A 72,089-nucleotide genomic window follows, 5' to 3' on the forward strand; every position below is an offset into this window, starting at 1 on the left:
CACCACATTTTGAAGGCTTCCATTTTGCAGTGAATATTTCATCTTAGTTGAAGGAAAATACTTAGTTATCAATGCTCTAGGTAACATGATTATATTTCCATGTGGCTAATAGTAAACATTTGGTATGAAGATCCTAAATTTGAAATCCGAGTGTGTTTTCTGAACGTGAACTTCATCCCCCCGGACAAAAGGTTTCCTCATACAGACTTCTAAGATTTTTCATTCCACACCATCATGGATTTTAGTAACATGATTGCACCTACAACCGCTGATCTATTTTAAAATGCATTTGAAACGTTGGCATATGTTGAAAACATGTACGTTCAAGGACTTAAAAGTCAATAGAACTCCCATACGCGTCTTCTTAAAAAAAAATTATGTTTCTTTGATAGTGGTAATAATAACCAGTCATGAAATCAAGATTCCGTTGGTGTCTAGCTATATTATTACTCTAGATTTCAACCTAGCGCAACTTGTTTTTCAACAGATAAAGCAAGTTTAGGTAGTCCTCGATTTCATGCATATTTTATTGATTCTGTTAATACATCTACACATTCTCCTATGGTGAAAATAGTAGTGCTTGCGTCAAAAAAATATTTGGAAAATCCAAACACTGTAGAAGTGGGAAGTATTGTTGAGATGAGTTATGATAAGCAGGGAGGTTACATCTCGAGTGATTTTACATCAACAGTAAAGTCCTTAAGTTTACATCATCAATATTCTCTTTGAGCAAGGTATTGATGGTTCTTACCAAAATATTTGAAGTTTGTAAGTCGTTTAATATTTTTTTAGCTGCCACATCCCAAGGCCTTTCCTTTGTGTAGGTGGAAGAAACTCTTGTAGTGTGCCATTATTTGGATGATATCATGTTACATGTAGATCCATTCCATAGTTACTGTGTGGTTCTTTTTGTTACACCCATCAAGCCCTTGAAAGGTGGGTTTAGAAAGACTGAATTGTTTACAAGGAATTTGCTGACTTGTATCAGAGGAGTGAAGCAATTAAATAAGTTGAAAGCTAAATTTTACAGCTCTTTTATGGTGTCCACTACTTCTGATTCATTATACATTTGTACTAATATTAGCTCTAGTTTTTTCTATAGTACTCATAACATCTTGCAATTCATATTTTCAATGGTAGATGAAACATGATCTCTAATATAATAATACAAGTGTTTCTTTGTCAGGGAAAGAAATAAAAGGTTGCATGGAGACATTTCATGAAAAATGATGGAATTGTCAGTTTTACTAGAGATTTTCTAACAAACTAATATAATATCACTTTATGTGCATCGAGAATGGAAATAAGAAAATATATATATATTAAAACTAGTGGGTTGATCGTAAGAGAGAATTAATTCCTATGGTTTGTGGAAAATATGAACGAGTGTTAAGAACTAGAGATATTAGGGATATCTTGGTTTTTGAGGATATTTTTCATAATGTAAATGAATATGAAAGAAGAAAATGAAGTGGGCTCATTTGGTTAGGTACATTGGAAGGGGGTGTAAATGAAAAAGTTTTAGAAACAATTCCAAAATGTTATTTGTTTAACAGATCTGACACTTTTGGTGGGTATGTGGAGATAACATTCGAAAGAAATACTATGGAGTACAACTAGTTAAAGGTGGACTTATTTTTATTTTTTGGACGGGCAAAGGAGAGACAAGTCTAAGATGAAATCAATCAATCATTATGTTAGTAGGAGGTTTACTTCCTCTAGAGCCTAAGGATCACAAAATATTGAGGCATCTTACCCACCCACATGTATGAGTAACCATAAGAGAAATTTTTTCTTCCATGACATAATTTGCAATATATTTGTCATACATTATTTATTATATGTTGCCTTTAATTATCTTTCCATTTGTTTTCACAAGTTATCTATAGCCTGAGCTTTTTAGCATGTAACTTAGTTGGCATTATTGTGCCTAAGCTTTTCCTACAGGTTGAATATTAATTTCCTATTATGGTGTTTTTTATGGTGATGTTTTATTTACTTTGTTTATATAGGCCATTTGACCACATAGTGGCCACAATCGCCTAACTAAATAAAACTTGTTTGAGTTTCTTTCTTTTTTGGGGAAAAATGGAATTGACATTGCTGATGTTGAGATATATTTCCTATAAACCATTTACAATCTACTTCATTTTATATTCCAATGTTCATTGTCTTTCATGTCTTATACTTTGCATTGTATCTTCTTTCGCTTTCAGAAAAGGATGTCAACATTGATGGTAAAAAGTAGGAATTGAAGAAAGAGGGGAAAAATAACACTAGAGAAACAAATACAAAAGGAAAGAGAAGAGAACCTATCTAGTGATACCCTTAAAACCAATATCCTGCATGAGACACACATATACAAAGTTATGGTCAAGCCTGGTGAATTCACCTGCAATGCCTTGGAAACACAATGATAATGGCATGAGACACACATATACAAACTTATGGTCAAGCCTTTAGAGTTCGCAAATTCACCTAAAATTCCTTAGAAACACAATGATAATGTGTTCAAGTGATGAAACAACATTTCATGCATAAATTTCAGTTCGACCAATATTAAGTTGGAAACTCATATTGTACTACTTGATATTTCATATAATATAGTTTATGTGGTTAAAATTATTTGTAGTTTTACCTAATATTATTTATTACTGTAACTAACATATGTAGCTTTGCTCTTTCATATTAGATGAACATGCACATTGTGTGGCATTTTTTTAATTTAGTTGCAAAATCATACTAATTAATTTATGTTGATTAATAATGAACACCTAAAATCAATCTAAAACTACTAAATTAGTAGTTTAGATTGATTAATGATAAACACAAATAAAATGAATGTCCAACTAAATTAGTCATTTATAATGATTATTATGAAAGTAAATGAAATGAATATAAACTACTATATCAATTGTTTATATAATGAATATAAAAATACCAAAAGAAGATAAATGATTGCTATAATTGTAATTACAAATGACAACTAAATTTTGCATATATGACTATTAGTAGCTAATTTACAATATCTTATAACACAGCCAAAATTTAGCCATATTTTTTACCTCATTAATTCTTTTCAAAGGATGACTAAATTTTGAATATATATGAATATTAGTAGGTAATTTATAGTATATTATAACATCAATACCATTTTGGTCATATTCTTTGGCCATTATTTGGTTTTCTCGGATGATGATGTAGTAGAATTTTTTTTTTGTGTATTTAGTCTTTAATTATGACAATCAATGAATAAAAGAATGACTAAATAAATGACCAAATTTATGTCTAGATATACTACTAGATGATGAAAGTGAGACAACCAATTAATGATTAAGCTAAATATGGCTGAAAGTTGGTCATATCATAAGATACTGTAAATTAGCCACTATCAGTTGTTTACTGTAAATTAGCCACTAATGGTCGTTTATATGCAAAATTTAGTCTTTTTTAAGTAACTAATTAACCATTTTTTAATAGTGATAGAAAGTCATTGAATACAGTACCATGCCCCAGAACTTCGATATACACATATACACATACTAAGAAAAGTATTTCGGTAGAAATCACATAATATGAGGGGTGTTTACATTATCCCATGCTCTTGTGGGACACATTACATTAGTGAGATTGGTCACTCGATTAATCAAAGGATTCGTTAGCATGCCACTCGAATCAAGCATGGAAGGACATGATCCTCTGCTTTGGCAGAGCATGAAGATAAATCTAAGCAACACATCTACATTGAGGAGGCCCAAGTCAGTGCCAGGGTTAGTCATTTCCATCATCGTAAATTAAGGGAGACCCTAGAAATCGAAAAAAGACCGAATAAATTGAATAGAGATGATGGTTGGATTATCAGTAGAAGTTGGGACTGTGTCGTGTCCTCCTAGTTTTTTAGGTTTCCTCTTTTGGATTTATTTTGTTATTTGTTTAATGGACCTCAGCCCCATATTTTATTGTTGACCTTGTTTTATTTATTGATTACTTTTCTTTGAATATATATATATATATATATATATATATATATATATATATATATATTCTTTTGACTCATGTATATTTTTATTTTATTTTATTTATTTTCCATTAATTATTTTTATTTTAGTTTATTTTATTATCATTTTTTTTTAAATGATCTTGTCTCGATTACAGTCTTGACTCCTTTTTATAATTTTTTACTACCCTCCTAATTCAAAGTTTGACTTTGATTTTTTTATTCTTGTTAGTTATTTTTTTTTTCGATTTTTTCCATTCATATAATTTTTTAATAATATTTTATTTTAATAAATTAATTTAAATATTATTTTTAAAAAACTAGCCATTACTTAATAATATTTGTTTTTATTAAATTATTAAATTAATATCATAATTTAAATATAATTTTTCAAAACCTAGATGTTTAATATAACCATTACTTAATAACATTTGTTTAAAAAAAATAAAAAATAAAATTAATAAATTAATATCATAATTTAAATATTATTGTTCAAAAATAGTTGTTACCTGAAATTATGGTCTCTACATTTCTCTCTATTTAAGCCTTTGCCATGGTCTGCCTCTTGATCTAGTCTTGATGATGAACCGCACTTGTTTTGAAACACGTCAACCAAAAATATCTCTTATGTGATTTCTATTGAGAGACTTTTCTTAATTCATTGTGGATCACAGAAGGATGAATTAACATATTGTCACACCAATTGACTTTTTTTTTAAATTGCCAACTCTTTCGATATTGTGACATGAGTACAATTGTCGTAGTACTTGGGCCATCACAATTTCTATGTCTAAACATCGTAATTTCCATTACTAAACATAACAATTTCTATGCATGGATGTCACAATTTCCATGCCTAAACATCACAATTTCTACACATGAATGTCGCAATTTTCATGCATAAATTTTGCAATTTTTGTACGAATTCCTTGTAGATTCAAACACCTAATTGTAATTTACTAAAAAAATAGACTTGAATCTACTCTACTCATAAGCAGAAACAATTAAATGATTGTGAAATCATGAAGAGTACAAGAGAAATAATTCAATCAACACATTACAGAATGATTTCCTAGGGAAAGACATAGCTAAAACCCCCTTCCATCTGTATATTGCATTAGTCAAAGAATCTGGATGAATAAAATATGCTTTTCTCAACCTTCAGCTCAATCTACACAAGTATTTCCTATCATTTTCATGACAGATTGCCTTTGGCCAATACATAGCGAAATTCCTAGCCTTCTAAGCTCCTACTTCCTTTCCCTCACAAGCTCCATACACAAACTTGTGATTACTATTGTTTGGTCTCACCAAGTCATGCTCACCAAAACAATTATTAAACACGCGCCTTCATTCCTCCTTTTAAAGGAAATTCAAATGGTTAAAATTAGTGAGTTTTCTAATTAAGTAATGATTTATTTCAGGCCTTATTTTTACTGGATGCACCATATTTTTAATTTAGATGATTTTATAACTGATTGTATAGAGTACCTAAACTGCAAAATTAACTGGGTCTTTCTCTAATCTGACATGCTTGAGTTAATTATGAGTGAATTTTCAATTTATTGGTTGATCACTGTAGGCACCACCACACTGCACTTTAGGCAACACCCCACTATTTGACAGATTACACCCCACTACTGCAGGTTACACCCCACTATTGCAGGTTAGACCCCGCTACTACATGTTACAACCCACTAGTGGAACTCCCACTAATTCATCCATCAGTTGGAACTAGTTTAATTGGCTTTAACTCAATTAGACTGAATTAAATAATTACAACTCAAAATAAACTCAACTAGTGCTCCTAATTGTAGGAGCCACTCTACATGACTCTCGTTAGACCCTCAACTATAATTAATTGAGATAACTAAGTAAAACTAACATAGTTAACTATTACAAGTTTTCATGAGATGTGTAATTACAATTTTATTCCTAATTTAATGCAAGAAAAAATTAAATCAAGATCTTTCTTGATGCTATTTTTAACTTGTTGCTATTTTGTACACTCCCCATCAACAAGAAATGAATTCACATCTATCCCAATCCAATACAGTTCTTCAGAATGTTCTACATGAAGCTCTTGTCATTGTTAGTGTTGCTACTACATAATCTACAACTAAAAAGTATCCAAACAAAGTAAAGTGAATCAATTGTGTTTGCCATTATCTACTATAAAAAACCATGTTGTTGTTGACTCTACTACTGAGCCTCCTGCTTTGATGTTAACACTACTGTGCACTCCTCAATATCTTACTAACATTGATCCTTCTGTTGGTGAATACTATGGGCCCCCGCAGCAAGGTAATGATCCATGAGGAAAAAGAACACCTCAATGGGTCCTACCCAAATTTCTGCACTCTTGGGACTATTTCTTCACAATGCCCTACCTCTCACCTACAGGTATGGTTGCATGTACTCCCTCTGCCGTCTTGGCTCAAAATTTCCCCCTACTAGAGGTCTCTGCTTGAGTGGATGTTTCCACTCTATATCCTATGTTCTTCTCCAATTGTGGTTGCTCCACAACTTGTTGTGGCTGCTTCTGAGGATTCATGTTGAGAGGTATACCATGCTCCCTCTCAAACACCATATATCTAGTCTCTAGCTTTCTCCTCAAAGCTTTGTATGCTTCCACACTACTGCTACAACTACTATAACAATGATTCTGATCTCCCCAGATCTTAAAGTACCATCTTCCATAAGGATGCTCCCTATGAAACTAAACTCCCTTTGAGTTTTGATCTCCCTTTGGGAATTCTCTTTGCTCCTCAATCTACCAATGTAAATGATCACAACTCCTTTTTTTGTCACTAAAAATTTGCTCACTAGTCTTCCCACTAGAAGCCTTCTAGATCCATTAAGAAGTATGGACATAGGGTCTTCTATATATGCCCTAAACTAGAGCTCCATCAATCTGCAAGGACAACTTTTAAATCTTCTCTTCTATCCTGATTTCAACACTCATAACATGTAGAAATTTCTACAAATCTACCATTGATACCATGTATAAATTTCTACAAATCTATCTCTGATACCATGTATAAATTTCTACAAATCTAAATCTGATACCATGTAGAATTTTTACAAATCTAGCTCTAATACCATGTACAAATTTCTACAAATCTATCTCTGATACCATGTACAAATTTCTACAAATCTAGCATTGATACCATGTAGAAATTTCTACAAATCTAGCTCTCATACCATGTACAAATTCCTTGTAGATTAAAAATGCTAAATGTAATTTACTAAAACAATAGACTTGAATCTACTCTACTCATCAGCAGAAAAAATTAAACGATAATGAAATAAAAAAGAATACAAGAGAAATAATTTAATCAACACAATACACAATGATTTCCTTTTGAAAGCCACAACTAAAATCCCTTGTTATCTGTATATTGCATTAGTCAAAGAACCTAGATGAGTACAATATGATCTACTCAACCTTAAGCTCAACTTGCACAAGTATTTTCTATAAGCTATGTGACTGACTGCCTTTGGCCAATACTTAGCCAAATTCCTAGCTCTCTATGCTCATACTTCATTACCCTCACAAGCTCTATGCATAAACCTGTGCTTCCTGTTGCTTCGTCTCACCAACTCGTGCTCACAAAAATAATGATTAAACTTGTGCCTTCATTCCTCCTTTTAAAGGAAATTTGAATAGTTAAAATTAGCGAGTTTTCTAATTAGGGAATGATTTATTTCAAGCCTTCTTCTGACTACATGCACCATCTGTTTAATTTAGATTATTTTACAACTAATAATACACTATCCCTGAACTCCAATCTCAACTGGGTCATTCTCTGATCTAACATGTATGCGTTAATTATGAGTGAATATTTAGTTTACTGGTTGATCACTGTGGGCAGCACCACACTGCACTTCAGGTAGTACCCCGCTGTTTGACAGGTCATGCCCCACTACTAGACCTCCCACTAATTCCTCCATGAGTTCGAACTAGTTTAACTGAATTTAACTCAGTTAGACTAAATTAAATAATTACAACTCAAAATAAACTCAACTAGTGCTCTTAATTGTAGGAGACACTCTACATGACTCTAGGTAGAACATCAACTTGAATTAACTGAGCTAACTAAGTCAAGTTAACTTAGCTAACTAAGTCAAGTTAACTTAGCTAACTATTACAAGTTTTCATGAGATGTGGAATTACAATTTTATTCCCAATTTAATTCAAGGATAAATTAAATCTGGATCTTTCTTGATGTTATTTTTCACATTTCATGTTTCTATTTTCAACAATTTCTACTCCTAGTCATTGCAATTTCCACACATAATTTTCGTAATTTCGGTGGCTAGATGTTGGAATTTACATACCTAACTATCGCAATTTCCTAGACTAAATGTCATAATTTTCACACCTAAGCATTGGTATGTCAACGTTAGTTTCAACGACATACACATGCTAGCTTCAAATGAGTTGCTACGATCCTGGCTGTTGAAATGCCAATCCCACGAATTGTGAAGCCGATTTGTGTCAAACTTCCCATGATCAAGGATACATCAATAATATAACCCTAAAATGTTCGAAATTTCATGAAATCTCTTTTTTGTTCTCATAGTTACAAATTATTGTCATCAGGAAGACAAAGAGTTGTCGAAAATTGGCTCAATATGTAGTAGTGGCAAGATTATTTTTATTTTTTACTAGTTTACCAACATGTAGCATTGTTGAACGACTTATCATGTAATCCTAATATGATCATCTAATGATATAATCAAAATCATTAAGTGAAATAACCATAGGAATGGAATAACAAATTGTGTAAAGGAATAATCATTAATGAAACTTGTTGTCATAATGGAGTCTGCTACAACTTTGCATCATTAACATTGTTCAATTAATGACGAATTATTAAAAGTATGATGAATGATATAATTTCCAACATTATGAAAGGTGGTAATATCATCAAGATAACCAATTAAGAAAGCACATAAATAAACATCGATATTATCCTAGAGACCCTGAAGGGGAAAACCAACAAATGCTTATTTTTAATAAACGTTTCACAAGAGAGTTCATCCCTCACTCAATAGAAATAATGGAGACCATCTCTTGTCCATTGTTGATATTTTACAAAAGAAAAATAATATTTCATTGAAGCATCATTAACTTGAGGCCCATACATTAAACATGGTGTCATGTTTCTCAAACGCATTTCCCAACAATGCTTAAAGCACAATATCCTCATAAAATGATGGTTTACCACAATAACCATCTTCTCCATCTTGCCTTACCCTTTTCAAACCATAAAAAGTTAGTAATATCTTTCAATAAACCAAGTTTCCAATTATAAAATTGCATCTGATGATCGTTCACTCTGAATGCACAATAGTTATATATAGTGAATTTATCACCTGCAATAGTATTAATTATAGTCGACCATTTGATCATTGCAAAATAGATTATTTTAGAAGTTATCACTCAATTGTTTGCAAAAGTCATGATTCTTCCATGCAAATATAATTCTTAGTAAACATTCTAATGCCCAAATTACTTGTAACTCCTGAAATATCAAATCATCCAAACCCAAAATATTAAGGCTTGGTCGTCCAAATATAATGTTAGAAAATCAAAATATCTCTATCTCAAATATTCAATCTCTACCAGTGATCATTTTTATGTCAAAATTACTAATAATTTTTAAATATTTTATATCTTTTCATGGAAACACTTTCTTGCACATGCATAAATAAAATTAAAATCCATAACCCCAACTAACCTTTTTATTTATAAATTCAATATCAAATGTAGAACCATAACTATTATTTCGTTTCTAACATGCACTACCATAATTACCATTGCAAACCATAGTATTATTCTATTTGAAAAATGCCAAACCATGGGAATAAATTCACAAAACCATGGTATTAATTCCCAATTACTCTTCTTGTCCCAAAAGCCATGGGTATCAATCCACAAAATGATGTTTGTAAACCTAAGCTTCAACTATTCTTGTTATTACCCATGTAATAACATATGCAAATAATATAAAACATCATTATCCTTTTTTTCTATATTTCAAACACATCATACAAATGCATACAATTATAAAAGCATGACTATCTATCCATATTTCAAACACAAAACTACATTTATTTATATAATTAAGCCACATGTGAATGAAGAGTGTACATTTCCATTTAATAACCAATTAAAATCCATCATGCAACAATTAGAATATTCATACCCATTATTAGTTTAGGAGAGAACCATTACATTCACAAAATATCACATAAGTAACTATAGAATGGGCTATGACATAGCTCAAAATTACTGCCACTGTGAGAGGTCTCTAGTTCAAATAATTTTATACCTTTGTCCACTTTCCCGTCATTGTTCAAATTATCCTTTAATACTTGGAATCTGCTAATCAAAGTCTCTGCAATGAGATTCATGACGTTCTGGTTGTATTTCGAAACCATGCTTGTCAATGTATTGGAATGAAACCTCACATAAGTTCAAGTAAATAGTAAGGGATTGAGTACCAACATAGACTACACTATTCTGATCACTCTCTGATAGAAATGTCAACTCCTCAAACTTAAAAATGGTTTTCTAAGGGCTACCATGGCCAATAAACGAACTACATACCTTAATACATCACTAAAATTGGAATCCATGAGGTAAAACACACTACACTTAGAGAAAAAAGAAGAGATAAATGGTTCCATATCCACATTTTAGGGTTTTATTCATGTATTGTGAATTTACTTTAAAAATGGTGTTGTGAGACTATCCACTATATATATTAATGTTGCATATGATTAAGAAGGTTGCAAAATGAATAAATAATGACCGTTGTAATCAACAATTTGTTACCAAATACTATGTCAACATATTTTCTACCTTCAACCTTACGATTCCCCCCTTTAATTCCTTATGTTGGAAAATGTAACTAGATTCGGTATTCATTAATGTATTTGAGTCATCATGTAATGTACGTGTAAAAATAATAAAGAAAATAATTTTTATTATTGTATCAATGACTTATTAAAGCATGGGTTTCATTCTTGGGTCATCATTATATTAGTCAAAGTCCCCATTATGGACTCATAGGATTAATATTGAGTCAATAGAGTCATTGTACATTTAAAGACACCCTTATTGGGGTTTGCAGTCATGTAAAAAGGTTTATTAATGAGTCAAATATGATTTATGTAACCTCCACACTAAGTCACCCCAAAGGACATCAAGTCGACCTAAGGGGCACCCATTCGACCTCACTTGGAGCCTATAAATAGAAGGATATTGAATTCATTTGGTGCATCTCATCTCAAGCAAGTTTGATATCTCTAGTGAAGCTAGAAAAGCGCGAAATGGGTGAAGCAAGTTTAACGGAAGTGTGAGTTTTGTCAAGTCTAAGGATAAGGAAGAAATCAAAGTTTTGGTGCTACTATCTCTCTCTTTTGTGCCCTATTTTGGGAGATCGAAGTCTTCCAAGTGTTGTTGCCTGATGCCATAAGTTACTGCATAGTCGAAGTTGTTGGGGTGGAAGTGTTGCAGCAAAGGCATCGAAGATCTCGAAGGGCTGACTTGGTGTGGAGGGAAGGTTTGGTCTATGTCTATGTTGAAGAGTCTTAAAGAATACTATTGAAGGAAGATATTTTTTTACTAAGCTTTCCCCTCTAGGAGGGTTTTTCCCTAGCATAGTGCCTACATATTGTGTCTTCTATTTTTGTGATTTGCATACACACATATTATGGTAAGTTATTGATGAAAGATAAGATAATAAAGAAGTAAAAGAATCCAAGTAAAAGAATCCAACATGACTCACAAGTAATTATCAAGAAAGAGGAATCAAACACTAATAAACTTACATTGATTTATGAGCATGGCATGAGAGCTAAGGTAAGGAAAAGTTAATGATCACATTGTTGGCTCAAAAGGAATGAACATGGATTCTCCTTCTATGATAAGTTACATGAGAATGGGTATCAACACTATTGGAAGCTAGATCAAGAAGGTCATCCACTACTTATTTAACAAGGTTGATGAGCCCCAGAAATGGGTAACTATATGGGCTCATTTTGCCTATTATTCTCATTTAATCCACCATTATTGATAGTTTTATGCATACTTTTGAATATATTTATGTTAATTGTGTGAATGGGAATAGTTAGTTTACCACAAAGTCTAATACGTGCTTAGTGTAGATTTTTGGACATTTTTGGACGAAGATCGGGAATTTATGAGAAGACTGGCAACTAAATACGAAGGAACAAGGCTAAGGATTTGTAGGACGGGTGTCTCCTACACTAAATGACCCCTTCGTCAAGTTCTCCACCATCAGCTCGGAGTTCAACAAACCACCAAATATGATTTCAAGGGGCAGCCGAGCAGGTCTAAGTGAAGTGGCTGATTAACTGCAGTTTTGGGCAGCCAAGCTTCTAAAGTTAAGGAGGACTACTGGGAGTCCTCGTTTGCATAAGTAGGAAGGCTTCAAGCCTTAGTAGTTTGGTCATTTTTTATTCTATTTTCGCACTTTAGTGCAGCCCTGTATCAACACATTTTCGAGCTTCTTCTTGTAGAGAGTTTTTCGGATGTAACTATTATTTTTTTATCAATCAAGATGAATCCAGCTTTGCACCAGCTCTGATATTTCTTAGGAGGCTGTAGCTCTTGGGGTTGGGCCCAACCCAAGTTCCCAGTACCTCCTTTGTGTACTTTTATGTGTTTTTCTTGCATTCATAGAATAATTTATGTTATTTAGGTTAAAATCTTGCTTTATTACTTAGGTTGTTTTTGATGATTAAGATAGTTGTTCATGCTTCAGGTTGATTTGACAGTTTGGTAATAGAAAATATCCATAAAAAGGCTACCAAGCAATCCTTGATCTCATTTCTCCCTCCTTGGGACCATGAATTGAGACCAAGGCACACTTGCTGCCACAAAAACACTGTTTTTGCCTTCCAATGCAATTGCTAGTGTTAGATTTTGAGTTGGAAAAGTTGATATCAGTTGTGTTTTCATGTTCAGATCCATTCTTTCTCAGTTTCCGTAGCTCTCTTGCATGATTTTCTGTCTATAAACTCCTGCTCATCATATTTCTGGTTTTTAGGGCAAGTTAGGTAAGAGAGATAAATCTCTGTTTTTTTAGTCTTTGTTTGGATCAATTTTGGAAAGTAGTGTGCAGAGCACCTGTAAGACATTCCTACCTACCCTTCCTCCATCATACAACCTACTCCAATCCCTCACTCAATATTTCTTTCCTTCATTCGCCACACTTTCCCAACTTGCCCTAATTCCTACATTTTTTTGCAACATTGATTTCTTCATCCTTGAACAAATCCAACCATCTTCATCACTCTCGAGCTTCATTTACCAGGTCCTACACCTATTAACACCCTTATCCACCCTTCATTTCCACTTTCCCATCATTTTTCCATCATCAACCCTCTAAAAACTACTTTCGGCCTGTTCCTGTAGAACTTCCTGTAGAATTTCCTGTAGATCCCCTACAACCTCCTGTAGAAGTTCATGCGAGCGATTTTTCAAAGTCTGATCATAGTGGAAATCTCCAGAAGGGTGTTAGGGACTCCTTAGGTCCTCTCCAAACCTTCCCAAATGGCTACAAATTCCCACTCCATTTCCTTTTGCCAATAAACCTCTGCAGAGTAAAAAATAGTTAAAACACATGCAAAATAATTCTGCATAAAATTTCTCAAAACTACAAGAAGATGATTTTTCCATATTTTCCTTCAGAAGTAGTTTAAGGACATGCATTTTACCTTTTCAATAGTCAATGACATCCATTTCAGTAGCTTACATCTCTTTTCTTGCACAAGTAGGGTTAGTCAGTAAAACTAGGGTTTGCTAGGGTTTGCGTTTCATTTCAGCTTTCATCTTCTTTTCGCAAGTAGACTAGTCTCTTTTGAGTTAGATTTCATCCATCACAGTTAAAATCTTCTTCTAAGAACTCATAGAAGTTCACTTGAGCTCTTAGCGAACTTGTCTCAGCTGATCAAGTGACAGCCTGCAGTAAGAGCTAGTATTTGTGCATATAGCATCGTCGCTTCCAAGTTTGTTACGAACTACCAGGTTGATAAAAGTAAAGTAGGGAGTCCCAGGAGTTGCAGCATCATTGCTATAATAATGGAACTCACCATATTTTTTGCGTTTTTTCCAGGGACGCGTCAGAGTATTTTGTGATTATGACTTTTCTTCTATTTTCTATTGAGTAGTTTATTTCAGCAAGAGTAGAGCGGTTGTTTCATTTCAATTCTGCAAAAGTATATTAGACCATTTCTTGCTTTCATTTCAATTACACAATTTCATTTCAGCAAGTTATATTAGTCCTTCCCTGCTTTCATTTCAATTCCGAAATTTCATTTCAGCAAGTTAGATTAGTCCTTTCTTGCTTTCATTTCAATTATGCAATTTCATTTCAGCAAAATAGATTAGTCCTTTCCTGCTTTCATTTCAATTCTACATTTTCATTTCAGCAAGATAGATTTTAGTTAGTTGCAGTTCATTCCATTATAGTTTTTCCAGGGACAAGTAGAAAAAAGAACAAAAATCACTCAAAAAAGAGATTTCATTTCATGCCTCGTAGGAACAGAGACAATTCAGGAAAATTCCTACCCAACAGCCCCACCACATCACTCAGTCACCCTTCTCTCTTCTTTGGTGGCAGTGATCTTAAAGAACCTATAGGTGAACCTCCAGAGGTATACGAAGATCCTATAACATAAGAAGAGCAAGAAACCATTCCTCCTAAGACCATGGCTGAAAATAGAAATGGTAGAGGAAATGGGTAGAGAGTAGAAGGTACCTTTCCCATCCGAGAGACAAATGGGGACACAAAAACGAAAAGCATCAGTCCCTCAGCCTTACCTCACTTCCATGGATTGATTACTAAAGACTTTGATACCTTCTTGTTTGATTTTTCTATCCTTTGTCGAACTTATGACCATGTAGAAGGCGAGCAAAAGTTGAAACTCTTTAATTCTACCCTCAAGGATGCAGCAATACACTGGTTCATGGGGCTACTTGGAAACAGTATCACAACTTGGGGTCAAATGCAGCAAGCCTTTAACAAAAAATACTGGGACTACTGTAGGTCAAAGGATACAAAGAAAGAAATCTTTCAAATGACCATGGGAAGTGATGAATCTTTAAAAGACTATGAAGAGAGGTTTCAACTCAGTTATAAAAGGGCCAAGTGCATACTTGACCCTGAATCTCTGAAGTTGGTTCTGCTCAGAGGAGTCCCTGAAGACCTTCTAGATACACTTCATTTGCTGGCCAGGGGAGACATCTACCAGCTACCTTATGATGACATAAAGACTATGTTTAGAAACCATTCTAGGGCAGCCAAAAATAGAGGTAGGGGATGTCAACTCTTAGCCAGTACCCCCTTATCTAGTTCATTCCTTAAAAACGAGTTTACAAATCAGATGGAAAGTTTCAAAAGCAAGATGAGATAGACCATTGCCATGCAAATGGATACCTTGTGAATCCAAAAGAAGCAAGAGCAAGCTGAGAGGGCTTTGGCCATATTTTGTCCCAGGTGCACCAGAAAGCATCCTAGGAATGAATGCCCATTGCAATATGTAGAAGTGTGTTTTGTCTGTGAAGAAGACCATACTTCAAATCAGTGCCCTTCCTTGCCCAGAATTAAAGCTATGTACTAAGGGGATGAAGGAGGTACTAAACCACTCTACTTCATGAACCAAAGGAGGCCATATGGACCCAGACCTTACCAGTATGGAATATAAGGGACATCCCAAACTTATTACAACCCCAATCAAGCCACTTCCATGCCTTCTTGGGGTCCCCCTACTCATCCTTCCTGGTCCACACCCCCTCACTGGTTGTATCCTCCTCAATACCATACTCAACCAGTTGCTCACTCGTTCCATTCTCACACTCAGCCACAACCTCAGTGGAATGCACCTCATCAGGGGTGGAGGCCCCAATACAGTTCTCCTCCCGATCTTTTGCCTCCACCACCTACTCAACCACAACCATTACCTCCTGCTACTCCACGACAACCCGAGATACCTGCTCAACCTAACCCGAACCCCAATAACAGACAGGCCCAGAAAGTATATACTCGAGAAACCACATGCCCTACCTATGCTGTGGAGATTCAGGAAATCAACCTACGATCTGGGAAGGTCCTCCTAGATAGCGAACCTCCTCCTAAAGAGGATGAGGAAGAGAAATAGGAAAGTTAACCCAAAGCCACTCCATCCTTTCATGAGAGACTAACTGGAACCATGCAACCAAACCCAGAAGAAACTGAGCTTCTAGGAGAACTTAAATAGTTATGTGTGAAAATACCACTTCTCCAGGCCATAAAAGATGTACCAATCTACAATAAGTTGATCAAAGAGAAGTGTTTCAAGCACCCGGGCAGGCACAAGAGAGATGCCCCAACTATAAATGTCATAGGACAACTGTCTGACCTGATGTTGGGACAAGTAGTCTGTCCAAAATATCTAGACCCTTGGAGTCCTGTAGTCAATGTCCACATAAATGGCACCATAATCTGACACACTTTGATTGATCTAGGGGCTGCCATTAACGTAATGACCAGGGACACTATGCTCAAATTCAACCTTCAGAGTTCCCTAAGAAAGACATCAACAGTACTGCAGTTGGAAGATCGCTCCACTATGACTCCTGAGGGGATTGTGGAAGATGTCATGGTCTCCATTGATTCCTAGGAGTACCCTGCTGACTTCTTGGTCCTTCAGTCAAAGGCAAAATTCACTGGGTATCACCTCATCTTCGGAAGGCCTTGGTTAGCTAATGCAGATTCTTACATCAGTTGTCGAGCTGGGAGCATGACCATCAAAAATGGGCATATGTCCAAACAACTAGTCCTATATCCTCCTGCCCAACCTTTGCTAGAGCATGACTTACCTCTCTGGTTGGAGAAGGAAGATGAGGATGAAGTCTACTCTACCCCATTGTGCACCGTGGAAACCACCAGGGGAGGTCCTCAAACTGAGGATGATCTTATTGAAAATTTGATTTAAAATCCCCCCCAATGTGCTGCCATTAGAAGAGTTGGTGGAAGAAACCCAAGCCAATGCTTTAGTTGATCTCTGTGCGGCTGATCCGACCTCTCTTCGAGGTAAGAATGTGGAATTTGGTCCTGAAAGAACCTTGAAGATCCACTCATCTCTATCCACCTTTCAGGAGAAAGAGTTGTGTAGCTTATTGAACAACCATTTGGATGCTTTTGCTTGGTGCTATAAGGAGATAAAGGGAGTCCACCCTTCAGTCTGCACCCATCACATCTACATTAAAGAGGATTGTAAACTAGTCAGGTATCCTCAAAGGAGGATGAATCCAACCCTTAAGAACATTGTCAAAGAAGATCTGCAAAATTTGTTGGATGCAAGATTCATCTACCTAATCTCTTGAAAACGAGTGGGTTTCTCCTTTGGTGCTTGCGCCCAAGAAAAATGGGAAGTGGAGAATCTGTGTAGATTATTGAGAACTTAAGAAAGCCACAAAGAAGGACCATTTCCCTTTGCCTTTCATAGATCAAGTGTTAGATGACCTGGCAGGGAAGAATTTCCTTTCCTTCTTAGATGGGTTTAGCGGGTACAATCAGTTCCAAATCAACCTGGAAGACCAAGATAAGGCCAATTTCACTTGTCCATGGGGTACTTTTGCCTACCGAGTCCTTCCTTTTGGGTTGCACAACACTCCTGCCACTTTCCAAAGAGCAGTACTGAGTATATTCGCTGAGCTGGTTCATGATTCAGTGGAAATCTATATGGATGAGTTTACCCCTTATGGTTCTAACTTCCAAGAAGCTCTGACTAACCTGAGGAAAGTTTTAGCCAAGTGTATTGAGATGAACTTGTCCCCCAGTCCTGATAAATGTGAATTCCTAATGACTAAAGGGACTGTGCTAGGTCATACAATTTCTCAGCAAGGTTTACAGGTGGATCCCAACAAGATTTCTATCATCCAAAGGGTCCCACCTCCTCAAAAGGTAAGAGATGTTCAGAGTTTTCTAGGCTTAGCAGGATATTGTAGAAGATTCATTAAATATTTCAGTAAGCTAGCCTCTCCATTGTTTGGTTTTTTGGGAAAAGATGCTGAGTTCATATGGAATAACAATTGTCAAGAGGCTCTAGATGCTTTGGAAGGTAAGCTGATAATTGCCCCAATCTTGAGAGGTCCAAACTGGGCCCTACCTTTCCACATTTACACAGATTCCTCAAATAAAGCCATAGGAGCAGCCTTAGGACAAGTTGAGGAGAAGATATTGTATGCAATTATTAGTAAAAACATGTCTAAGGAAGAGTTAAAATATATTGTAACTGAGAAAGAGCTCATGGTTGTAATCCATTCCATAAACAAGTTTAGACACTACATCACTGGTTATCAAACATTCGTGCATACTGATCATGCTGCAATTAGGTATTTGATGAACAAACCTGATGTAAATGCTTGTATAATTAGATGGTTACTTTTATTATAGAAATTTGATTTGACCATTATTGATAAGCTAGGTAAGGAAAATGTTGTTGCTGATTTTCTATCTAGACTAGATTTGTGTGTAGGTGAAGAAGGAATGGTGGATGATCAAATGCCAGATGAACACTTGTTTGCTATTTCACTACTCTCTCCATGGTTTGCTGACATAGAAAATTATTTGGTTTCAACACAGTTTCCGCCATACCTGTCCTCAAAAGAGAAGAACAAGATCGTGAGGAAAAGTGCCCCATTCACTTGGATTGGGGGCAATCTTTTTAAACTTGGCCCAAATCAGATTTTGAGGTAGTGTGTCAGGGAAGAGGAAGTTTTTGACATCCTCCTAACTTGTCATGATGGGCCTTATGGAGGCCACTTTTCAGCAAAGAGAACCACCTTCAAAATTCTACAGGCAGGATACTATTGGCCCACTCTTCATCAAGATGTCAGGAGATACATCACCCAATGTGACAGATGTCAAAGGATGGGGAAACCTACTCCAAAGGATGAGATACCCTTGCGGCCTTAGGTGACTTTCGAGCCATTTGAGAAGTGGGGCATGGACTTTGTGGTTCCTATCAACCCTCCAAAATAGAAGTCCTACATCATTGTGTGCACAAATTACCTGACAAAGTGGGTGGAAAAAAAGAAAATCAAAGCAACAATAGAAGAAAAGGTAGTTGAGTTTTTGAGGGAAAATATCTTCTACAAGTTTGGCTACCCCAGAGAATTAATCGCAGATCAAGGAAGTCAGTTTACCTCTAACCTGATTGAAGACTTGCTCACTCATCACAATATTAAGCACATAACTTCCACCCCTTATCATCCACAAGCAAATGGATAGGTGGAAGTTACTAACAGAGCTTTGGAAGGGATTTTGACTAAGGTAGTGAGCAGCAACAGAAAAGATTGGACAGATCGCTTGTTTGAGGCCACCTGGGCCTATAACGCTACTTGGAAAACTACAACAGGCTTCACACTCTATGAGTTGGTCTACGAGAAGAAGGCTTTGTTTTCCATAGAATTTGAATATAACACATTAAGGTTGGCCGCTCAGTTGGACCTAGATCTCAGCCATACACAACAAGAAAGATTGCTTCAGCTGAATGGATTAGATGTGCAGAGAATGCAGGCCCTTCTTCACTCAGAGGTAATCCAACTTCAAAGAAAGATATGGCATGGTCATCACCTCAAAGAAAAGAAATTTCAGGCAAGAGATTGGGCATTGCTATATGATTCAAGATACAAGGATTTCAAGGGCAAGCTGAGGACAAGATCACTGGGACCATATATAGTGGAAACATGCAATGACAATGGTTCAGTCCTTATTCGGACCATTGATGAAGAAGCCATCCCCATTCTCGTCAATGGGCATAGATTGAAAATCTACAGGAAGCCCCTTTCCAAGCAAGAGTTCATTGAGACTCTTGGCAAATCAGTATTGGTAATGGAGCAGGTCCCTGTCTCCACTCCACCTACACCATGAAAAAACAAACACCCAAAAAAAAAAAAATAGAAAAAAGAAAAAGGAATAAAAGATCCTTGGGTGAAAACCTCTTGGAGGTGCCCCAGCTATCTTAGACAAAAAAAAAAGAAAAAGAAAAAAGGAAAATAAGCCTAATTTCTATTGAATAAATTGCAGGTTGCAGGAAGGTCATTGCAGGTTTTGGGAGGATTGCGCAAGACAAATACAGAGGACATGACCAGGATGTATGCATCCTTCACAATCCATTCCTCTATAATCGTTACCCATTCCCAAGATCTGGTCTCATTTGGTCCGAAATTCCACATCCTACAGGAAGCTCTGTATCTTCTACAGGAGGATGCTGTAGAAACTACAGATAAGCCAAAATCGTTCTCAGAAGAGGACCCAAGGGTTTCAAATCTATCTATGAGGCCTATAAACCTCCCTGCCTCCATCCCTCGCCATATGTCACCCTTTTCCATCTCTGTACACCTCCATTACACTTGTTTTTATGTTCCTGCACAGTCACACACAAAAATCATGTTTTTCATGTTGCAAACAAAATTTTAATGAAAAATCAAAACAACAGTTTTTCTTTCACTCACCATACCTGATACCCTCCATCTATGATTCCTTGTCAGCTGAGACCCTCGTCAGCAATTGTAGGCCTACTCATTTTAGCTTGAATTTTAGAAGGAGAAGCAGCTATAGGAAATCCTACAGGATTCCTGTCGCAGCTGATCCCTCTGAAAAACACACTACAAAGACAGGGACAACAAAGTATAACATATGAAACTACCATGGAGCTCTGTTTGAAGGTGTGAACATTAGCAACAGCCCGAGGACGAGCATGTAGAATGCAAGAAGCAACAGTGTTGGGTTATGCTATATTCTTTCCACATAGTTAATAGGGGGTTTGAGGCGCACCCGTAACACCACTTTATGGGGTTCGGGACAGCGCCCCAGAAAATTTTGGTTTTGGACCCTATGTTAGGTTGGACGGACCCACCTATGGTTTTGTGCATGATTTTCGTACATGTTTTTTTGTACGCGATGGTTTTCGGTCCATGGTATTGGACGTGATGATTTTCGGTCCATGGTATTGGACACGATGGTTTTCGGTCCATGGTATTGGATGCTTCGGCATGCATAAATATGTATTGTAACATTGAATGAAACATAATGAAAAATCAAGATGGTAGTCCCGGTTTTGGGATCCAGGGGAAAATCTCTGTGTATATGTGTTTTATGTGTTATGCTCTCGCATTGTTTATTTTCTGTGTTCTAGAATTCATATGCAGGTAATTTCTGTACAGGGTTAAAACATACATTTGGTATCAGAGCTGTTTCGGCTTCAAGGGGACACCTTTGTTGCTGAGGGATTTTTCTCGGGCCTGTGGTAGACCCTGTTCAGTGGGAGATCTACGAGATCGATTCTAGTGGTGAAAGAAGATGGCGAGCAGTGGAAAGATAGATATCAAGAAATTTAATGGTCAGAGTTTTTGAATTGTGGAAACTCAATATGGAGGATTTGTTGGTGGATAAAGATCAGTGGATCGCAGTAGATCTGAGTACTAAACCAACGAGAGTGTCCGATGAAGAATGGAAGAAGTTGGACTGAAAGGCAAAGAGCACAATATGATTTTGTGTCTCAGATTCAGTATTGTTGAATGTATAAGGGGAAGCTACAACAAAGGCTTTGTGGGACAAATTAGGGACTTTGTAACAATCTAAGTCTCTGGTGAATAAACTATTCCTGCGGAAAAATCTGTATAACTTGAGGATGAAAGATGGAGACTTGGTGACAGAGCATCTAAACGCATTTAATACCGTGGTAAGTCAGTTAGCATCTATTGATATTAAAATTCAAGATGAAGATAAGTGCATCAGTTTGTTGTGTTCTCTACCAGATTAATGGGATAGTCTGGTTATTGAAATAGGTAGCAATGCAACTACCTTGCAGTTTGATGAAATAGTCTCAGCCTTGCTGACGGAGGAGATAACACGGAAAAATATGGATAGCTAAAATGGTGATGCCTTGTCTGTACGAGGACAGTCGTAGAACAAAAAAAAATAAGTCATCGAGTGGGAGATTTAAATATAGAGGGAGATCTAAATCTCTAGGAAAACCTGTAAAGGTGGTGTGCTAGAAATGCAAAAAGGAAGGCCACTTCAAAAGGGACTATAAATCTAAAGCTCCTGACAAAGGAAAGGGATCTGATGAGGCTCCTTCTGCAGAGGAAAAAACCACCTCAGATGAAGGTGGGGATGTGTACTTGGCTTCTTCAAGTACACAAGTAGATCATGAGGCATGGTTGATTGACTCAGGTGCATCCTTTCACTTCACTCCCCATAGAGAGTGGTTCTGTGAGTATGAGAAATATGATGGTGGTGATGTCTTCTTGGGGGATGATAGGAAGGCTAGAATCATTGGTCATGGAAAAGTAAAGTTGAAGCTGCAAGGTGGAAGGGTTAAAACACTTCTGGGTGTTCTGCATATTCTTGCGTTAGCCAGAAATCTGATTTATGTTAGTAGGCTGGATGATGCAGGTGTAAAAATAGTGTTCGAGAAGGATAACTACAAGATGGTTTGGGGAGCACTGCTATTGATGCGGGGTGTTCAAATTGGAACTCTCTACAAGCTGCAAGGTAGCATTGTTATTGATGGGTGCAATAGTTTTGTGGTTCCTGAAAGTGGAGCAGAAAATCTAGTTGTCTCTAGAGAGAAGAGCATGCTGTGGCATCAAAGGCTTGGACATATTGGAGAAAAGGGCCTTCGGATACTTGATGGTAAAGGTATGGTATAAGGTATGAGTAATAGCTCTCTCGATTTTGATTTCTGTGAAAATTGTGTATATGGGAAGCAGAATCAGGTGAATTCCCCTCTGGTAGTAAGAGGGCAAAACAGATATTAGAACTTGTGCACAGTGATGTGTTTGGACTTGTGAAGGTTCCATAACTGGGTAAGTTTGTGTACTATGTATCATTTATAGACAACTTCTGAAGGAATACATGGATATATTTCATTAAGAATAGATCTGAAGTCTTTGATAGGTTTAAAAAATTTAAGGCTCTAGTGAAAAACTAGACAGAGAAGAAGATAAAGGTACTGAGGACAGATAATGGTGGAGATTTTTGCAATAAGGAATTTGAAAAATTCTGGAAGAAGTGTGGTATAGCACGGCAAAAGACTACTCCATATACACCTCAGAAAAATGGAGTTGCAGAAAGAATGAACAAGACATTGATGGAAAGGGCAAGAAGCATGCTCAGTGGTGCCGGGTTAGGACAAGAATTCTGGGTAGAGGCGATGGATACTGCATGTTACCTAGTCAACAGGTCACGTTCATCAGTGTTGGAGGATAAGACTCCACAAGAGGTATGGACTGGTAAGAAACCCTTTCTTTCACATCTGAGGGTATTTGGATGTGATGCATACGTACTTGTTCCAAAGGAGAAAAGAACAAAGTTGGATAGTAAATTTGAAAAGTGCATCTTTATTGGGTATAAGGATGGTTTGAAGGGTTATAAGCTTTGGAACCCAGTAACAAGGAAAGTTATGTACAACCGAGATGTGGTGTTCAGAGAAGTGAAAGATGTTATTAAACATGAAGTCCAACCAAAGGAACCTGAGAAGATAGAGTTTGAGCTAAATGAGGAACAATCAGACTCTACAGTAGAGGAGGAATCAGAAGATGAAGAGCCACAAACTCCGGCTGTGAGAAGATCAATTCGAGAAAGAAGGAAACCAGAAAGGTATAATCCATCTGCTTTCTGTTCAAATTTTACTTTGTCTGTTACTAATGATGATCCCAGAACTATGAAGGAAGCTGTGGATTCAGAGGATGGAAAACTCTAGAAAGAGGCCATGGTTGATGAAATGGCATCTTTGCACAAAAACAAGGGTTGGGATCTGGTGGAGTTGCCGGCTGGAAGGAAACCCATTGGCAGCAAGTGGGTGTCCAAAAAGAAGACAAATGCAGAAGGAAAAGTGGAGAAATACAAAGCTCGGTTGGTAGTAAAAGGTTATTCCCAGGTGCTGGGAATTGATTTTGGTGATATTTTTTCTCTTGTTGCCAAGGTAACTTCTATTAGATTACTTTTATCTATTGCTGCTGCTTTTGATTTTGAGGTAGAACAGATGGATGTGAAGACAAAATTTCTTCATGGGGATTTGGAAGAGGAAATCTACATGAAGCAACCTGAAGGCTTTGTAGTGAAGGGTAAGAACGAACTGGTATGTAAGTTAAAGAAGTCTCTGTATGGGTTAAAACAGTCACCAAGGATGTGGTATCAGAAATTTGATACATTTATATGGGGACTTGGCTTCACCAGCAGCAAAGAAAATCATTGTATGTATTTCAAATTAATTGGCAATCGTGTTATTTATCTGGTCTTGTATGTGGATGCTATGTTGCTGGTTGGAAATGACAAAGAAATTATCCAGGATTTGAGACCCAATTTTCCTCCAAATTCGACATGAAAGATCTTCGTGGTGCAAACTATATTTTGGGCATCAAAATTAAAAGAGATCGGGCAAAGAGGAAGCTCTAGTTAAACTAGAGGAAGTATGTCGAGACAATACTGTAGAGGTTTAATATGTAGGACAGTAAACCGGTGAAGGTTCCTATTCCTGTAGGTGTGAGGTTATATGCTGAACAATGTACCAAGACATAAGAAGAGGAAGAGGACATCTCCCGTGTTCCATATGCAAGTGTAGTCGGTAACCTAATGTATGCAATGGTCTGTACTAGACTAGACATTGCACATGCAGTGGGAGTATTGAAGAGGTTTATGTCAAAACCAGGGAAGGAGCATTAGACAACAGTGAAGTAGGTTTTCAGGTATTTGCATGGCACTAGTGATTATGGCTCATGCTACCAAGGAAGACCAGCATTGGACAGAGTGTTGGATATTCGTGGCTTTGTTGATGTAGACTGGGCTTGAGATCTGGATCAGAGAAGATCTACAAGTGGGTATGTGTTTAACCTATTTGGAGGTGCAGTTAGTTGTATGAATAAGAAACAATTTGTAGTGCCACTATCAACTACAGAGGCAGAATACATGGCAGCCACTCATGCAAGCAAGGAAGCAGTTTGGTTGTAGAGATTGTGTTCAAGTATGGGGTTAGCACAGGAAGCTATAAGGATAGACTGTGACAGCCAAAGTGCAATTTTCTTAGCAAAGAACCCCACATATCATTCATATACAAAGCACATTGATTTTCAGTATCACTTTGTGAGGGATATGATAGAAGAAAAAAAGGTGTTGCTGATAAAGGGGGACACTTTGAAGAATACAGTAGATGCATTGAAAAAATTTGTGAGCTCTGAGAAGTTCTCTTGGTGTAGAGAGACAATGGGCATTTCAGGGCTGGAAAAATGACTAAGCTCTCTTGTGGCCTCCTGTGGAAAGAAAACAACAAGTGGGAAAATGTTGGATATGTTATATTCTTTCCACGTAGTTAACAGGGGGTTTGAGGGGCACCGGTAACCCAAATTTATGGGTTCTGGGGCAGTGCCCCCAAAAATTTTGGTTTTACACCCTATGTTAGGTTGGGCGGACCCACCTATGGTTTTGTGCATGATTTTCGCACATGTTTTTTTGGACACGATGGTCATCGGTCCATGGTATTGGACGTGATGGTTTTCGATACATGGTATTAGAAGCGATGGTTTTCGGTCCATGTTATTGGATGCTTCAGCATGTATAAATATGTATTGTAACATTAAAAGAAACATAATGAAAAATCAAGTTGGTAGTCCTAGTTTTGGGATCCAGGGGAAAACTCTGTGTATATGTGTTTTATGTGTTATGCTCTCGCATTGTTTATTTTATGTGTTCTAGAATTCGTATGCAGGTAATTTCTGTACGGGGTTAAAACCTACAAACAACAATGAAGAAATGGGTTCCAAAATCTGAAATGTGCATAACACGGCCGTGACTACACAGGTAAGTGCCTAAACCTATTCCTTAATTACATTAATCATATTTGAAGGCTGCGTGACTATGGGAATGGTTCGGATTGAATGGAATCGGTGGCCAGTTAACTGGGCACCCTCGGTCAATTACACGTCCTCGTGGAATCCAAACGAGCCCCGTCAAATTCAAAATTGTTGATTAGATACACAGCCAGCACGTGTGGAATGTCCATTCAAGAACAAATATTCGGGACTGGTAGTGGTGGTGACAGATAACGGGAGTAAGGGAGGTGATGGCGGTCAGATGACATGCATAAACATTATGACCGTGACGTAGGATCAATGGTCTAGTCTAGCCACCTCATCACCTCACCATGAATCATGCCCGCAAATAAAAAAATAGCTCAGTTAAGTCATTCACCACCCTTTTTTCATTCTATACTCACGTCGTTCTCGACTGGAGTATGCATCTACCACTTCCAGAGCAGCTAACCAGTCGTCCTCTGCCAGATTTCTACCTATTTTTCGAAAATCTCCCACCTATCAGACTCTACAGGAAGCACAGTTTCATTCTACAAGAGCCAGGTGACTTCTAGAGGAAGGGTTCTACAGGAAAGGCAGAGAACAACTTTGCAGAAAGAAAACCCAAAATTTTCATTGAATTTCAAGCTCAAAATGAGGTGGGCTCAGGAAAACTTCTCTGTCAATCATTTGTTTGTGCAAGGTGGTGAATTGAACATGACATTAGATTGAAAAACGAGAGTAAAAGTATGCCTGTACATTGAGAAAAAAAAAAGTAAAAGTTTGCTTGTGCATTGAGAAAAAAAGTAAAAGTCTTCATGCATATTTCACTGAGTTTACCTATATTTTTTCTCTGCATCCGAAATCTCCTCATCATTTTTTAAATTCTCCTGTAAGGAAGATACATGCAGCAGTAGAGGCTAGCCTGTGTGTGTGTGAAAAAACACTGAATTTACATATCTATCTATGTGTTGAGAAAAGAACCTGTGTCCTTATGCTCTGTTCTGTTAAAAAAAAAAAAAAAAACAAAAAAACTTTTCATAAACAAACAGTCAAATTCTGGGTGACAACAGTTTTAAAACAGGGGAATTATTTCCATTTGATATTGTAAGGAGCACATGAGAAATTCCTCTTTGGGTTAAAAAAAAACTGAATTCAGCTATTCTCTGTTTCAGTGATTGACTATTTTTTACCCAACCGAGCATTTTCTTTTCTGGTTAAAACACAAACTCAACACCATGCCAGGAGGATTCATGAGGAAAGAACCCTTAAACTCTAGCATTGTATGAACACCCTGAGCTGGTGGACCTTTTCACCAGGGCAAATTGGATATCCTTCCTTGACAAAATTCATGGTTATGATGAGGAGGTGACTAAAGAGTTTTTGATGTCCCTGAGACCACATTCGAAGACACATGCCACAATTAGTTTTAGGGGTTTGACCCTAGAACTTACCCCTAATTTCATCAGTAGAATTATTGGTTTACCATTAGGGCTCCCTTGGAGAAAAGTGGAGAAATCATTGGGACAAGTGGCTAAGAAAAAAAAATTTCTGCCTGAGGAGCATCCTGTAGAAGACAAAAATAGGGTCAAGAGGACAAGCTTGCCTCCTCTCTGGAATGAAGTCAGTTATCAAATAATGAAGTATAACACATGTGAAGGGAGGTTTAGCATCATTTATGGTTATCATTTCAGGTTTCTACATGAATTGAGGTATGGGATGGACTCGCCTCCACCTAAGATACTGAGCATCCCATATCTCCTCCTTTAGTCTTTAATTGAATGTGGTACAAAGCTAAATGCAAGAGTCCCAGATCAGTTAGCCCACCATGGACTCATCAAACTGTTGGTGGAAGATGCCTTACACACCTATACTATCCCCATAGCTTGGGAAATCTTTAGAAATATGTCCAAGGATGATAACATTAGAACTTTGGCTAAGAACATCAGCCCATCTAGCAGTGATGAGGGGGAGAAAACTAAAGAAATTGAGAAGAACATTGATGAGGGAGCACAAGACATTCAAGCAGAGGGAAAAATAGAGGAAGAACAGAAGGAAAAATAGGAAATTGACAAGACTATTAAGCCTAAGACAGGAAAGGAGACAACAACAAAAATAGAGAAGGGAAAAAGGACAAACATTCGAAAGAGAAAGGCCAAGAAAGCCCAAAAGAAGACTACCATAGCCAAGGTAGGCACCCAGCAAGAGAAAGAAAAGACACACCCTGAGATATCAGTGACACAAGCAGAAACAGTGGGCATAGATATTTCTATAGGAAGTGAAGAAAAAGAACAGCAGAAAGAGAAATCCCTTGAAATGTTAGCAAGGGAAGCAGCAGCTATGTTTGCTGCATTAAGTACACCTAAAAGACAAAAAGGAAAAAGAAAAAGGCAATGTTCCATGTACTTTAAAGCCAGAAAAAGCACAAGGATCAAAGTGGGCAAACCCCAGCCACCATCCAAGGAATCAATTATCATTGAGGACTCACCCACTAAAAATAAGGAAGAGTCTCCTTCCAAGATATCCATAACCTATGAAAGAGGAAGCCCAAAAACATCTACATTGAAGAGAAAATTAAGTTGATGGACTCAAAGGTGGTTCTACAGGAAGCTGAAACATATCTACAGGAAAGTCTAGCCAAGTTAAAGGAGAGTGAGAAATTGGAGGAGAGGGCAGCCAAACAGTCACGGGGGGAGAGCAAGGCCAAAGAAATACCTGAACCTACCCTTCAGCATGATTTGGTCTCATATTACAATCTGTTAGAGGGTGGGAAAATCATCCCACAGAAATTTGTTGTACCGTTATTTTTCAAATTAGAGAAAGAGAGGATCTGAACACACACATGGATGAAAATCGCCAAATCTAAAGGAGTTGAGGACATAGACCACGTGGAGGATAAGCTAAAAGAATTAAGGGGGGAATTGGCCATGGTGAGGCACATAGAAAGCTGCAAAAGAGCCCAACTACAGGAGGAGAATGAGCCACTGAAAAAGCAGTTGCAGCTACAGGAAGTCCGTAAGGAAGATAGGCTGTCCATTTTGGGATGGCAGAAGCAGCAAGAAGGACCTCCAGCAAACAAGGAAACAAATGAGAAACAGTAAAAAGAGGGAGAGATACAAGCTAATGTGGAGATGCTAAAAAAATTGTTGCAAGAACAGGAGTCTCAGGCAGCAAAAGAAATACAATTTTTAAAACAACAGTTGCAAGAAGGAAGCCCAAATGGCTTGCATGGCCAGTTGGGCAATAGAAGCCTTGAAATGTAGGCAACCTACTAAATCCTATGCATTATATCTTAAAGACCAATGGTTGCAACTTCAAATTAACACATTGGCCCAAAGAGGCACCACTCCATTTTAGAATTACAATCAGTTTCTGCATTTGTGTGACAGTAGCTTAGCTGAAGATAAGGCCAAGTTAGCAGAATTCTATTTACACAACTTGGCACTTCCTAACATGAATCTATGGGACCTAAACACTGTATTAGGAGATCTAAAACTCATGGCCATGGCTTCTTGGTTAAGCCATGAGGAAAATAGGGGAGTAGAGATTCAGAAGATTATGGCCACGGAACTAAATGAGCTACTCATGATCAGGGTAGAACCAGAAGATCCCTCAACTCTTATATATTCCCATCGGTACCTTGCAGGAAACCTTCACATCGCACCTGACTATGTTGAAAGGCAAGCTCAGGCCATTGCTTACTTTGAAGACATGGAAAGAGTGTTTGGTGATAATTGCGCTCATGCTTGTACAAGGAGATGGAACACATTGTCCCATAGTCTGAAAATAAGAGAGTAACACTCCCCAACTAGAATGAGGGAGGCTATAAGAAGAGTACCCCTATACAAACAATCAATGGAGAACTTGAAAGCCAATTGGATTGGCTTTAAGTTCAGCACCCCACTACTGCTAGGGCTATTAGAAGGGGTCAAGGAAGAAGAGGAGCAAAGACAATGTGAGGAAGTAGACAGAAAGGTAGGTTTTCATGATAGAGAAGAGGACATCACCTCAGAGGCCTGGGATGTTAGAGAGGTAGTCAAAGAAATCAAAGATGATGATTTGGATTAGTTGCTCAGAGGATGAGCAACACATTCAGCAGGGGGTGATGATGAGCCCCAGAAATGGGTAACTATATGGGCTCATTTTGCCTATTATTCTCATTTAATCCACCATTCTCCATAGTTTTATGCATGCTTTTGAATATATTTATGTAATTGTGTGAATGGCAATAGTCACTTTACCACAAAGTCTAATACGTGCTTATTGCATATTTTTGGACATTTTTGGACCAAGAGCGGGCATTTATGAGCAGATTGGCAGCCAAATATGAAGGAACAAGGCTGAGGATTTGTAGGAGGGGTGTCTCCTACAGTAAATGACCCCTTCCTAGAGTTCTCCACCATCAACTTGGAGTTCAACAACCCACCAAAGATGATTTCAAGGGGCAGCCGAGCAGGTCTAAGTGAAGTGGCAGATTAACTGCAGTTTTGGGCAGCCAAGCACCTAAATTTAAGGAGGACTATTGGGAGTTCTCATCTGAATAAGTAGGAAGGCTTCAAGCCTTAGTAGTTTGGTCATTTTTTAGTTTATTTTTGCACTTTAATGCAACCCTCTTTCAACACATTTTCAAGCTTCTTCTTGCAGACAGTTTTTGGGATGTAACTATTATTTTTGGATCAATGAAGATGAATCCAGCTTTGCACTAGCTTTGATCTTTCTTAGGAGGTTTTAGCCCTTGGGGTTGGGCCCAACCCAAGTGTCCAGTACCTCCTTTGTGTACTTTTATGTGTTTTTCTTGCATTCATAGAATAATTTCATTTATTTAGGTTAAAATCTTGCTTTATTACTTAGGTTTTTTTTTATGATTAAGATAGATGTTCATGCTTCAGGTTGATTTGACAATTTGGTAATAGAAAAAATCCATAAAAAGGCTACTAAGCAGTCCTTGATCTCATTTCTCCCTCCTTGGGACCATGAATTGAGACCAAGGCACACTTGCTGCCACACGAACATTGTTTTTGCCTTCCAATGCAATTGCTAGTGTTACATTTTGAGTTGGAAAAGTTGATATCAATTGTGTTTTCATGTTTAGATCTGTTATTGCTCAGTTTCCATAGCTCTCTTGCATAATTTTCTTTCTATAAACTTATTTTCATCACATTTATGGTTTTTAGGGCAGATTAGGTCTAAATAGATAAATCTCTATTTTTTTAGTCTTTGTTTGGATTATTTCTGGAAAGTAGTGGCCAAAGAACCTGTAAGACATTCCTACCTACCCTTCCTCCATCATACATCCTGCTCCAGTCCCTCACTCAAGATTTCTTTCCTTTATTCTCCACACTTTCCCAACTTGCCCTAATTCCTACATTTTTGTTCAACATTTCTTTCTTCATCCTTGAACAAATCCAACCATCTTCATCACTCTCGAGCTTCATTTACCAGGTCCTACACCTATTAACACCCTTATCCACCCTTCATTTCCACTTTCCTACCATTTTTCCACCATCAACCCTCTAAAAACCACTTTCGCCCTGTTCCTGTAGAACTTCTTGTAGAATTTCCTGTAGATCCTCTCCAGCCTCCTGTAGAAGTTCATGCGAGCGATTTTTCGAACTCCGATGGCAGTGGGAATCTCTAGAAGGGTGCTAGGGACTCCTTAGGTCCTCTCCACACCTTCCGAACCACCTAAAAATTCCCACTCCATTTCCTTTCGCCAAGAAAACTCTGCAAATTAAAAAATAGTTAAAACACATGAAAAATAATTCTGCATAAAATTGCTCAAAAATACAACACGATGATTTCTGCATATTTTCCTTTAGAATTAGTTTAAACACATGAATTTTACCTTTTCAATAGTCAATCACATCCATTTTAGTAGCTTACATCTCTTTTCTTGCACAAGTAGGGTTAGTTGGTAAAACTAGGGTTTGTTAGGGTTTGCGTTTCCTTTCAGCTTTCATTTTCTTTCTGCAAGTAGACTAGCCTCTTTTGAGTTAGCTTTCATCCATCACAGTTAAAAGCTTCTTCTAAGAACTCATAGAGGTTGGCTTGAGCTCCTAGCGAACTTGTGCCAACTCATCAAGTGACAGCCTGTACTAAGAGCTAATACTTGTGCATATAGCATTGTCACTTCCAAATTTGTTACGAACTACCGGGTTGATAAAAGTAAAGTAGGGAGTCCCAGGAGTTACAGCATCATTTCTGCAATACTAGAGCTCACCAATGGTCATAATTCAAGGGTTCTTGGCTGCTCTTACAGGTTCTCTTAATGATGAAAATGCATGGATCACTCATAGTGGAGCATCAAGGCACATGACTGGAGAAAGTAAAAAACTTCTTACACTATCAAAGGATCCATCTTCTCATGCTGTAGAATTGGGTGACAATAAAATATGTGATGTTAGAGGTCTAGGATAAACATTGTTGAAGCTAGAAAATGGATCGAAGCTGCACCTTAACAACATACTATATGTTCTAAGTTTGAAAAAGAATTTTCTTTCTATTTCTTATTTAAAATATAAATGGGATATAGTTTCTTTTGTTGATGGAAAAGTACTCTTCTTTGGAAAAGACTCTAGCATTGATAAATCTAGGGTTATTGGAGTTCAGGAAGGAATCCTTTATAGAGTTATTACACCTCCTCCTCAATCTTTGGTTCACACAGAGATCAATCCCATTGAGCTATGGCATAGGAGGTATGTTCATCTACATTATAAGGTCATCCCTACTCTTATTAAATTGGTTGATGGAATCACTAATATGAAGTTAGATCATGAAGGTGTGTGCAAGGGATTCCCTTTGGAAAAACATACAAGAAAGCCATTTCCGAATATTCAATCTAGGTATAAAAAGATATTAGACCTCATTCATTCTGATGTGTGTGGGCCCATGTTTGAAAAATCATTTGGAGGTCATCTCTACTATGTAACATTCATTTATGACCATTCTAGAATTACATGGCTTTACCTTCTCAAAACAAAAAATGAAGTATTTGAAAAGTTCAAGGAGTTTAGATATGAAGTGGAAACATTAACCGAAAGAAAGATAAAAAATCTAAGGTCTAAAAATGGTGGGGAATACACTTCTAAGGAATTTATTGCATATTGTAAGGAAGAAGGGATTAAGAGGGAGCTCATTGTTGCATATTTTCCAAAACAAAATGGAATGGATGAAAGGAAGAAACGGTCAATTGAAGATGGAATTTGAACAATGCTCCTTGATCAAAACATACCAAAATTATTATGGGGAGAAGAAATGATGACAGTTGTGTAGATTCAAAATATAAGTCCTCATAGAAGTCTTAATAATATAATACCCAAAGAAGTATTCACAGGAAAAAATCCAAATATGGATCACCTTTGAATCTTTGGAAGTCCAACATATATCCATGTTCCAAAGGACAACTGAAAGAAGTTGGATTCCAAAAGTATCACGGGAATATTCTATGGATATAGTCTCTCCTCAAAAGCTTATAGAATATACATTAAGGAAGGAAGACATATCAAAGTAAGCAGGTTTGTCATATTAGATGAAAATCAAAACTACAGGAAATCAAAGGATATTCCTATTGATTCTAATGATGAAGAAGTTACAATATTTGAAGAAGAAGAAGATCATCATGAAAACCCTACTACAAATCAAGAAAAAGAAGAAGGACCAAGTGAGCCTATTCAATAAATGGTTATCCCAACCACAAGGAAATGGTTGAATTGGTTAAAAGATACATTAGACGATGTTGAAGGACATGAAGCTGCGAAAGGAATATTCAATGAAATTAAAGTACCAGATATATATTTGGGTTATGCTACATATATTGTTGGGTTGTGTTATATTCTTTCCACGACTAGCCCACGTAGTTAACCGGGGGGTTAGAGGGGGGGCGGAACCCCCCTTCATTGCGCCAATTGTGTAGCGGGGGAGTCACAGGGAGTTTGGGGCGTACCCATAACCCCACTTTATGGGGTCCAGGGTAGCACCCCGGAAAATTTTGGTTTTGGACCCTATGTTAGGATGGACAGACCCACCTATGGTTTTGTGCATGATTTTTGCACAAGTTTTTGGATGCAATGGTTTTCGGCCCATGGTGTTAGATGCTTCGGTATGTATAAATATGTATTATAACATTGAAAGGAACATAATAAAAAATTGAGCTGGTGGTCCCATTTTTGGGATCCAGGGGAAAATATCTGTGCATATGTGTTTTATGTGTTATGCTCTCGCATTTTTTATTTTTTGTGTTTTAGAATTTGTATGCAGGTAATTTCTGTACGGAGTTAAAACCTACATTTAGTATCAAAGCAATTTTGGCTTCAAGGGGCTGCCTTTGTTGTTGAAGGGTTTCGCTCGGGCCGTGGTAGACCTTGTTTAGTGGAAGATCTATGAGATCGATTCTAGTGGTGAAAGAAGATGGCCAGCAATGGAAAGATAGAGATCGAGAAATTTAATGGTCAGAGTTTTGAGTTGTGGAAACTCAAGATGGAGGATCTGTTGGTGGATAAAGATCAGTAGATCACGGTAGATCCAAGTACTAAACCAACAGGAGTGTTCGATGAAGAATGGAAGAAGTTGGATCAGAAGGCAAAGAGCACAATAAGATTGTGTGTTTGAGATATAGTATCTTTGAATGTATTTGGGGAAGCTATAACGAAGTCTTTGTGGGACAAGTTAGGGACTTTGTACCAATATAAGTCTCTGGTGAATAAACTGTTACTGCGGAAAAAGCTGTATAACCTAAGGATGAAAGATGGAGACTCGATGACAGAGCATCTGAATGCATTTAATATTGTGTAAAGTTAGTTAGCATCTATGGATATTCAAATTTCAGATGAATATAAGTGCATCAATTTGTTGTGTTCTCTACCAGATTCATAGGATAGTCTGGTTATTGCAATAAACACATATTTCATTAAATTTGGAATTAAATGGTGGATCAAGAATTTCAAACTAACCAAAAAACTAAATTTTAGTCATGTCATTATAATATAATTTTTCCAATTTTAATGAAATATGTGTTAATAGGTAGCAATGCAACTGCCTTGCAGTTTGATGAAATAGTCTCATCCTTGCTGACGGAGTAGATGAGACGAAAAAATATAGAGAGCTAGAATGGTGATGCCTTGTCTGTACGAGGATGATCCCAGAACATAAACAAAAATAAGTCATCGAGTGGGAGATCTAAATCTCCAAAAAAACCTGTAAAGGTGGTGTGTTGGAAATGTGGAAAGGAAGGGCACTTCAAAAGGGACTGTAAATCTAAAGCTCCTGATAAAGGAAAGGGATCTGATGATGCTCCTTCTACAGAGGAAAAAAACCACCTCAGATGAAGGTGGGGATGTGTACTTGGCTTCTTTAAGTACACATGTAGATCATGAGGCATGGTTGATTGACTCAGGTGCATCCTTTCACTTCACTCCCCATAGAGAGTGGTTCTGCGAGTATGAGAAATACGATGGTGGTGATGTCTTCTTAGGGGATGATAGGAAGGCTAGAATCATTGGTCACGGAAAAGTAAAGTTGAAGTTGCAACGTGGAAGGGTTAGAGCACTTCCAGGTGTTCTGCGTATTCTTGCATTGGCCATAAATCTGATTTCTGTAAGCAAGCTGGATGATGCAAGTGTAAAAACAATGTTCGAGAACGATACCAACAAAATGGTTCAGGGAGAACTGGTATTAATGCAGGGAGTTAGAATTGGAACTCTGTACAAGGTGCAAGGTAGCACTATTATTGATGGGTGCAATAGTTCTGTGGTTCCTGAAAGTGGAGCAGAAAATCTAGTGGTCTCTGGAGAGAAGACCATGTTGTGGCATCAAAGGCTTGGACATATTGGAGATAAGGGCCTTTGAATACTTCATGGTAAAGGTATGGTAGAGGGTATGAGTAATAGCTCTCTAGATTTTGATTTTTGTAAAAATTATGTATATGGGAAGCAGAATCATGTGAGTTTCCCCTCTAGTAGTATGAGGGCGAAACAAATATTAGAACTTGTGCACAGTGATGTGTTGGACCTGTGAAGGTTCCATCACTAGGTAAGTCTATGTACTATGTATCATTTATAGATGACTTCGCAAGGAATACATGGATATATTTCCTTAAGAAGAAATCTGAAGCCTTTGACAGGTTTAAGAATTTAAGGCTCTCGTGGAAAATAAGACAGAGAAGAAGATAAAGGTGCTGAGGACAGATAATGGTGGAGAGTATTTGCAGCAAGGAATTTGAAGAATTCTGTAAGAAGTGTAGTATAGCACGATAGTAGACTAATCCATATACACCTCAGCAAATTGGAGTTTCAGAAAGAATGAACAAGACATTGATGGAAAGGGCAAGAAGCATGCTCAGTGGTGCCAGGTTAGGACAGGAATTCTGGGTAGAGGCAATGGATACTGCATGTTACCTGGTCAACAGGTCACCTTCATCAGCGTTGGAGGATAAGAATCCACAAGAGGTATGGACTGGTAAGAAACCCTCTCTTTCACATCTGAGGGTATTTGGATGTGATGCATATGTACATGTTCCAAAGGAGAAATGAACCAAGTTGGATAGTAAATCTTAAAAGTGCATCTTTATTGGGTATAAGGATGGTTTAAAGGGTTATAAGCTTTGGAACCCAGTCACACAAAAGGTTGTGTACAGCTGAGATGTGGCGTTCAGAGTAGTAAATGATGTTATTAAACATGAAGTCCAACCAAAGGAACCTGAGAAGATAGAGTTCGAGCTTAAGGAGAAAGAATCAGACTCTACAACATAGGAGGAATCAGAAGATGAAGAGCCACAGACTTCGAGTGTGATAAGATTATTTCGAGAAAGAAGGTAGCCAGAAAGCTATAGTCCATCTGCTTTCTGTTCAATTTTTTCTTTATCTATTACTGACGATGATCCCAGAACTGTGAAGGAAGTAGTAGATTCAGACGATGGAAAACTCTGGAAAGAGGCCATGGTTGATTAAATGGCATCTTTGCACAAAAATGAGCCTTGGGATCTAGTGGAGTTGCCAGCTAGAAGGAAACCTATTGGTAGAAAATCGGTGTTCAAGAAGAAGACAAATGCAGAAGGAAAGGTGGAGAAATATAAAGCTCGGTTGGTAGAAAAGGTTATTCCTAGGTGCCGGGAATTTATTTTGGTGATATTTTTCCTCCTGTTGCCAAGGTAACTTCTATTAGATTACTTTTATCAATTGTTGTTGCTTTTGATTTTGAGGTAGAATAGATTCATGTGAAGACAACATTTCTTCCTAGGGATATGGAAGAGGAAATATACATGAAGCAACCTAAAGGCTTTGCGGTGAAGGGTAAGAAAGAATTGGTATGCAAGTTAAAGAAGTCTCTGTATGGGTTAAAATAGTCACCAAGGATGTGGTATCAGAAATTTGATACATTTATACAGGGACATGGCTTCACCAGAAGCAAAGCAGATCACTGTGTGTATTTTAAATTAATATGTGACCGTGTTATTTATCTGGTCTTGTATGTGGATGATATGTTGCTGGTTGGAAATGATAAAGAAATTATCCAGGATTTGAAGACCCAATTGTCCTCCAAATTCGACATGAAATATCTTGATGTTGCATACTATGTTTTGGACATCCAAATTAGAAGAGATTGGGCAAAGAGGAAGCTCTGGTTAAACTAGAGGAAGTATGTTGAGACAATACTGTAGAGGTTTAATATGCAGGATAGTAAACCGGTGAAGCTTCCTACTCCTGTAGGTGTGAGGTTATCTGCTGAATACTGTCCCAAGACACAAGGAGAGGAAGAGGACATGTCCCATGTTCCATATGCAAGTGCAGTCGGTAGCCTAATGTATGCAATGCTTTATACTAGACCAGACTCAATGGGAGTATTGAGCAGGTTTATGTCAAAACCAGGGAAGGAGCACTAGATAGCAGTGAAGCAGATTTTTAGGTATTTGCATGGAATTAGTAATTATGGTTTATGCTACCAAGGAAGATCAGGATTGGACAGAATGTTGGATATTCATGGCTTTGTTGATGCAGACTGGGCTGGAGGTCTAGATCGGAGAAGATCTATAAGTGGGTTTGTGTTTAACCTATTTGGAGGTGCAGTCAGTTGGCTGAGTAAGAAATAATCTGTAGTGGCACTATCAACTACAGAGGCAGAATACATGGCATCCACTCATGCAAGCAAGTAAGCAGTTTGGTTGCAGATATTGTGTTCAAGTATGGGGTTAGTACAGGGAGATATAACGATAGACTATGACAGCCAAAGTGCAATTTTCTTGGCAAAGAACCCCGCATATCATTCAAAGACAAAGCACATTGGTGTTCAGTATCACTTTGTGAGGGATATGATAGAAGACAAAAAGGTGTTGCTGGTAAAGGTGGACACTTTGAAGAATACTGTAGATGAATTAATAGAATCTGTGAGCTTTGAGAAGTTCTCTTGGTGTAGAGAGACAATGGGCATTTCAGGGCTACAAAAATGACTAATCTCTCTTATGGCCCCCTGTGGAAAGAGAAAAACATGTGGGAGAATGTTGTGTTGTGTTATATTCTTTCCACGACTAGCCCACGTAGTTAATTGGGGGGTTAAAGGGGCGGTGAAGCCCCCTTCGTTACACTGATTGTGTAGTGTGGGGGGGTCATAGGGGGTTTGAGGCATACCCGTAACCCCACCTTATGGGGTCTGGGGCAACGCCTAGAAAATTTTGGTTTTGGACCCTATGTTAGGATGGGCAGACCCACCTATGGTTTTGTGCATGATTTTCACACATGTTTTTGGATGTGGTGGTTTTCGGTCCATGGTATTGGATGCTTCAACATGTATAAATATGTATTATAAAATTGAAAAGAACATAATAAAAAATGAAGATGGTAGTCATGGTTTTGCGATCTAGGGAAAAATATCTGTGTATATGTGTTTTATGGGTTATGCTCTTGCATTGTTTATTTTCTGTGTTTTAGAATTCGTATGCAAGTAATTTCTGTACGCGGCTAAAACGTACATATATGATGAAGTTAATTGAAGCCGGGCCATCTAAATTCAAGGAAGTTTCTCATCAAGAGGTTTGGAAGAATGCGATGCAGGAAGAATACCGATCCATTATGAAGAATGGGGTTTGGGAAATCATTCCTAGACCTACTGACAAATCAGTTTTCACTTGCAAATGGATCTATGAGATCAAAAATGATATTGATGGAAGTATAGACAAGTAAAAAGCTAGATTTGTTGCAAGGGGTTTCTCTCAAAAGGAAGGCATTAATTATGAAGAAACCTTTACAACCACAACAAGGTACACTACCATTAGATCGCTCGTTTCATTGGCTACTACAATGGGTCGCTATATCCATAAAATGGATGTCGAGATATCATTTCTAAATGGGACCATTGATGTGGAAGTGTATATCAAACAACTTGAAGGCTTTGAAGTTAATACCAGGGACTCTCATGTTTGTAGACTCAAGAAGGCCCTTTATGGTTTGCAGAAAGCACCTAGGGAATGGTATGTAAATCTCCTTAGAATTTTGTTGTAAAGAGTTCTGTTAATCCAAATCTCTACATCAAGGTCATGAATAATGAACCCGTAATTATTCTACTATATGTGGATGATCTATTAATCATAGGTGTGGAGCGTAGAATTCAAGAATGAAAGAAGATGCTAGCAACTGAATTTGAGATGAAGGATATAAGACTGATTCAATACTACCTGGGTTTAGAAGTATGGCGAAACCTAGGGAGATATATTTGGTGAAAGGAAAGTACATCGTCAAGTTGTTCCAGAGATTTAGGATGATGGATTCCAAGCCTATGAATACTTGTATGATCACCAACCTCAATAAATTATGGGGCTCTGACTCAAGTTGTTGAAAATAGCAACAATAAATGTTAAAAACAGTATCCAAAAATTCTGATTTAATTTGTCCTTGAATTAAATTGAGAATCAAATTATAATTCTTTTCTCATAGCAACTTGTAATAGTTAACTAAGTTAAGATGACTTAGTTAACTTAGAAATTTCGAGTTGCAAGTCTTTCTGAAGTCATGTGTATGTTCTCCATAAGTTTTAGGGGTCCAAGATGAGTTTAAATTTGAGTTCTAATTAGGTAACTTAGTTTACTGAGTTATTGTCAACTAAATTAGTTCCAAATTGTTTGAGGAACTAATAGAGAGTTAACAGTCAGTTGGTGCACTAGTGCATCCACAAGTGTCACTCTAGTTAACTAAAGATTCCCTCATCAGAAACTCATGCATGTCGATTCTGAGAAAGACCTAGTTGAGACTAGAATGCAATGATAGTGTACTATCAGTTGTATGATTTACTGAGTTGTAAATATCATGCATGCACTCAGAGAAGGACCTAATTTTGGATTGTGCATTTATGGATGAGGAATTTCCTTCAAATATGGGTTAATTCTCTCAAGAATTATGAAAAGGAATCATAAGCTTGAAGGCTTCGATATTTGGCTAAGTATTGGCCAAAGAAAGTAATTCAGGTAGAGGATAGAAAATACTTGTGCGGATTCAGCTCAAGGTTGAGCAAAGCATATTGTATTTATCTAGATGCTTTGACGAAGTGCACAAGGAAATAGGGGCTTAGAGAGCTGCAAAATTGGCTAAGTGTTGGCCAAGAGCTAGCTTGTGAGCTAAGAGAGTTGAGCATACCTGTGCAGAATTGTTCTAGTGAGAACAAGCTTTGTATCTTCACTCATATTTCTTATATATGCAATACATATTGCAAGGTTTTGAGTAGTGTCTTTCCCCAGATACATCTTGTGTTATGTGACATTGATTTATCTTCTTCTTGTTCTTATTATTTTAATCAATCTATTGTCTTCCATTGGTTGAAAGAAAAAATAGATTCTTGTCCTATGCTTTAGTAAATTGCATGAAATTATGAATCTACAGAATTTTCTATATGGTATAGGAGCTAGATTTGTAGAAAAATCTACATGGTATGAGAACTAGATTTATAGAAATCTTCTACATGGTATCAGAGCTGGATTTTTTTGGGCCGTGTGTTTGCAGAGAAGAAATGAAATTTTTTTTGAAAATTTTCAAAACCAAATAGAATATTTGTATTCTTTGTGAAAAAATACTCAAATTCAAAAAAAAAAAATCGGCCAAATTGAAATTCTAAAGAGGGAGATATTGTTGATTTAATATCTTCTCTTTTTCCAAAAATTTTCGTGATAGTGGGATAGATGAAACAGATTGGTGTGCTGGCCAAGAAAATTTATGCTCTTGAGGTAAAATATGCATGGAAAGCCTTGAGGAGTAAGGAAAACACTATACAATTGGTGGTTGAGAGGGAGAGTAAATTACCTCTCAACATGTAGCCTGAGAAGAAGCCTCAAAAGTAGCTTCAAGAAGTTGTAGAGCAACCACAACTAGAGAAGCTATGAGGAGACCAGGTGGAGGCATCCACTGATGCAAAGACCTCAAGTAGGGGAAAATTTCGATCCAGGTGGGTAGAGGGATCACGTGCATCCATAACTCCAAGTGTGAGGTGGGGTGATGTGAAGCGATAGTCCCAAGAGGGCCGAAATTAGGTAGGGTCCATTGAGAGGTTTTATCGCATGCATCGTACCTTTATACGGGAGCCCAAAGTACATAGTAGTGGGAGAAATCAATGGTGATTGATGCAGTTAAAGATCAAAGTGATAGAGGCTATATCAGTTAGATACTAAAGAGCACAGATAAGAGTTCACAATAGTGTAGAAAGGCAGAGTCAGTAGCAGCACAGAGCTTTTAGTCGACAGAGGCGGTAGCAATTAGAAACTTTGGTGAAAGATGCATCATACTGATTCAGGTTGGATGTTCTTTTTGTTTCTGGAGTTGTTGTAGAAAGAACACTAGAGAGAAGTGTTGCATGCAAAACATTCCAAAGGTTCAAGATCGGGATTGAGTTGAATTCCTTTCTTGTTGATAGGGAGTGTTGAAAATAACAACAACAAATGTTAAAAATAGAATCAAGAAATTCCAATTTAATTTTTCCTTTGAATTAAATTGAGAATTAAATTGTAATTCTTTTCTCATAGCAACTTGTAATAGTTAACTAAGTTATGTTGGCATTGTTAATTTAGGAATTTCGAGTTGGAAGTCTTTCTGAAGTCATCTATATGTCCTCCCTAAGTTCTAAGGGTCTAGGATGAGTTTAATTGCGAGTTGTAATTAGATAACTCAGTTTACTGAGTTATGGTAAGTGAAATTAGTTCCAAACTGCTTGAAGAACTAATAGAGAGTTAACAATAAGTTGTTGCACTAGTGCATCCACAAGTGTTACTCTAGTTAAATTAAGATTCCCTCATAAGAAACTCATGCATGTCAATTCTGAGAAAAACCCAGTTGAGACTAGAGTGCAAGGATAGTGTATTATCAGTTGTATGATTTACTGAGTTGTAAATATCATGCATGCAATCAGAGAAGGACCTAATTTTGGATTGCAGATTTATGGATGAGGAATTTTCCTTTAAATACGGGCTAATTCTCTCAGGAATTGTGAAAAGGAATCAGAAGCTTGAAGGCTTAGACATTTGGCTAAGTATTGGCCAAAGGAAGTCAGTCAAGTAGAGGATAGAAAATACTTGTGTGGGTTGAGCTCAAGGTTGAGAAGAGAATATCATATTTATCCAGATTCTTTGACCAAGGGCGCAAGGAAATAAGGGCTTGGAGAGCTGCAAAATTGGCAAAGTGTTGGCCAAGAGATAGCTTGTGAGCTAAGAGAGTTGAGCATACTTGTGCGGAATTGTTCTAGTGAGAACAAGCTTTGTATCTTCACTAATATTTATGATATATGCAATACAGATAGTGGGGTTTTGAGTAGTGGCTTTCCCCGGATACATCTTATGTTATGCGCCATTGGTTTATATTCTTCTTGTTCTTATCTTTTTCATTGATCTATTGGCTTCCGCTGGTTGATAGTAGAAGCAGATTCTTATCCCGTGCTTTAGTATATTGCATTAGATTGTGAATATATAGTATTTTCTACACAAGTCTCATGGATCCTACCTTATATCATTAGTTGGTGGGCTTCCTAATGTATCTGGTAAATACTAGGCTAGATATATGTTTTTTAGTAAACATTCTTAGTTAGTTTCAGTTGGAACCTCGTCATGATCATTGAATAGTGTCCAAATACATATTAAGGTACCTTTGTGGCACTTTACATCACTAGATAAAGAATGATAGTAAGGAAGACAAGCTAATTATATATACATATTCTGATTGGGGTGGTAGTGGGATCGATGGAAGGAGCACTACCGGAGGATGTTTCAGTCTAGGAGTTCCTAAGATCTCATGGACAAGTAGGAAGAAACATCTTGTTTCTTTAAGTAGTACTGAGGCAAAATATGTGGAGACATGTGAAGTAGGAAAGGAGGTTGTTTGGTTAAGGAAACTTCTGACATTTTGGTTTGATACGTTTTTGAGTCCTACTGTGATTAATTGTCACAATTAAAGTTGTATCAATATGTCTGGATATCCCATTTTTCATGCTAGAATGAATCATATCAACAATAAGTTCCACTTTATTAGGAACTTGGTGGAGGATGGGATCGCAAAGTTGGAGTATATCTCGATAGATGAACAGGTAGCAGGAATACTGTTTGGTGAATTTGGTGTCCTAAATTGCTCTACATAAATTATCAATCTAGGTATCAAAAATTGATGAAGTGTAGTGCACTGTTTGTGCTAGATAAACCTTCTTACTTCGTTGCTTTTGTGTTTTATGTTGTTTTGGGGGGTTTTTTTTTATTTCTAATACCTAATGATTTACAATGTAATTATCAAAAACTTAAATCTAACTCTTGTAAGGACCACTCAAAATCTAAAAATTGAAAACAGAGTTTTTAAGAAAGAAATGAAAACAGAGCTGAGAAAAACTTGGAAACAAAGCTTAAGCAAGAAATGAAAACAGTTTCTATTCTTGCTTTACCATTATTTCCAAATCATGAATTAAGAACTGAAAGTGAAATTTGCAACTGATGCCTAACTAATTATAGAAATAAAACTAAATGAAATACTTAGTTACTCTGCCTCTCAATTTTGGGAGAAGGTCTCCTTGGGATGACAATTGAGGAATTATGTACTTCATTAATCCAAAAGAAAGCAAATACAGAGATGCAACAAAAACTCATTGCGGAAATGAAATTCTTAACCACTTATTTTAGGATGAATTATCAACTTGAAGGGTTCTTCATAACATTCATTAACACCATGAATTAGTAAACTTAAAAATAAAATGGCAGAGACAGTAAATGGCGTTGATCAGTGTAACTGAGAATTTAAACTAGCAAAATAGTGAATGAAGTAAACTAAATTACATTACTGAATTTCATCTTCTAACTACTAATAGAAATTAGAAAGAGATCAAGAAAATGCTCTAAATTATGAACACTGTTAATAAGAAAATGATGGAAATTGCATTATACACATTGTCAGTAAGAAAATGACTATAAACATTGTGAAAGAAAATGATGAATTTACAGTTAGCAAGAAAAAGAAAAATAAAATGAAATGAAACCTTTTTTAGTGCAGGGGCCTTCTGTAACTGATTAGGCTACACTTGCTCAATCAACTCCAAGAAAACACCTTGAGATTTCCGTAAAACATGCGGTCTTCATATTAAAAACAGGGACACAAAATGCCCAAAAATTATAGAGTTCAAAACTTGATTTCACAATGAAACTATCACTATCACTACTAACTTCTACGGTTCTTTACATAGGTATTTATAAGAAAAACCATGTAACTATTTGTGGAGAAAAACATGCTATAGTCAAACACGTAGGAGACAGGTATGCGGAATTTCTTCCTCGATTGCTGGCGACATAAATCCAAGACATGGTGGTTGTTGGATTCGATTGTACTGGTGGCTGATGGAGTCCGTAGGTACAGGTAGTGGTTTTGGATAATGCTTCCCATCACTGTGAAACGTGTTAATTACCATGAAACAGAGTCCTATTACCTTCAGTCTCTGCATTTGACTTATCCATTGACCATAGTCTTATGTTATCTCCTTTGTCGACTTGGGCTAAGTGAGTAGGACAGGGTCCATGTCACGATGATTTCCAAGCTGCCCATGTAGCTAGTTTCTCCTTCTAACACCTGGAACCTGTTAAAGCATGAAGGTAGCTGCAGAACAGACGATTAGCTACAGAATAGGCTGTGTTCCGTAGCTAATATACAAAAATTTATTCAAACAGCAAAACATAAAAGAATAACATGTAAATCACTAAATGTCCTCCTCAAGACAGTATATACTGGTCATTGATGGTGAGAATGCATCTTTTTCATGGAAAAACAAAGAAAAGGAATGAGAAGAGTTGCTAGGGAAAGAGTAATTTTGAGGCTCAACATACCCCCACTGCAAAATTATTGCATGTCCTCATGCAATTTTCAAAAGTGTGAACTTATCTCTCCTATTACATCTGTTTTGATACTTCTACCAGCACATCCAACTTCCCTTTCTTACTTCTCTTTGCACTGACTGCCATCCTGGGCTTCTTCATAAGAAGTCTATATTTGAGGTTGTTAAGTTTTGTACTCAGCTTCCTATTTTTCCTCTTCAGCTTCCTATTTTTCTTATACCATAATCATAGGTGTAGCATTTTGTTGTCATGAATGGCTCTATCCAGCTTATTCTATTCCCTCAAGGTTTCATTTTCTTTTTGAATGTTCCTGTTCAAAATCTCCAACTCATAGATTTCTTCTTTGAGTGAGTCAGTCAGAGGTTCTTATGGATTGACGGGTTGTTCTGGATTGATTGAGGAACTTGGATCCATTGAAGTATTCCTTTTATCTAATGACTCTGTGTAGTCATAGATTTGCTACTGTACTGGATCTATTCTAGGAGAAGCTCCACTTAAACTACCTTCAAAATTCTATGGAGGGAAGTCTTATGAACTGTGTTCAGATGGAATACTGCTAGGAGACTGAACTGGAGTTTCTTCTTCTAAGTTTATAAACTGGTCTTCTTTTGATGTTACCTTCCTAACTTTACCTCAGAGTCTAGAGATCCGTCTCATGTTTTGGAAGCTTATGGTTTCTTCCCTTGTGTCCTTCTTCCTCTTTCCTGTCTCCTTATTTTTCTTGATTTTCTCCTTAATCATGGTCAATATTTTGGAGAATAACTGTTCATCTTCTTATGGTGATGAAGTTTCAAGAACGTCTTCATTGATCTATTCAACTCTCTCTTTCATTTTTCCTTTCTCCTTCCTATCCTCTGGTTTAGAAGTTGTCTCTGCATCATTCTTTTGTGAGGAGGTTTGAATATTAATGCTGATCTTTCTCCTCCTACTTTTCTTACCATGACTCTCCTCAGGTGACTATGGAAAATCCTGGAAAAAATTTCTTACCAAGAAATCTTCCCATGTATCCCCTATACTTCTCAAATGAAATTCAACTAGTATTTTCACTAATCCATGATGATACATAGTTGTTTCTATGGATTCAATTTTCTTTTGAACATTTGTATCCATCCTTCTCAGACTATTTAGAAGGAAGAAGGGAAGGTTTATGGTTCAATTTTCTAAAAAGTTCATCAATAAGCATATATGGTAAACATACATAGACTGAAATCTTCCTTCACATGTAATGAATTTTTGCGATATTAACAATGTTTTACTCCATTTGTTCTTGAGTGATGAAATAGGAATCCCCTTTCTAAATATTGTAACATCCATACCTGGGTTTCTAAGAATCACTTTCCAAGATTCACCATGAAATTCCTCCCCTTTCTAAATATTGTAACATCCATACCTGGGTTTCTAAGAATCACTTTCCAAGATTCACCATGAAATTCCTCATTTTAAAACCATCTTTCTCCTTGTCTTGGCAACTTTGTTGCTTCTGCTATGAAGGATTCTGTGACTGCAAATTTGATATCTCCTATCTCCACTTCTGTGCCATCAAATGACCTTGCAAAAGACTTGGTAATTTCCTTGTGGTAGCCATCAAATTTTTCAATAAAATTCAACCATCCAGCCTTTTGTAGCATTCCTTTAAGCTGACGATACCCCTCCATATACTTTACCCCTACGAGCTCTGTTCTAACAATAAGCCCCATATCCCCTGTTTTTGTTTATCCTTCAAAATTACTCTCACTGTCTATAAAAACAGTACTGTGTGTATGGAAACAGAATGATTGTGTATATATGAGGATGGAAAGACTGTATGTATATGAAATGGCTGCATGGATATGAGAGAAAAACTTAAGAGTTGGGATGTAATAAATAGAAAGTAAGGGTTTAGAGAGTCGTAGATAGATAGGTCACATCATCATCTTGACTGTTAACAGTTGTAGTTGCGGAGGACTGTTTGAGTACAAGTTATGGAGTTTAAAATGGAGATTTGTTATGAAAGAATCATTGAGATTTTTTATCATTAAAGATGAAAGATATGGCGGAGACATTTTGGCGGTCAAATCAAATGATGATTGATTAAGGAGACATGTGATTATACATACTATACAAACTTATGTTTTCAAATTTCTTTTTGAAATAATGTTTTGCATTTACCTTAGGAACCTTTACCTTTCCTTTGCTAGTTTTTTTGATGTTGATCCACAAGTACCTTGAGCATGATTGGTCTAAAAATTTGTTTTTCTTTAATTCCCCGCATACATGGTTTTATTATGAACTCTACACTTATGCGTAAACTGATAAACAAATTGTAGCTACAGAATCAGATTAGCTACAGAACAGAATCAGTTGTAGAACATGAAATAGAAAGTGAAATATGGCTTATGGATCATGAATGAAATGGAAATGGCTATGTAAGTGAAAATAAAATGAGATGTAAGACAAGATGATAAATGAAATGGAGATGGAATGAATACTGAAAAAGGAAAAATTTATTGATGAAATATGACAATGGGATGAAGTGAAACTGTAAAAATAAAATAGATTGAGGTGATATGAGATGATGGATTTTGCAGAATCTAAACCACAAGGTGATTGTGGCTTTTTTTCACTACTTATTACAGAAAGAAAATGGAAAATATAGGGTGTCAGAAACCTTTGATTTTCACCCTGTATTTTCTGTATAAGTATGCCAATCAATGATTGGTTTTCAACCTTATACAATTTATTATTTATTTATTTATTATATATATATATATATATATATATATATATATATATATATATATATATATATATATATATATATATATATATATATATATATATAGATAGGAAAAATAAAGACTAAGTTAGTGGAGAAGAAGGATTCTTCTTCGCTAACTTCATTTCAGAATTGTCCTAGAAGATCTTGATGAACTCATGTTTTGAAATTGGTTTCTGATATATTTTTAATATATGACCATTCAGAAGAAGAGGAGTTTTACTTTCATCTATTATTCTGATCCTCACTACTCCATTATTAAATAATTTTTCAATCTCATATGGCACAAGCCAATGAGTTTGAAACTTCCCTTGAAAATCTTTAGACATTGAATCAAATAATAGCGCCCAATCTCCCACTTGAAACCTCTTGTCCTTGATATATTTTTCATGCCATTTATCCCTCTATTGTTGGACTATACTAGTCCTTTGAACTGCCTCTTGCCTGATTTCATCAAGTTCATTTAATTGCTCCAGCCTATGTTTTTGTGCCTCTAATAAATCTAGTCCCAGTTGGATTGCCATCTTGAAAGTTCTGATTTAGAACTCTATAGGGAATAGGATTTGTTTCCCATAAACAAGTTCATAGGGTGTATGTCTCGTTGTGTTCCTCCATGTAGTTCTATAGGCCCATAAGGCTTCAGGAAGCCTTTCTGCCCAATCTCTTCTATGTAGATACACAATCTTGGTGAGGATTCCTTCAATCACATTATTTGTAGATTCCACTTAACCATTTGTTTGTGGATGATAAGGAGTAGATTTCCTTTGCTTGATCTTGTATTCTTCCGCAAGCCCTTCCACCATGTTAGACATGAATTGACAATTTCTCTTGGAACACCAAAACAAGTGAAGATGTCCTCAAAAAGAAAATTAATTACAGATTTTTAATTAGCAAAAGGTAATGCTTTAGCTTCAACCCACTTAGTGACATAATCATTGCATACTAATATATACTTTTTCTGCTTAGATGAAGGATTAATTGTTCCAATAAAGTCTAACGCCCATTTTTCAAAAGGTTCGATGAGTACCTAAGTTTTAATGACATTTCATTTGAGGGAGCAAGTTTCCCTATCCTTTGGCAACTATCACATCTCCTGACATATTCTTTAGCATCTTTGAAGATGGATGGCCAATAATATCCTAAAGAAAGAATTTTATGTGTTTTCCTCTTGTCACCAAAGTGTCCACCACATGGCTCATCATGACATGCTTTAAGAATCTCGGGCAATTAATCTTCCCTAACACACCTTCTCATCATAAGTGGCACTGTTTTATACAATTCGTTAGTGATCCATGAATATCTTGCACTTTCCTGAATAATTTTTCTTTTCTTTCTAGGAAGTAAATGTGAAGGTAACTTTCCTGTGACCAAGTAGTTAGAAACATCTGCAAACTAAGGAGTTTGATTAGTTACTAAAAAAATATATTCATTAGGAAACTTATCTCCAACCAGGGAATCTTCTTTGATATTCTGAATCCCGGACAAGAAATCAACAACTGTGTTTTTCTTTCCAGGTCTATCTAGCACAGTAATGTTGAATTATTAAAAACATAAAAGCCATCTTGTAACTCTGCCACTAGTAATAGGTTTATTCATCAAATATCTAATTGCAGAGTGATCTGTATGAAGAAGGGTTTCATAGCCTATTATATAGTGTCTGAACTTGTTAATTGCATGAACAACAACTAAAAATTCATTTTCAGTCACAGTATAATTCAACTTAGTGGGAGTCAAATTCTTACTTGTAGAGTAAATGGCATAAGGAATCAAATCTTTTGTCCCAACATAGCTCCCAAAGCTGTATTTGAAGCATCTTTGGAAATATGGAAAGGAAGTTTCCAATTAGACCTCTTAAAATGGGTGCTTAAGAAATTTTTTCTTTCAAGGTTTCAAATTCCAACTGGAAATCAGGATTCTGATTGAATTCACAATCTTTGGTAAGAAATTTAAAGAGTGGGGATGCTATTTTAGTGAAGTTTTCTATAAATCTTCTATAGTACCCTTTAAATCCCAGAAAAATTCTAACATCCTTTTGGCAATTTGGAATTGATAATTTAGAGATGACTTCAATTTTAGATTTGTTAACTTAAATCCTATCTCCTAAAATGTGATGTCCTAAAACAATACCTTCTATAAACATCATAAAACATTTTTCATGGCTTAGTGAAAGGTTTGTTTCCTTACATCTTTTAAGAAGTTTTTCCAAATTTTCCAAGGCTTATTCAAATGTATTCCCATAGACTGTAAAATCATCCATATACACCTCTACACAATCATGTATTAGATTAGAAAAAAATCCCTAGTACTTCTCTTTGGAATGTTGCGGGTGCGTTACATAACCCAAAAGGAAGTACTTGGTAGGCATAAGCTCACCATGGACAAATAAATGTGGTCTTACCCTGATCCTCAGGTACTACTTGAATTTAATTATAACCACTAAAACCATCTAGGAATGAGAAATAATTCTTACCTGCTAATGTATCTAACACTTGATCTATAAAAGGAAAAGGAAAATGATCTTTAAGGGTTGCTTTACTCAATTCTCAGTAATCAATGCAAACTCTCCATTTACCATTCTTTTTAGGCACAATTACCAAAGGAGGAACCCATTGGCTATCTGAAGTTGGGTAAATGAAGTTTACATTCATTAATTTTTGGAGCTCTTCTTTCACAATCTCTGTAAGATTTGGATTCATCCTTCTTTGAGGTTGTCTGATAGGTCTACTATTTTCCTCAATATAGATGTGATGGATATAAGTCTTAGGATCAATACCTTTCATGTCAGTGTATTCCCATGTGAGTGAAGCTGAATCTTTTTGTAATGTTTTGATCAACTCTTCTTGTTGTAGTTTCTCCAAGTTTTTGTTTATGTTCGATGTCCTACTTGGGAAAATTTCAATTGTAGAGCTACCAAACTCTTCCATAGAATAGAGAGACATCTAACTAGATGAAAAATATTCAACATTAGATTTTTCTTGGAATTTCTCATGATCATATTCTAAAGATGATTCAAAATTTTCCAATGTATTCAAAATTTGACTATCTTCACTAATTTCTGAAATATTAAAGAGAGGCTGAATATCATATTCATCATTAATCCATTCTTTGTCATCGATTTCTGTGATTGCTTTTGCTAGAGGATACAGAGTAAATTTCTTGGTTGAATTACCATCAGAAATATACATGTCACCAGATCTACAGTTAATAAAAGCATCAGTTGTGGCTAGCCAAGGTCTTCCTAATATGAGTGGATGTCCTCCTAGATTGTTCTTGGGAGTTAAGATCATGAAATCAATAGGATATTCCCAAGAATCTAAGGATACTGAAATATCTTCTAACACACCATCTGGTTTGATTACTGATCTATCTGCTAGTTGTAGTAAGGTAGGTATGTAGAGAAGATTAGGAAGTTTAAGCTGCTCCATAGTTTGATTACTCATGATGTTTATTGCTACCCCTAAGTCAATCAATGTATTTGGAATTTGAATCCCATTAATATGTGTTTTGACAAATGGACTTCCTGGATCCACATATTTTTGTAAGGAAATTTTTCCCATCATTATATATGCTATTTTTCCTACTAGGTGAATTCTTTTTGTTTCTTTTGCTTTTCTTCCTGGTTTTTTTATGCTCAACTCCTTTATTGTTTTGGCTAGAATTGGAATTTCTCTAATGGCTTGTAGCAAAGGAATTTTGATACAGACATTCTTCAATTCATCTAGAAAATCATAGTTGGGCAACAAGATCTATTTTTCTACTCCTCTATCAATTTGTAATCTTTCAGGAAAAGGAGGAGTAGCAGTAGATGCTGGTTGCTCAATGATAGGAGTTGTGTTCACTGATTCTTTTTGTTTTTCTCTTTCAATGTTTTGGTTTTGGAGAGATGTTCCATCAAAACTTTTGTTGACTTTTACAGAATCTTCCACAGAACTATCTTGTTCCTGAATAACTACAGAAGGTCTTTCCTTTTCTAATATCCTTCCATATCTTAGTTGAACATCATTAAGATCTAGAGGAGTAATCATGTAAGTTGGAAATTGTTGTCGTTCTACTATTTAAGCATTCTGAGGGTTTTTATTGTTGGGTTTTGGTAATGGTTGGGTAGGTAGCTGATTTGGTTTCTGCTGAAATGGCAGTAAGAGTTGAGGATTTTGGTTTTGTTGTGGAGGTTGTTGTGGAAATGGAAATGAAAGTTGAGGGTTCTGATTTAGAAGTTGTGGCTGCTGATTTTGTTGCTGAATATGTGGAGGAGGATAATTCTGATATGATGTAGGATATTGGTAATATTGAGAAAATCTCCCATAAGGATTTTGTAGTCCTTGTGCCCACGGTTGATGTTGAAGCCAAGGTTGCTGCCAAGAATTCCAATTTAGTGGGGGTTGAAGATACATTTGACTGTTAAATCCCTGAATTTGTGGCTCCTGCTAAGGTCTTCTAGCAACAAAACAAAGAGGTTCTGCAGAATTTGGGACAATTTCTTCTTGAAGGACAACCTTAAGACCTATAATTTAAGGACAACCCTTGGTATCATGGCTTTCGTAGAAAATTATACAAGTTTCCACAATTTTTGCATCTAAAGGGCATTCCCTTAGAGCATGTTTTTTCTGCATTTTGGACAAAAAATGGCTAAAGCATTAGCCTCAGTTTTCTACTTATTTTGTATTTTAAGGGTGTCTAATTGCTCACCAAGGCTCCCTAAAATATCAGTTTTAAATTCATAAAACATATTGCCAATTTCTGCCCTACTTATAGATCCAATTATAGATTTGTTTACTCTAACAAGAGAAGGATCTCCCGACCCTTTCCCTATTTTAGATTTCCCTTTTGAGAGATGAACACACGGTTCTCCTATATCATTTAATAGAAGTTGAGAGATGTCTCCCTTCCCCATCATGTTAAGGATATCTATCCACTCATCTGTAATGGCTTTTAATAAAACAGTTTTCAAGGTTTCTTCATCTAAATTGTTCATATTTTCTCTTTTGAAATTATAGTTGAATCTCTCAATCAAATCTTCTAAGTTTTCATCCTCTCTTTGTATCATTTTGAACACTTCATCTTTGTGATTGGTAGGCATGCAATAATCCAAGTACCTATCCAAAAAAACCTTTTTCATGTCATTCCATGTTCTAGTGGATTGAGTGACTAACCCCATGAACCATTGTAAAGCAGTTCCTTTCAATGTTGAAGGAAACAATTTAAATTTTTGATAGTCTTCTAGATAGTCATAAGTTCTGCACAAGACTTCAAACTCAAACAAAAATGTTTCAGGATCCTCACTTTTCAACCCATAGAAGTTTGGGAGGACAGAAGGTGAGATATTTTTCATTGTGGCATTTGTTTCCTCGTACACTATAGGAAATCCAAAATAATTATCTATTTCCCTATCTCCTCTGCCTCCTCCATTATTTCCTCTATCTCCTTCATTATTTCCTCTATCTCTCCCTCTACACCCTCCTCCAAACAATGATAATTCTCCATCTTGTTCTTCTTCTGCCATTATAGTTTCTTCAGAGTCAACATAGGGTTCAACCTGTAAGTTTACTTCCTCCTCCTCTAGTTCTTCTATTAATGGAATATGGAAGAGAGGTTCTAATTCTTCTTCCTCACCAGGTATTCCTAATTCTTCAACTACAATGTGCTCTCCTGTGGAAGTTGAAAAGGCTATTCTTGCTGTTGGAGATTTGAAATTTTTCTCCCCTAAGACTGTCTTGGTAGATGAAGTAGAAGATTCTTCTCATTGGATTTCTGCCCCTAGAATTTTAGAAGTCCTATGGCTGGGAGTATGAGTTTGGGATGGAGGTGTGTATTTTCTTGTTCTTGTTGGATTAGGTGGTGTTGTAGGAATTGAACTTCTGCCCCTAGCTATAAATCTATCCCTAGAGTCTCTTTCTCTATGAATGTCATTGTTTTTTTTTAATGTAAGAGATAAGGCTACCTAGTTACACTTCCCTGGCAACAACGCCAAAATGTTTGGTGAATTTAGCGTCCTAAATTTCTCTACATAAATTATCTGTCAGGCCAGGTAGTAACTCTCCAATGACAGTAAAACTGATTCGTCTATTATTCCATAGGTAGGTTATTGTTATATACAATAGGAGTGATTGTTCAGTTCATCTCCCAATGACTGTTCACATTCCTAATTTATTTATTTACACAAATTCCCCCAATCATGAAGATTAGGTGTCAACATTCCCCCCCTTAATCTGAAGGGATGTTGGTGAGTCCAAGCATCATTCTGAATCGTTCAAGCTTTTCCTTTCCAAGTGCTTTGGTGAAGATGTCTGCAATTTGCTCATTTGTGGAACAATGACGGAGATGGATTGTTTTGGCCTCAACATGATGTCGAATCACATGATATTTAGTATTGATATGCTTTGTTCGATCATGGAACTTTTGGTTCTTGGCCAACTTTATTGCAGAGGTGTTTTCAATCATGAGTGGAGCTGATTGTACTTGTTTTACCTGCAAATCTTCAAGAATTTTCGTGAGCCACACAATTTCTTTCGTTGCTTCAGCTGCTGCCACGTATTCTGCTTCTGTTATGGAATCTGCTGGAACTGATTGTTTGCGTGATCTCCAGGAGACAGCTCCTGATCCAAGACTCATAGCATATCCTGAAGTAGATACCCCAGTTTCTTTGTCTCCATCGAAGTCTGAATCAGAGTATCCAATCAAGCTGAAGTTGTCCACCTGTGTATACTTGATTCCAAGGTCTTGAGTTCCCTTCAAGTACATTAGAACTCTTTTTGCAGCAGACCAATGTCCCTCACAAGGCTTTTGCATAAACCTGGAGAGGATTCCAACAGCAAATGAAATGTCTGGTCTGGGAGTAGTGAGGTAGATGAGACTTCCTACAGGCTGTCTATACTTTGTTGCATCCTCAAATTCCTTTCCATCAATAGATGTGAGCTTTAAGTTTTGTTCCATTGGAGTAGAAAGAGGATTGCATTTTGTCATGTCAAATCTATTTAACGAATCTCCAATGTATTTCTTTTGAGAAAGAAATATGGATTTTGGATGTTGGGTTACTTCAATTCCAAGATAGTAATGAACATAGCCCAAATCAGTCATTTCAAAACTTTTCCCCAATTCCTTCTTTATGGATGCAATGTAGCTTTCATTTTTCCCTGTCATTAAAAGATCATCTACATATACCATAAGATATACAACTGTTTTGCCAACTTTCTTGACAAATAAAGTTGCATCATCAAGATCAAAATGATTGAAGTTGAGTTTCAGAAGATGCTCAGTTAGTTTTTCATACTAGGCTCGCGGTGCTTGTTTGAGGCCATACAAGGACTTCACATGTTTGCATACTTTATGTTCATGTCCTTTCACAGCAAATCCTTCAGGCTAGGACATAAAAAAATTCTCTTTTAGATCTCCATTCAAGAAGGCAATTTTTACATCCATTTGATGGAATTTCCAACCGTTCTGAGCTGATAGTGCAAAGAGTGTTTGGATGGTGGCCCATTTTGTTGTGGGGGAAAAAGTTCCCTCATAATAAACCCCTTCCTTCTATGCAAAACCTTTTGCCACAAGCCTAGCTTTGTGCTTGTCAAGTGAGCCATCAACTTTGTACTTGTTCTTGTAGACCCACTTGCAGCCTATTGGTTTGATTCCAAATGGAGGATCAACCAGCTTCCAAGTGCCATTCTTTATGATGGCATCATACTCCTTTTGTATCACTTCTTTCCATTCATCATGAGAAGCAGCTTCTTTGAAGGAAGGTGGTTCAAAATCTGTAGACAAGTTCAATTCACAATCATAAGTAACATCCATATCAACAGGTGAATTAGAGTCATCTACATCACCTCCATTTTGTCGGTTTGAATTTCTGGTTCCTGTTTTTCCATTTTCATCATGATGAACACTTTCAAGTGTCTTTGTCAGCCACTTTGGGGGACCTTTCTGAGATGGTCCAGGCTGCTCTGTTGATTGATTTGGGACTGAATAAAGATTGAGTCTCCCAATTCTATCAATTACATCACTTAAAGCATCATCCGTTGTTGGAGTTTCATTCGGGGGAGAGTGTTCTTCAGAAGAAGATTCCACATGTTGATCTAGTATAGGAATCCCCCCTTCAAGATGTGGAATCTAATCATCAAATTCTTGAAATGATTTCGTTTTTTTGAATCTATCCAAGTGATCAAGTTTCTGCTCAACAACATTGTCAGATTTGGATGTTTCAAGAAAAATTACATCTCTAGATACAACAAACTTTTTATTTACTTCATCATAGAGGCGGTATTCTTTGGAGGTGTTTGAATACCCCAGGAAGACACACTTACGACTTCTAGCACCAAGTTTGTTTCTATGTACCTTTGGTATCAAAGCATAACAGGTGGAACCAAAGATCTTGAGATGTTTTACTGAAGGAACATGTCCATACCACAATTCATAAGGAGTCTTGTTTCTTATAGCATTAGATGGACATCTATTCTTTATATATGCAGCACATAGAACAACATCATCCCAAAACATTATCTTTACATTTTTGAAGAAAAGCATGGATCGTACCATATTCAAGATTGTTCTATTCATTCTTTCAGCTACACCATTATGTTGGGGACTATAAGGCACAATTGATTGATGTTTGATCCCATGTTGGCGAAGATAGTTTTCAAATTCATTTGATGTATATTGTTTTCCATTATCAGTGCGAATAGACCCAATATGAGATTGTGCATCTTTTTCAATCCATTTATGAAAATTCTTGAATGTTTGAAAGGCATCAGATTTGTTCTTCAATAAATAAACCCAACACATTCTGGTGTAAGCATCAATAAATGTCATGATATATTTATTTCCATTTGCAGAAAGAACAAGCATTGGACCACATAAATCTGAATGAATGAGTTCAAGCTTCCTATGTGTTCTTGAATGTGAATCATGAAAATACTGTTTGTTATGCTTTCCTAGAATGCAAGCATCACATTGCTTATGTTTCCTAGGAATTGTAGGCAAACCAGCAACACCATTTTTCTTCAATAAGTGGAGATTGTCATAGTTTAAATGTCCAAATCTAGCATGCCATAATAAACTTGATGGAAGTGTACCTTCTTCATGATGAGAAATATATGAGAAATGTTGTGCATGAGCAGAGGTTCCTTGCAGTTTGAGAAGCCTTTCTTCTAATATTCCCCTCATGACAAGTGAGTGGTCAGATGCTTTTCTTACCTCAAGCTTTCCATCAAACATATGAATGCAGTGACCTTGCTGGCGGATGTGAACCAAGGACCACAAGTTTCTTTTGAGCTGTGGGAGATATAGAACATGATCCAGAAGAAAGTTTGGAAGACTAGGCAGTTTAAGCCTGATTGTGCCAAGTCCTGATGGCTTGATTTTTGACTGATCTGCAAAGTATACTACTCCATCAACATTATTAGTGAAATCTTCAAAAAAATCTTTTCTATGAGTCATATGACAGGTTGCTCCTAAATCAAGCAACCAATCATTTTTCGAAGAAGCAAGTGAAGCATTAAACAAATCTTCATTTACTCCAATGCTACACTGTGCCTCAATATAGTGAGCGATTCATGTGCTTTACCTTTGTCTGTATTGTCAGTTTTACCTTTCTGCTGGTTTCTTTTCTTCTCAATTTTGTCCCATGGTAGCTTGCATGTAGAAGCATCATGTGATCCATTTCTTTTGTAGCGAATGCAATGCAGATCTGCCTTTTCTCCTTGAGAATGTCTGCCCCCCCTGCCTCTGAAATATCTGCCTCTTCCTCTTCGTCCACCTCTTCCTCTTGTAGAGTCTTGATCAAGATGCTTTTCTTTATGAGCAAGGCACACAGTCTCTTCAAAATATTCAGGGGTTGTCTTCTTTCTGAAAGCTTTCCCTCTCTCATCAAACTTTTTCACAAGAGAGTCAAAGGTTATATCTTTAAGATTTCCATTTGCTTGCAATGACTCAAGGTAGTTGGAGTAAGTAGGATAAAGTTCCTTGAGAAAAGCAATAATAGGAATATCCAATTCAACCTTAGTGGATTTGATATCATGCATTATAGACTTTACTTCAGATGCAAGAGCAAGAGGATCATTATTTTTCAGTTCAAGAGTGAAGAGTTTAATCATGAGTTGGACTATTTCAAGTGCAGAATCTGAGTCATATAGTTCTTTCAGCTTTTGTAGGGCTTCAAAGGCAGTTGAATATGACGAAATATGGCGACTCACCTCTTCATTTACAGATGCTGCGATTAATGCATAAGCTTTTTTGTTCTTGTTTTCCCAAATGACGAGTTCTTTCTCTGAGGTAGGTTGTACTGGGTCATTGTCTCCTTCTCTGACACACACTCCTTTCCACAACTCATTGAAGATGAGGGTGTGTTTTATCATCCGGGACCATTCAGGATGGTTCTCCTTGCCAGTGAGAACTATTCCTACCATAGAGATGATTGAATGCATTCTGTAAAAAAGAAACTTCTGCTGATAGAAAAAAAATACTTCTGCTGATATACAGTGAAATTGTACTCAAAAGGGCAAAAAGATTTCAAATTCTTTATGCACTATGTTTTCTTCAAATGTCTCCAAAATTTATAAAATATCCTCATATAATATTTCCATATCACCTCCCCTTTTATTTTCTTTTAAGCAAGAGCTCCACGCACAAATGAAAACCATTCAATATATATACCATAGACCACTCGCTGGACCTATTCAAATGCAGTTCATAGGCGGTGTATATTACTTAATAAAGCCACAATTTAAATACTGTTTCAACCGCACGGTGCTGAACTATTCAAATAGCGTTCATTCCACAGTTCACAATACTCAAAACGCTCTGTCATATATATTGACCAGACTTTTAAAATAGAGACAGACATTAAAATACATCGGGCATGGTTAATAGAACATCCACAGAGCGTTATGTTGTAATCGACCTCTTTTTAGCAGTTTGCAATACCACGGAGTGCAACACGAATATGCTGCGACCGGGCCCCTCTCACAACAAACTCGAATATTACGCTGCCGCTGCGCAGAGCAGCCACACCATTACGCAGAAGGTATTGTGCAACTGGACAATGCAGAGATTGTGATACAGATCTCAGCTCGACAAGCATAACTGATGCTTGGGACCATAGATTCTATCACAAAACGTCATTAGTTCCACGCACTGAAACGTACTATCTATATTATCTATTTTACTTACAAGAGAAGAACATACTCCCTCGCCATTTTCCACATGAAGAAGCCCGGTCTCTGTCATTGGATTTGATCGGTATGAGGTGCCATTAACGGTGATTGAATGACAGTTTCCTTCATATTCATCCCAGCTGAAACAATCAGTTTTTCTCTTTCAACGCGATCAGCCTTTGTTCGTTCTTCCATCGACTTCTGAGAAGCAGACTTTCATCATTCAACGTTTCAATAGTGAGTTTGCAGCAGAGGTAGCGCTGGAAAGGCAGTGCGTTATGGACAGAGATGAGTTTGCAGAGAATATGAAACGGTTTTGGAGTCTGAGCGCATTCAAATGAACAGGGCGCAAAAAAAATCATAAATAGAATATGTCAGGGCAACGCAGGTGTGGCAGACAGAACGTAGGTATGGCAGATAGAATTATAGAGAGAGCAATGGAGCAGATCAAGAGTTACAAAGACATAAAGGGTAAACAGGGAGCTGGCTCTGATACCATGTCAGGCCAGGCAGTAACTCTCCAAAGGCAGTAAAACTGATTCGTCTATTATTCCATAGGTAGGTTATTGTTATATACAATAGGAGTGATTGTTCAGTTCATCTCTCGATGATTGTTCATATTCCTAATTTATTTATTTACACAAATTCCCCCAATCATGGAGATTAGGTGTCAACATTATCAATACGGGTATCGTAAATTGATGAAGTGTAGTGCACTATTTGTGCTAGATAACCCTTATTACTTCATTGTTTTTGTGTTTTATGTTGTTTTGGTGGGTTTTGGTCTTTTTATTACGTAATGATTTACAATGTAATTATCAAAAACTTAAATATAAATCTTGTAAGGACCACTCAAAATCTAAAAAATGAAAACAGAGTTTTTAAGAAAGAAATGAAAACAGAGCCGAGAAAAACTTGGAAACAAAGCTTAAGCAAGAAATGAAAACAAAGTTTCTATTGTTGTTTTACCATTATTTCCAAATCATGAATTAAGAACTGAAAGTGAAATTCGCAATTGATGCCTAACTAATTACAAAAATAAAACTAAATGAAATACTTAGTTACTCTGCCTCTCAATTTTGGGAGAAGGTCTCCTTGGGATGACATTTGAGGAATTCTGTACTTCATTAATCTAAAAGAAAGAAAATACAGAGATGCAGCAAAACTCATTGCGGAAATGAAATGCTCAACCACTTAGTTTAGGATGAATTATCAACTTGAAGGGTTCTTCAGAACATTCATTAACACCATGAGTTAGTAAACTTAAAAATAAAATGGCAGAGACAGTAAATGGCGCTAATGAGTCTAACTGAGAATTTAAACTAGCAAAACAATGAATGAAGTAAACTAAATTACATTACTGAATTTCATGTTCTAACTACTAATAAAAACTAGAAAGAGATCAAGAAAATGGAAGCTTCTCTAAATTATGAACACTGGTAATAAGAAAATGATGGAAATTGCATTATACACATTGTCAGTAAGAAAATGACTATAGACACTGTGAAAGAAAATGATGAATTTACAGTTAACAAGAAAAAGAAAAATAAAATGAAATGAAACCTTTTTCAATGCAGGGGCCCTCTGCAACTGATTAGGCTACACTTGCTCAATCAACTACAAGAAAACACCTTGATATTTCCGTAAAACATGCGGTCTTCATATTAAAAATAGGGACACAAAATGCCCAGAAATTACAGAGTTCAGAACTTCTATGGTCATTTACACAGGTATTTATAAGAAAAAACCATGTAACTGTTTGTGGAGAAAAAAATGCTACAATCAAACACGTAAGAGATAGGTAATGCAAAATTTCTTCCTCAGCTGCTGACAACATAAATACAAGACATGGTGTCTGTTGGATTCGGTTGTACAGGTGGCTACTGGAGTCCGTAGGTATAGGTAGTGGTTTTGGATAATGCTTCCCATCACTGTGAAATGTGTTAATTACCACAAAATAGAGTCCTATTACCTTCGGTCTTTGCGTTTTACTTATCCATTGACTGTAGTCTTATGCCATCTCCTTTGTTGACTTGGGCTAAGTGAATAGGACAGGGTCCATGTCACGATGATTTCCAAGCTGCCCATGTAGGTAGTTTCTCCTTCTGACACCTTGAACCTATTAAAGCATGAAGGTAGCTGCGGAACAGACGATTAGCTGCAGAATAGGATGCGTTCCATAGCTAATATAAAAAAAATTATTCAAACAGCAAAACATAAAAGCATAACATGTAAATCACTAAATGTCCTCCTCAAGACCATATATATTGGTCATTGATGGTGATAATGCATCTTTTTCATGGAGAAACAAAGAAAAGGAATGAGAAGAGTTGCTAGGGAAAGAGTAATTTTGAGGCTCAACACATACACAAAGTATCTTCCTAAGAAGAATCTTAAATATCTAAGAGAAATCCTCGGTTTAGTAGATATTATTGATTGTATTAATGATTAGAGATTGGAAGACATTTGTTGAGGCTCTCCGAGAGAAGAATTTCTTAGGAGGACATATGGCCAACACTTTGTGTTGATGTCTAGGTCCCAAAGTAGGGAGGGTGGTGTTGGTCGTAGAGCTCTGACCTTGAATACACATCTAGGTCCCTGGTTAGTGGTTAGCAAGTAAGCATGATGGTACTTAGAGAGGCTGAAAGTTTGAGTCCTTAGTTCCACTTGGATATATTTCCTTGGTCAGTAATCTAGTTTGTGGCATTGTAGTGCCTAAATGATTGAGAGACCAATGGATGGATTGCCTCGGTTACAAATGTAGTCCATGACATTGCGGTGCCTAAACTCTTCATTGTTCATATAGTTTAAGATCTTCCATTATATTTACATATGATGAATACCTCCTTAGTGAAGAGGGAGTGCTAGAAAATATAACTAGGTTCGGTCTTCATTAATGTATTTGATTCATCATGTACTGTAATTATCAAAAGAATAAAGAAAATAATTTTTATTATTGTGTCAATGACTTATTAAAGCATGGGTTTTATGCTTGGGTCATCATTATATTAGTCAAAGTCCCTATTATGGACTCCTAGGTTCAATATTGAGTCAATAGAGTCATTGCACATTTAAAGACACCGTTCTTGGGCTTTGGAATCATGTAAAAAGGTTTATTAATGAGTCAAATATGATTTATGTAACCTCCACACCAATTCAGCCTAAAGGTGATCAAGTCGGCCTAAGGACACCAATTCGACCTCACCTAGAGCTTATAAATAGAGGGAGATCAAATTCATTTGGAGCATCTCATCTCAAGCAATTTTGACATCTCTAGTGAAGCTAGAAAACTGCGAAGTGGGTCAAGGATGTCTAAACGAAGTGCGATTTGGGTCAAGTGTAAGGAGAAGGAAGAAATCAAAGTTTTGTTGCTACTCTCTCTCTCTTTCATGCCCCAATTTGGGAGATTTAAGTCTTCCAATTTTTGTTGCCTAATGTCGTAAATTTTTGCATAGTTGAAGTTGTTGGGGTGGAAGTGTTGCTGAAAAGGGGTCAAAGATCTAAAAGCGCTGAATTGGTGTGGAGGGAAGGTTGGTCTATGTCTAGGTTGAAGAGTCTCAAAGAATAGTATTGAAGGAAGATAATTTTTTATTGGGTTTTCCCCTCGAGGGGGATTTTTCCTTGGCATAGTGACTGCATCTTGTGTGTTTTGTTTTTGTGATCTTCATACGCACATAATATGGTAATTTATTGATGAAAGATAATATAATAAAGAAGTAAAATAAGCTAACATAACTCACAAGTAATTATCAAGCTAAAGGAATGAAAACCTAATCTACCTGCATTTGTTTCTCGACACATTCAACTAATGCATTCTTGGTGATCGATCTGACATTTTCAAAATTGTTCCAAAAATAGGTAGTGGGTGGTTTCTAATTGATTCTTGGTGCCCATAATAGCATGTAAAGAGTAAAAGCACACGTCAAAAATATTAATACAATAATATTTTCATATTATTTAAATCATAAAAGCCAAATATTAATATGAAGGTTCTAGGGATATTATATTCTCCCCCCTATTGAAATTAACATCGTCCTCAATGTCTTCTTTTCTTCCTTTTGCCCTCATTATATTTTCATCTAGTCTTTATCTCCCACTAGAATTTTAATTTTTCATTTAGATATCTTTTATTTCTAGCAATTTTCATTTTAGATCATCTTTCACCCATGACATCTATCTCTAGTCATGATAGTTATATAACGAGAAGAGCCAAAAGGGGACCCTTCCCCTTCAAAATAAAGGATTTTCTTTTTAAAGGAAATGACAAGAAGTAAAAGTAATGATGTTTTATTAACAACCATAAATACTAAAACTATGAAAATATGCCATTTTTACTTCCAGCCTTTTATCCCTTATTTAATTTCATAAAAGCAAAAAGAAGTCTTCATAAAAAAATGGTTGTTATCTGCCAATATTCTTGGAAACCATGACCACTCCACACAATATTCTAATTGTAGGTAGTTTATCAGTTGTGGCAAGCACTATAAGAGTGGTTTATCAGCCCAAAAGAAAGCCTCCTTTCATATTCTATCTGTCCTAAGATGATACGTGGTGACATATTAACCAAGGACTCTAATAATTATCACTCAATCACTCTATTTTTGGTCATAATGTTTTTAAGTATCAATCATTTAAGTAATTTCATATGCCACTATTTAGCTTAGTACCTTTAAAAGTACTTAGAGATAATATAGTTTTCTAATCATAGGAATGATCAAAGTAGGCATGAATGCACAAAGTGCATATTGTCTTAGCCCTTGCTAAAGACATCCACAAGTCTGGTATCATGAATTCCTAGAAGTAAAATAGAAGTTTCCATGTTCCTTCAAGTGTTGAACTACTATTCTAGTAGTTCCTCCTCAAGTGTTACATTCCTTTCCTTCCAGATAACTAATCTGAAACCTTTTAGATATTTATACCTCCTCAAGCCAAGCATCATCCTACTAGTTCTAGGTATACGTAAAGTCTTTATCTCCCACTAAGACCTTCTAATTTCAACTTCTTTTATCTCCCATGACATTTATATTGAGTCATGTTAGCATTTGGTGGTCTAATCAACCAAAAAAGGTCATCCCTCTTGGTAAAATGGAGGATTTTTTCCCCTTTTCCTTTTTCTATGTTTTCCTATCCACTCTGGGACCATAAATAATTCTAATAGTTTCCTGGAATTTAGCAATCTAACCTATCACATGGGGGCTCATCTTGTATTTTTAAGAACAATAGTAAGTAAAACACTTTTATTTAATAAACACAAATATTTAAATTTATATTCTCACAAAAAAATGTTTACTTTTCACTGTTTCACTTTCCAATAACATCTCATCTTAGAAAATCGTAAAATTATTTTAATAACTTATTTACCACATTACCTTGATGTTTCTTTTTAGTCTACAATTATTTACTAAAAAAAATTGAATTCAATTTCCACTATCATTGAATGTTTCCTTGAAGCATTCTTCAATTACCGGCTCATGTGTTCTACTAGCTCACAATTCCTTGAAATGTTTTAGACCTTACCATGTGAGCGTCTTCAAAGTTTTGGCCTTTAATCAGGGCATCCCCCAAAATCTAGCAATTCTCAAGAATCATGACTCACATATAATCTCTCATGGTTCATTTTCTTTCAAGTTATTCCATATAATAATCAAGCATGCATTTTAGAAAAAACACCATTATATATTCTATGCAAATATTGCATGTCATGTTCGCATAATGCTAAACCTTCACAACTTCAATTGCAAGTCACATTGTGACCATTTTACATTTCATTGGTTCTTGTATTCCATGTTGCCAAAATTTTAGTAACATCATTAGGTTGCCATAAAGGTATTCCTGCTTGATCATACTAGAAACATTACTCACAACCATACTTCATAAACCATGCCCTTTAGAAAATAATGTTATTTATAAAACATCTTGTCAAATATACTCAATATACATTTCAATTTTCACATGCAGTAATGTTTCCCAATACTTCAACAAAGTAAGAATGTTTTGGTCCTGCCAATATTTTTTACTTACATAAACAAGTTTCATGAATTAAGAGTAAGAATATAAAATAAGGATATATCCTCTAGATAACACATATAAGGGAATTAAAACAAAATTTTCCATATAACAATAGTTAAGGGAAAAATGACCTTAGAATAGATATAGCCATTCTAATCCAAACATTATCATCCATCACAGCTCTAAACCATACGTAGTGATATTTCATTTTCATGCATATGTGTCTAACCATAATTCACTATGAAACATTACTAACTTCAAGAAAATTATGCAAACTTTCAATTCAAATAAATCAATAATGGCAACCAATTATAATATTTCATCCATATTATGTTTAAATCTCTAAAATTCAACAAGATAATGGGCCTTATTGATTAGGTTTAATATGTAGTGTCACCAACAATATTCACATAGACTCGATGGATCTCCAACAGTTGAAAATGAAATATTTTGTTAGATACATGATGTATACAAGATCCTCATACTAACACCAACATTGAAACAACAACTTCTAGAATTTCATTTCATGTCTGAAGTTTGAGCAATCAATGTAATCAACAAACATGACTAGTTTCATCATCTAGTTTGTAGAACATACATAACATATTCCATCACATACATATTATTGGATAGTATATTATTAAGCTACCAAACAATCCATGCTTCCCTTATCACCCTAGGTACCTTTCTTGCACATTTTTAAGTTCATATAAAATACCACAACCCTTTTCCTTTTTGTCCTTATTATTGACAAAAAAATGCAATTCTATTAAATCAACCACACTATAAGGCATTACTGATATCATAATCTAATTTTTTTATAACATTCAAGAAATTATAGTCATGCTAATGCATGGTTACACTTGTATCCACTTCCATCGCCATTAGTCATACTATGTTAATACCCATAAAAAAAATTCAAACATGTAAGGATACTAATTCTCCATTAGCAACTGAGTGTTGTTGACAAATATTGGTAGCGATTTAGAAGCCAATAATAGATTCAAATTCAGAAAATCTATTGTCCCCATTAAACCAATAATATGATAATGAATTACAACTATCAAATTGTTTACAACTTTAGTAATAATAATCAACAAGAATTGAATGATGCATATTCCAATGAGCTTATTGCAATGTACTTTCAGAGATAAATCTAATGGTTTTTTAATATCTCACATAAAATCAATTCATATTAAAATTACCAAATATTATGCCATTAATTTTATTAACAAAACCTATTGTATCGTTCATTCCTGATTCACAAGAGGATAGTGCAATTTACTAAATAGATAATGGCACCAAATTATTGTAAATTCAATAAACATTCAAAGTAAATCCAAAAAAATGTACAATCAATTGTTAGTCGTTATAGTCATACTAAGCATCCTTTTACACAAGAAGACCTAACGCTTTAACTCATTGCTTATTTTGTGTGGTGTTATCTTCCGGAGTCATCGCATTCATGTTTTTTGGAATCGATTTTTTGAACCAACCTCTGTGGTTCATCATCAGGATTAGATCCATGAGTGAATAAGTGAGAGATCAATAGGGTTAATAATAAAGGTTAGGGCTGGGATGGGAAGCATCCGAAAAGTTTAATTCATGTGATAATTTTTATTTATGTTTATGTTTCAATTTGTTAATGGTTTTAGTTTTAGTTTTTAGTTTTAATTTAATATCGAGTTTCCTTTAAAGATTATTTAAAAAATAAAAAATAAAAATTTGACCAATGTATTTTAATTTTATTTTTGAATGTTTAAAAATAAATATTAACTAATACCCCAATATCTATTAGTGATTATAAATTAACTAATAATTAAAAAAAATAAATTGTATAGTTAATTAATTTGTATTAATTATATGATTAAAATGAATATTAATGATTTAAATTCAATAAGTTGTATGAAATTATCTTTATTTTTAGCTATAATTGAATGTTTAAAATGAATAATCATTAATATCTAATTATTAAAAATGATTATAAAATAATTTTTTATTATGCATAATAAATTACTTTTTATTAATTTTAAAATTGAATTTAATGATATAAATTTAATAGAAATTTATTGAATCATTTATTTTATTTCAAATTGAGGATTCTAAAATTAAATTTAAGAGGTTTATTTAATGGTTTTAAACATTCTAGTATGTTATCAATAACTTCAAGGACAACCCATGCCTTCCTACACTCTTTCACTATCACATTGTTTCCATTATTGACAAAACAATTCATGCATTCAATCTTTTCTAAAACCCATAAGCAATGCATTGAAATTCCAAACCTTTTATTTTAATGCATTATTAAACATTATCATAAGAGTATGGATACAAAGGCTAGTTGTTAATTCTAATCCACACTATCACTATTTGTTGTGTGAGTGCTCAAAATTGTCCATAATTTAATTCTAATCAAATGCAACATAATTTCTAACTATATTTTATCAACATAAGGACTCAATGTCATCAAAATTATTACTCTTTAGAGTAGTCATTAGCATTATCATTCTTCAAAGAAGTCATTAATATGATATATGAGCATGACCAAATTGTTTCATACCTCTACTCTTCATTATTATGGAACGCAATAGGTGTCAATGTTGTAACCTGGCTATATACCACTTGTAACATCCCTCGACAATATTATTTCTTTTACAAGTTTTACTAGCATGTAGCATCCATGAATGACTTATCACATACTCCTAATTTGATCATATAATTTTTTTTTCTTTCTATATAATACTACCTAAGCACCCATGGGGGATTTGAACCGATGACCTATCGCAACGAGTGTCTTAACAATACACCCATTCACCCTCAATCCAAAGCCCCATGGGCTTCATCATCTAATTATTAATCACAATCATTAAGTTAAATAACCATAGGAATGTAGTGAATGACTTATCACATAGCTCTAGTTTGATCATTTGATGATTAATCACAATCATTAAGTGCAATAACCATAGGAATGGAATAGTGAATTGCGTAAAGGAATAGTCGTTAGTGCAACATGGTGTCATAATGTAGCCTGTTGCAAATTTTCATCATTAACATCATTCAAGTAATGATGACTTTTTAAAAACATGATGAATCATATAATTTCCAACATTATGCAAGGTGATAATATCATCAAGATAATCAATTAGGAAAGAACATAAATGAAAACCAATATTGTCTTGGGAACCTTGAAGGTAAAAACTAGCAAATGTTTATTTTTATTAAACGTTTTGTGAGGGAGTTGGTCTCCCACTCAATGGAAATATGGGAGTCCATCTCTTTTCCATTGTTGATATTTTACGAAAGAAACGTTATATTTCATTCAAGCATCATTAACTAGAGGCCCATAAGTTAAACATGTTTTCATGTTCCTCAAACTCATTACCCAATAGATCTTAAAACACAATATCCTCGTGATATGGTTTTCTACTACAGTAACCATCTTCCTCATCATGCATTACCCTTATCAAACCAGAACAAGTTAGAAATATCTTTCAGTAAACCATGTTTCCCATTGTTAAAATACATCCAACAATATTTCACTTTGTATGTACAATAGTAGTATATAGTGACTTCATTGTATATAACAGTATTAGTTATAGTCCATTGTTCTATCGTTGCAAAAGATATTAGTTCATACACTATCAATCAATTATTTTTAAAATTCATGGTTCTTCCCTGCAAACACTATTGTTAGTAAACACTATAATGTCGCCATGATTACGTGTGACTCCTGAAATATCAAATTGTCCAAACCCAAAATATTAAGGATTTTTCATCTAAATATAATGTGAGAGAATCAAAATCTCTCTATCTCAAATATTCAATCTCTATCGATTATCATTTTTATATAAAACTACTAATAACTTCTACATATTTTATATCTTTGCATGGAACCATTTTCTTGCACATGCACAAATAAAAGTAAAAGTAATAACCCAAACTAACCTTTTTACTTATAAATTCAAATCAAATGTAGAACCATAACTATTATTGCATTTCTCACATTAAATTCCGTAATCACTATTGAAAACTATAATATTATTGTATTTAACAAATGCAAAACAATGGGAATAAATTCACAAAATCATGGTATTTATTCCCAATTCCTTTTCTTGACACAAAAACCATGGGTATAAATGCACAATACCATGTTTATAAACCTAAACTACAACTAGTCTTGTTATTATCCATGTAATAACATATGAAAATATATAAAACACAATTATCATTTTTGTCTATATTTCAAATGCATCATTATGAATGCATAACACTGTAAAAGCATGGCTATTTGTCCATATTTCAAATGCAAAACCATATTTATTTAATATTAACTTACAAGTTGCATGTGAATGAAGATCTTGTGTGCCCATATAATAATGAAGTGAAAATTTTCAAGCAATAGTTAGAATATGCATACCCATTATCAATCTAGGTGAGAGCCACTACATTAAAAAAATATCACAAAAGTAACTACAGAATGGGTCGTGACTAAATTCAAAATTAATACCACCATGAAAGGTCTATGATTTGAATATTTTCATACCTTTTTCCACATTCTTGGCGCACTTTAAATTATTCTTTAATATTCAAAATCCATCAGTCGAAGCTTCTACAATGAGACTGATGATGTTGTGGTTGTCTGTCGAAACCATACCCATCAATGTACTAGAGCAATGCCTCATAGACGTTGAAGTAAAAAATAGGGGAGCAAGCACCAGCATAGAATGTACTATTCCAATCATTTCCTATAACAAAGATATCAACTCCGAAATACCACAAAAACAAAGTGATAAATGGTTCGAGATCCACATTGTGAGGTTTTTTTCATGTACTATGCATTTAGTTTGAAAATTGTGTTGTGACACTCTCCACTCTATATATATTAATATTAAATATCATTAAGAAGGATATCAAATGAACAAATAATGGCTCCATAATAATCAAACTTTTGTTAACATATATTATGTCGACATATTTGCTACCTTCCACCTCATTATGTCGAGATACATTCTTGGTGATCGATCTGGTAGTTACAAAACCATTCCAAAATGAGGTGGTGGCATGTTTCTAACTAATTCTTGGTACCAATAGTAGCATGTCAAGAGTAACAACCACATGTAAAAATTATTCTGTAATAATATTTTCATATTATTCAAATCATAAATGCCAGATGTTAATATGCAAGTTCTAGGGATATTACAATGCGGTTTCTACAATAGTCTTATTTAGTGATCAAGTACAAGAAGGGAAACATAAAAAAGTTGGTTTACATGTTTTCAAGGCCACCCACATCAAATATAACATATTTGGAAACTATGATGCACATGGAGCCTTTAACCATAATCCATACAAAGAGGAATATATAAAGGATGAAGAATTCAAGGAGGTGTTTCAATAGATGTAAAGCTAGATCCATGTTCATGGGGTTGACAATATAGTTGACTGGAATCTCAAGAATGGGTTACTTTATAGGTTAGATAAATTGTGTGTTCATAAAGGTAAGCAATTTCAATTGATCATAGAGGGTCATACCTCCAAGGTTGCAGGGAACTTTGGTGTATGGAGGATAGTGGCCAACTTGTAGAGGTATGTGTACAAGCCTAGGATGCCACAATTGGAAGTTAGGCACATAAGAGGATGCATGATTTTTTGTGCTAACAACACTAGCAATAAGAAACACGATTTATACCATCGCTTGGTTGTACCCACTCATCCCTGGAAAAACATTTTCATCAAGTTTATGAGAGGTTTACGAACAACTAGGAAGGGACATGACTACTTGTTCATGGTAGTTGACATGTTTAGCAAGATATATGTTCTATTACCATATAAAAATACCATAAGTGTGAAAGAAGTAGTGGGCTTGTTCTTGGATAATTCTGGGTGAACTTTGACATAACAAGGGTATTTATTTCATATAGGGTCATGAGATTTCACGGTGCATTTTGGACTACATCATGGAAGAATATGGACACAAAGCTAAAGAAGTCTATCATTTTCCATCCGAAGATAAATGGGTAAACAAGAGTAATCAATGAGTTTGTGTTGAAAATTTCAAGGGGTTACAATAAGAACCATTTGAAGCCTTGGGATAAAAGTATGTTATATATACAACACTCTTGTAATAGACTAGTCCATACATCTATTGGTATGTTCCAATTTGAAACTTGTTTTGGATATTTCCCACCTTCACCTTTGGTATTGCATATGGAAAATGAGGAAGAGGGAGAGAGGATCTTATAAGGGATGCCTTAAGGGTAGAAAAATTTGTTGATAAGATTAGACACATCAATGTACTGGTATAGGAGACACTACAAAAGTCATAGAAAAATACATGGGCACGTGTGATCAAAATAGAATAGGGAGGTCATTCAAGGTGAGAGATAGAGTATAATTATAGTCAAACAATGAGAGGTTATCGGACCTATGTAAGAAAATCAAGGATTTTTAATATCTTTCCTTTGAGATATAAGAAAAGGTGGGAGATAATGCATATAAACCCATTCTGGCCCAATAGAAGCACATTTACTTAGCGATGAATGTATAAAATCTGAAACTCTATGAGCCTTCCGTGTTAGGTTAGGAAGAGGAAAAGATCGCCCCTTCTGTAAAGGATTTGGTACTAGATGCTCATGTGGAGTGAACAGAGGATACAATTTTACAAACGAGATCCAGAACTCCAAGACAAGGCCAACATGACCTTTGGCAAGTTGGGTTGAAAGGGTAGCTTCCAAGCAAGAGTAAATGGTACTCCAGGGAGAAGGTAGAGGCAAACTTTCGTTGTTTCATTCAATAGAAGCATTTGGGTAGTAAAAGCATCCCAAAATGGGGAGATATAATCTGGATTAGATTATTATATTTTTTTTCATTCATATTAATGCTTTTAGTGTGGAAAAAATGGAGGAATCAACTCTTAGGACAAATTTTACCAATGGGTCTTAGTTTGGTGAATTAGGGTTCAAAATAATTTTGGAAGTAGTTTGACATAT

Source organism: Pinus tabuliformis, chromosome 9 (genome assembly GCF_031772625.1).
Source record: "Pinus tabuliformis cultivar Carrire ecotype Pingquan chromosome 9, CPIR1, whole genome shotgun sequence".
NCBI lineage: Eukaryota > Viridiplantae > Streptophyta > Pinopsida > Pinales > Pinaceae > Pinus > Pinus tabuliformis.